The 69,343-nt window shown below is 60.8% G+C and overlaps 1 protein-coding gene across 3 annotated transcripts; it reads right to left on the bottom strand.

The window, feature by feature from the left end:
• Positions 1-31,960: 31,960 nt before the first annotated feature.
• WSCD1 (WSC domain containing 1) lies at positions 31,961-61,415 on the bottom strand. Of its 3 annotated transcripts, none has more exons than XM_055307061.1 (9): positions 61,302-61,415; positions 53,341-54,020; positions 49,029-49,143; positions 47,696-47,880; positions 45,886-46,007; positions 37,831-37,990; positions 37,252-37,416; positions 36,454-36,654; positions 31,961-35,441 (listed from the first exon to the last, which is right to left on the bottom strand). In XM_055307061.1, the coding sequence occupies exons 2-9, from the start codon at positions 53,765-53,767 to the stop codon at positions 35,089-35,091; spliced, it is 1,728 nt and encodes a 575-aa protein (XP_055163036.1). In that variant the 5' UTR covers positions 53,768-54,020; positions 61,302-61,415; the 3' UTR covers positions 31,961-35,088. The 3 variants fall into 3 exon arrangements, with proteins under 3 accessions (XP_055163036.1, XP_055163035.1, XP_055163037.1); XM_055307060.1 differs by lacking the exon at positions 61,302-61,415 and adding an exon at positions 54,564-54,610; XM_055307062.1 differs by lacking the exons at positions 53,341-54,020; positions 61,302-61,415 and adding an exon at positions 51,300-51,363.
• Positions 61,416-69,343: the final 7,928 nt, after the last annotated feature.

Raw genomic sequence — 69,343 nt, 5'->3', positions numbered from 1 at the left:
CTTTCTCATCTATTTCTTACATCAACCCTGCATCAGCTTTATTATTCTCATTTTACACAGAAAACTGCAGTTAAGTGACTTGTGCTCAAGCTTCCAGAGAGACAGCGTTTGAACCCTGAGAGGAGGGTCTCCAAGACTGTCCTCCTCACTGTGCCCCACAGCGCTTGCAGGACCAGAGCTAAGGCCAGTTACCTGTTCAGATGAATTCTTGACTTCCTTGTATGTCCCCACAGAGCAGCTGACCAGCATCCTTCTGCCCTCCAAGGTGATGAGTACTGGGAACACAGAGACTATCATGACCATGGCCTCTGTCCTAGAAGGGTCTGGAGTTGATACTGGCCGCCCAGTGCAGAGCTCTGGGCTTGGGGGATATCCAGGGGACAGGGGAACCCAGAAGAGGGGCTGGCTGATTCCACTGGTCACCTCCAGGGCACTGTGGTATTTGGACTGTGTTCTGAAGTCAGGGCAGGAGCTAGGCAAATAAAGGAAAGTGGGGAAAGGTCACTCTAGGCAGAAGGAATGGTATTTGCAAAATCAGAGAGGCAGGAAGCAGACTTTGAGAGTGGGGGTAGGGTGGCAGGGACAGAAGATGAAGCGAAGCGGGAGAAGGGGAAGTTGAGACCAAGCTATAAAGGGCTTTGAAGGTCAGGCCACGAAGCAGGGAGCTACCAGAGGTTTGGAGCTGGGGGATGCTGTGCTCAGCTGTGTGATGGGGAAGCTCAGTTGGCAGTACAGGGTGAGGCCGGCCAGAGGTGGGGCCACGTGGCAGGCACAGCTGGGTGACTCCGGTTGTTCTTGTGAACCACAAAATCACAGCAGACTGGGATGAGATGACCCTTGGAGACCATCTCTAACTTTCTGGTTGCATTGATGATGAACTCAAGGCCCAGAGAGGGCCAGGAACTGGTTCAAGGTCGCACAGCGAGTGAGTGGCTGACCAGTAGTTGGTAGTAGCTGGGAGGAGATGTCTGTGTTTCATGACTCCTGGGTGGTGAGCGGAAACCAAGTCGTGGCTTCATGAATTGTGGAATCCCAGCACGTCCGAGAGGTTTGTGTAAAATGATGCTTGTAATAAATTTTTCCCCCTCGAGGACCATGAAGTACAAAAGGAGGGGGCGAGCGCTTGGCAAGTGCTCTGATTAAAGCCAAATACAGACGTTTTCAACAATAAAAGGCTGCTGACGCCACAGAGGAAAGAATGATGCTGGGAGAGGGGGGCCCCCCGGGCGGAGCCAGAGGCTGAGCTGGAGGCGCAGGTGCACCCCCCCACTGCCCTGCGTCAGCACCCCTGCTGCTTCTGCCGGACAGGAGAGGGTGGCTGCGTCATTCACGCTGCCCTCAAGGAGATGCATCTGCATGAATTTGTATGGAAGTGCAGCTCCGAATTACCTTGCCATGGCCCGACTTTGGTTTTGCTTCTTCCGAGTGGCTTCAATCACTGTGCCACTTAGAAGTAAATAAACAACTGAAACTTATAAAACTCTAGAATCGTAGAAAAGAATTATAGCCTGAACCCCAAACCCTTTCCCCCCAAACCTTCCCCCAGACCAAACCCTGCAGCCCTTTTGGGCTCTGAGAGGGATGGGTTCAGCCCCTTCCTCAGCTGGCTACGCCCCTGGACAGCCCCTGCCCACTGCCCCTGAGAGCAGAGCAGGGAGACACACCCGGTGTCCCCAAGGCTCAGATCTCCCCTGGATATGCAGCTGGGACCCGGGGGGGAAGGGAGACCAGGCCCCACCTGCTTCCATCCTATAGGTGCACGGTCTCCCAGAGTGCGCGAGGTCCTGGGGAAGCAGGGGCTGTGACAACGTGGAGTGGAACCCAGTCACCAGGCCACCAGTGTCACCAGTGAGGGTGACATGCCCTCCTCAGCCTTCTCCCGAGGCTCTGACCACAGACATGCCTGTTCCACTGCGGGCACCCGGGAGGAAGGGGGCCAAATGCTGTCGCCCCAGAGGTCCTTGCCACGATTGCCAGAGTGCGGCTCAAGTGCGTGACTGTCTACAGAAGGGACCTTCCTTAGCTTCAAAACAGGATGATGCCTCCCCGTGTCCCCGCCTGGGCCGAGGAGGTGCCTTCCTTCCGGAATGTTCTTCCCCTGACCTCTTATCCCGGGGCTCCTCTCAAGAAGTGCCCCCAGCTGTGCTTGGAAGCTGCATGTGTGTGTCCCCTTGAAGGATGTTACCTCCCTGACCCCGTGGTCCCAGCGCAAAAAGCTGGCCCCAAGTACCTGCCCTGAGGTCTCGCCCACCTGCACCCCAGTGGAAGTGCCCTGTGACCACATGCAAGGCAGGGGAGCCGCCCTGCTGGTGGTCTGGCAGTTGTCACCAGGGAAAGACCCTGTTTGTCTGCTTTGAAGGAATAACAGGAAGGTGCCTCGGAAGCAGGAAGGAAGGGCCGAGTGACTGGCACTGTCCAGCGTGGTGAGGCAGAGCCCCACGGAGATGCCGGGGGGTTGCTGGATCTGAGGGCGCTCTGAGCTCTTGCACACCCTACTGGCTCCCACTCACGGCCCTGGGGCCCGGGGAAGGCTGCCCATGCTGGGAGTGGTGGTAGTGCGCCCTTCCCATGAAGGACCGTGTCTGCTCCTGGTGAGGAGTGGTTCTGCTTCCCATGTGGCCCTGGGCGGAAGAGGTGACCGTGCGGGGGACTGTCAGAGACCAGACGGGACCTGAAGTCACAGCAGCAGCTGATAGACGCAAGAGCTTGGAGACAGGGGTGCAGACCCCCGTGGCTCGGGATCCCCTGCAGGCTGCGCCCCGGGTGTGCCTGTGTCCAGGGTGGGGAGATGGCCTGATCTGAGGCCACGGTCGGCTTGTAGTGAGTGGCCGGTGGTGGGTCCTCTGCCGGCATGCATGCTGCTCTGAGGCCGGATGGGGGTCAGCGCCCCTGTCTCACCTCGGAGGGTCTGGGAGCCCGGGGGGGAGGCCCAGGTAGTGGCTGTGGCCCCCAGCCCCCATGGCCCACCTGCCACCTGTGTGCCTGTGACCAAGGAGGAGGAGAGCTCAGAAGAGCCGTTAGCACCCTGCCGGCCTCCTCGCCCCCCACCAGATCGGCTCCTCTGCTTGGCTGTGCCTCCCCACAGGCAGTGGGGGAGCCTGGAGGTATCTAGCCCCCCTCTCCTAGGGCAGCCGTGGTCTGTGTGGGAGGCTTGTGACCTGTGGGACAAGGACAGTCCCCTGGCTGTGGCCCTGATTTGGAGCCACAGTGCGCTGAGCTCTGAGGAGAGGCAGCTCCAGAAGCCTGGGGGCACTCGCGGGACTTCCTGGAGGAGGCAATGTTAGCACTGACCAGTGAGACTCTGCAGGCTCTGAGGCCAGAACCCAGTCCCATCGAGAGACACTTAAAAACCTGGCAAAACTATCCAGAGCCTTTTCTGGATGTTGCTTCACTTCAGACACATATTTTGATAGTTTGCACATAAGATGAATCAGAAACATATGCATTAATTTCCCCTTAAAATGATACACTTGCTGTACTTGGCAGAACACAGCGTGGGATCCGAGGAATGTTGGGCAGCCACAGACTTGCATGGGCTCCAGGACCGGGAGGTCACAGGGGCTGGAGCGCTGAGCACCCAGCCCCCGTGTGGCGGGGGCCCCAGGTACTAGGTGGGGGGGGGCACAGAACAGCCACCTGCTGCCCTGTGACAGACGCCCCCAGAGGGATTGGCTGGAAACAGCAGCGGGTGTGACCTGTCACGGTGGCCGTGGGGCTTGGCTGGGCTGTCTGGAGCTGGGGTCCTGGTCACCGGAAGCTTCTAGGGTGGTGTACTCACTCAGCCTGCAGGCTGGACCTGACTGTTGGCACCTGCTGCCTGTCACTGTGGGTGTCGCCCCGGGGCTGTGGGGCTGGGTCCTCGGGGCATGGCCGCTGCTCCCCGTGGAGAGAGCGTGAAGCCAGGAAGGGGTAGCCGTATCTTTTATGACCTAGTTGCTTGCCACTGCTTCTGCGTGTCCTGTTGGCTGCACGGGGCATCCCATGACATAGGTACACACGTGCACACGTAGGGGCAGGGGTCACCGCAGACTGTCCTAGAGGTGAGAGGTTCTGTTCCAAGGTAACACACTGTCGAGCCGTTGGTCACAGAGGCAGTCAGCTACGCAGAGGCCCTCTGGGAGGCCCTTTGGGAGGTGGTGTCTGGAAAGCACTTGTCCCCAAGCCTGGCACAGTGTGGTGATAGATCGGCACCAGCTGCCACTACTGGAGTGTCCTCACGACTAGGCGAGCCCACCACCCAGCCCTTGCTCTGGGTCACACCATATATGTCAGAAACTATCTCGTTAAGTCTCCGATGCACCCTCAGGTCCAGTGTCCATTCCCGCCATAGCACCCGGGCCATGCCACAGCCAACAGCCCCTGTCCTGGGATACAACCCCGTTTGTGTCTTCAGGGTGGGCACAGACACAGGTGGGCCAGGAGACTTGGGGTGGGAAGGGTGCCAACTCAGCTGGCTGCTTCTATTTCCTGGTGAACTAGGAAGCAGACCTCAGTGGGGACGGCCAGCTTGGGGGCAGGTACGTCCCTGTGTCTGAGTGTCCTTCCTTGGGGACAGGGCCCATGAGACCTGGGCCAGCATGTAGGTACCACCTGAGGGTTGGCTACTGCTGCTCCTCTGCTCCATGGCAGCTGCGGCCAGGATGTGAGGAAGTCGTGGGGCTCAGGGGCAGGCCATGCTGGGGGGCCGCTGGCCACCTGCAAGGACTCACCGGCTGAGAGTGCCAAGCAGCTAGAAGCCACCCATACAAACCACAGATTGTGGATGGGGAAGCCTAGGCCCAGCACGGCAGGGGACTTGTCCCTACCACCCCAAAGAGTCTGGTTGGACTGGGTCAAGGACCCAGGGCTCCTGACTTCTGTGGCCTTAGACTCATCCTACCACTGTACTTTGCCCTTTCTCCTGCATTTACATCCAGGGCTGTTTTTACAGAGCTCCCATGGCCACAGAGCTTCTCCTTTGGTTGATACCTCACCTGGGGTTGTCTCAGTCTGGGCCTCCATAGAAGTTTGGGTCACTGTGTCCTTCCATAGATGCAAGCACAGCCTAGGAGCTGGGCTCTGTGCTAAGTGTGGGGTGTTCCAACAGGCATGGTGTGCAGTGGGACCCTCCCAGAGCAGAGGGCATGAAGCAGGCATGCAAAGGGTTAAGTAAAGACACAGAAGTGAGGTCAGGGACAGAACACATGTGAGGTGTGGTGGGAGCCCAGGGTGGGGTGGATGTGCTGTCTGCACAGAATGGGGGAAGGCTTGCCCAGGGCGTGACACCTGAGTCTTCAAGAGGAATGGCCCAGCCTTGTGAGATCTGTGGCTTGGCCAAGTCCATGGTGCCTTGCCTCAGTTTCCCTGGCTATAAACACAATAATAATAGCATAGTCCTCATGGTGCTATTATGAGGATTAGGATCCACATTTGCAGCACTGCATACAGGGCTGGCCCACCGTAACCCCCAACAGATGATGATTGTTGGTGTTACTGGGGTAGCCACGGAGGTCCCCAGAGGGCCAATACCTCGGGTCACTTCACAGGTGGAGGGGAGCCATTGGAAGCTCTGGGGTGCGGTGGCAGGCATGCTTGAAGGGAGAGCAGGGCCGGGGCCTCAAGGACAAAGAAGTCATATCTGGAGGTGCCCATTCCCAATCGTAGCTGGCTGGAGAGGAAACGGGGTCTTTCAGCAGGTGGTGAGCTCCCAGTCACCGAAGGCGTGCAGGGCGATGGTGAACAGTCAGCTGGAAGATATGTGGAATGGGTGTGTGGGTGTGGGTGGGTGGGGGGCACATATCATCCTCCCTGAATCTGGGCCACATGAGACCTTCTGTTCCCAAGCTCTGTTGTTCTCTAGAGGCCCAGGGCTGGACACCAAGCAGCTAGGTCAGGCGGGGCTTGCACTTCAGGGCCACCTTATGCCACAGCCAGGCTCCCAGGGCCTCACAGGCTGGGGTGTGGGGATGCGGTGCTGGGCCAGCTGCAGCCCCGGGGAAGCCAGGGGCAGGTGGTAATCACAGTGCGGACGAGCCACCTGTAACAGTGCCAGCCCCGCGCCCCGACCTGCTGATAGGCCGTGTTTCCCTGCTTTGCCTGGAGAAGGCAACATTGGTCAGGAGGCCCCGGCCTGGATCTAACTGAACACTCGCCCCGCCTGCACTGGCTCGTTATGTAGAAGGCCATGTCCTTCGCTGTTGCCTGGGAAATTGCAGCCAGCTTGGGCCTCGGTGACGGTGATGGTGATGGTGATGGATGGATGGAGGGGAGGATGATGGACAGGAGACCGGGATGGGAATGGAGTCTTTTTCACCTCGGAAAATGCAGTCTGACAAGCCAGATAGCACCTTCCTCTCAAGACAGCTGTGCATCCCTGGGAAGGAGCACGTTGGCCACGTTTACCAGGATGCGCTTGCAGGACTGCAGCCTTGATGCAGGAGGCTTTCCGTATGTTCATCTCAGGAACGAGTTAATGTGCGTGCTCCTCTCTTCTCCTCCCTCCCGCTGCAGGCGTGAGGTCCTAGTATGATGGGCTCAAGAGGGATCCTGCTGCTTCTGAGGGCACGAGTGGGGTGCTGGGAGCAGGGAATGAGGCTCGGGGTCTCGGGCCTGCAGTTCTGGACTCTCTTCTGCCATGGACAGAACCTGAGTGTCCCTCTCCATAGCCCGTGCACATCGCTGACGGTGAGCCCGGGGCTGCCCACCTTCATGCCTCAGGTATGGGCCCGCGGGACACAGACGACCCGTGCACGCTCATCTGCGTGCTCCCAGAGTGTTGCCCCGCTGCCTGGGGCTCAACACTGGGGATAGAAGTAGGAAACGGGTGGAGGGCATATAAGCCACACATGCTGCCCAGTGCTCAGAGGTAGCGGTAAGGACTGGCACAAGGGCAGCAGGCAGAGAAGGGGGCAGAAGATGCACCATGGAAGGCATGGTGTGGCCTGGACACAGGGAGCATCTTTCTGGAGTGCAAGTGGACATGGCTAGGCGTGAAGCTAGGGCTGCACCACAAACAGCCTCAAAGTTTAGCACCTGTGGATATCTGTGGAGATAGTACAGCAGGGAGTAATGAATTTGTGTTTGGGGACAGAGTTGGATGGTGGTTCCAGCTAGGGAGCCCCAGAAGAGGCACTGGCAGCTACTACCCGGGGAGGGGGCAGTTCTGCTGAGGTTCTGAACCTGCTGTGACAAGAGGGTGAGACCAGGACACTGATGGAGGAATGCGTGAGTGGTTGGGCAGGGGTTGGAGGAGGGGTGTCCAGGGCAGTGTTCCAGTGTCAGGTAGCTGAGGGGATGGTGGGGAATGCGGCCATGCTGGTCTGCTGTCCGGGGAGGCTCCAGGCACAGGTGCTCAGGGCGGGAGGAACTAGGAGGCAAGTGTTCAGGAGGCAGATGCAGGTGCTCAGGGCACAGGTGCAGGTGCACAAGGGCTCAAGGGCGTGGGTGCTCAGGGGGCAGGTGCTTAGGGCACAGGTGCAGGTGCACAGGGGCTCAGGGGGCAGGTGTGCCTGGCAGTGGAGGCAGAGAGTAGGAGGCAGGGAGGACCCACCTGGAAGGAGCAGGAGGGCAGAGCAAAGAAAAAGCCTCTGAGAATGCCCGTTGCAAACTCTGGGAGCGAGCCTGATGAAAGTCTGCCCAGTGCTTCCACACATTCTTGGTTCTAAGTAGCAGAAGGGAGGCCTGAGTTTTAATAGTAATTTATTTCAATTTAAGCTTTTAAACCTCAACTTATCATTGTCGTTGACAACACCCAGATTAATCTGCTGCACAGCGTCTTGTGGCGGCTGCGAACCCCAGAAGGATAAAGGGAATTGATACACATAAAGAACTGAATTTCAGTTAATGCAAGCCTGCGCTAATTTTCCAGCACCTAACCCAGAAACATTCCCATTTATTACACTTTTGTCGTCCCCAGCTCTCGAGGGGAAAAGTGCCTATATTTATTTATTCTTCAGGCCTCTGACTCGTCATCAAAGGGCATTTTGGGGGGAGGGGAGCAGCTGGCCCTTGCCCCTGCCCCTAGTGGTCCAGTTTGATTTCCAAGGAAGGGACTGCCTGTTCCAGGATTTGCCGGGAGTTTCTTGGGTGTCTTCCGTGATGCTTCGGCAGCTGGGTGTTGGCATCCTGTTTGGCTCCTGGTGGAAGGGTGGTGTGTGGCACCGAGGCTGGTCAGTGGCTGCTGGTCCCCAGGCCCAGTTCCTGACTCCCCAGGGGGAGGGGGCGAGGGCTGCGTAGGGTGTCCCGCCTTCCTGTGGAGGTGGGGCCCTCATCCCAGAGCCTAATCCTGGTGAGGCAAACAGACTTTACCCCAGTGCGTGGGAAGAAGACGGCAGGCATAGGGATGAGCAGCCTCCCCGCCCACCCTCCCCGCCCCTGCCACAGTCCACTGCCTATTTGCGGACCTCCTTGAGCTCGCCCACCCTGAGCCTGGGCGCCAGCAGTCCCTTTGGTCAGCCGCACCCTGTCTCCACCTGCCACCAAACTCCTCCTGCTTTGTTTGCACAGATGGTCTCCACCTCTGTTCTGGGCGCACTCTGTGCTCCCTCCTGCAGCTGCTCATGGGGGCCAGCGGCCTGAGGACAGAAGTTGCTGTGCGCTCAGAGTCCCATCACGGGGCGGGGGGGGGGTGGGGTTCTTGGGACCCACTCTGTTCAAGCAGGGCCGCATGTTTCCAGCACCTTGGCGGGTGTTGCCCCTGAGGAACTGTGCCCAGAGGGGCAGCCCTTTTTCATCTGCGCCCCCACCCTGCGAGTCTCCTTATTCCAGCTCACACAAAGACTGCCTCTCAGCCGGGCTGTTTCTGGGAGCAGGACAGCCTCCAAGACCAGGGTCGGCCTGCCTGCCCAGCCAGAGGCAGTGCCTCTCGGACCTGCACATTAGAAGCCCCTGTAGAACTGGGGTCTCCCCAGCCACGTGCGGTGGGCAGGAGCAAAGCCCCTTCTGGCTCGGCCAGAGGTGGGGAGGCATCAGGAAGCTAACCCTCCATGGCCCTCGGTCACCTGCCCCACCCCCCATGTGGGCCGGAGGTCCTCCTGGTCCGCCACTGCCCGGGAGCTGGCCCACCCCAGATGCTGGTACCCAGTAGGTGCTCAGCATATGCGTTAGTCAGGCTTCTCCAGGAAAACAGGACCTGTCGGATGCAGATCTATCTAGAAGGAGCTGTGTTCCAAAGCACCAGCTGATGTGATTACAGAGACGGGCAAGCCCACCTGTGTGGCACGGCCCAAGCCTGGTGGGATGAAGGGCATGGAGGCAGCAGGGGGATCTCCTCGCTCGTCGAGGGTTCAGTCTCTGTTCTATCCTGGTCCTTACGGATTGTGGGAGGCCCGTCCACTTGACCCCTCACCCCATCCAGAACCGCCCTCCTGGAAACGCCTGAACAGTGAGTGTCTGACCCATAGCTGAGCTCCCAACCATCAGCCCACGTGTGCTGCATGAGGAAAAAGATGCATAGCCTCCCCAGAGTCCTGCCTGTGAAGTGGGGCCCATCCCCTCTTCTTGAGGTCGTTGGAAGGAATACACGGGGTACCGGGTGAGCAGGCAGCTAGTGGGCCCCTAGCCCACACTGGGCGCTTGGCAGATGGCCCCCCACCGTCACAAACCCCCAGAGAACAGAAGCTGGGTGTCGGGGTGTGGCTAAGTGTGGCTCTGCCACTGGGAGCACACGTTGCCTTCTGTAGCCCCAGGGGCGGGCGGAGGGTAAGCCCCCAGGCACCTGCCCTCTCTGCCTAAACCATTCAGGTGCCCCTGCCTCAGCCAGGCTGGAGGGCACACCGTCTGCATGTCTTGCCGCCCCCAGAGCTGGGCCCCAAACACAGCCTTATGCAGAGAGTGCAGGGATCAGCATGATGATTAGGGGCTGAGGAACAGCAGGTCAAGTGCAAGTTGTGATGATTTATGAATGAAGAAAGAATAGTATTTTTGTTTTAATTTGCATATATTGTATTTTCAACCAACTGCTAAGCAGTTAGGATATAAATATCTGTTGTTTGGACCTTGTTGTTTAATCAAGGGAGCTGTTGGGTGTTTCTCTTGGCCTCGGAGTGCTTGCTGTGAGGAAATCGCTGTGCCAGTCTCCAGGAGCTGTGAACGTCCTGGAACCTCTGGGGTTTAAGGGCTACCCCTGGGGGGCTGTCAACTTCCAGTCCCTTCTGGCCTTTGGTGAGGCAGACAGAGGGGCCCCAAGAACCCGGGGAAGCCCCCCAGGAGAGATGCAGGCCTGCACTTGCTGGACTGAAGCCAGGTGGGAGTCGGTATGAGAAACGTGGCACAGGAGTCTGTGTGGATCCGTGCAGAGGCAGGTTCTGCTCCATCAGCGCTTCCTAAACTGTCAGGAGTGTGGGAGCCACCCGGGAACCAAGCAGATCCTAGGGCCTGAGACGCTGCCTGCCCAACATGCTGATGGGTGTGTGTGCCCCCCACTCAGCACCCCTTCCATGTTCACAGATGCCCCATGGGTTCAGGGGAAGCACTAGCCCTGGATGGTTCAGGTATCTCAGTACAGCTTCAGAGGCTTCCAGCCTAGAGCCCCCCACTCCACAGGGTCTCACCCCTCCTCTAGAGTCCAAGATGCTGACAGCAGCCAGTGACAGGGAGAGGTGAGGTGGGGAGAGAGCACCAGGCAGATGGGGCTCAACCACTGTGCGGTCAGACGTGGCATGGGGAACCCCTGGACCTGGACTGGCCATCCTAGGAAGGCCCTGAGTGGACAGAGAGCACACACACCTTCCCCTCTGCAGACCTCAGGCCCATCCCCAGGACCCTAGCTGGCCCCATGACCACCATGCCCCATTGGGGTCCAAGAGTGCCAAGGCTGTCAGCGTGCTGGGCACCATCAGGCCATACCTGTGGCCTGTACAACAACCCGCTGTCTCGCCAGCCAAGATGGGCTTACGCAGGAATAGTAGAGGAATCGCACCACTGATGGGAACAGAGGACGGTCCGCAGAGGGCGGGACAGGAGCTCTTCTCTGGGGCATGGGGGGCTGTTGTTCCTTTAAGGTCCACTGGGCTAGACCGGGGACTGGAAGGGTGGTGGTTTCTCACCAGCTGGGCTGTTACTAGGCAGGCCGGGCGTCCTCCTCCGCCCAGCTGGGGTGGGCAGAGAGGCCAGAGCTGGGCTCCCCACTTCTCTGTAGTGAGGTTTCCGCTAATCAGTCATACCCTCTAACGTGGGTTCTGTGCCCTGCCCCAGGAGTTGGGGCATGCTCTCACCAGAAGCTGGGCAGGCAGCAGGTGCCGCTGTTGAGTCTGCTCTGGCTGGGAGGGGGAGGTGGGGGGAGAGGTATGGTGGGAGGGTCTGGCTCCCACCGGCCAGGTCGGCCAGGTCGGGGCTCTAGCTTGCTTCCTACAGGGTGGCACGACCCACCAGGCGCCCCGGGCTGCTCTCCTCCTGAGGGCTGCTGTCACGGGCCCCTCTGACTGTCCATGCCTGCCACCCATGCTCTGGAGTCCCCGGCGGGACTGTGCCCAGGGAGAGGGACAGAGAAGGCCAGCAGGCTCACTGTGGATTTTGACATCAGAATACCCTGGGTTCCATCCTGGCTCCACGTGCCACCAGCTGTGTCCGTGGATTGAACTGTGGCTCCCGTCTCCCAGCCCCCACTGCTGAGCATGCTCTCACGCTCCTTGTGGAGGCATCTTGCAGCCACTCCCAGCTGTCCACGCCCAGCTGCTCCCTTTCCCACTGATGTGGGGCTCAGCTGTAGGTTTAGGTTTGCTAACAGGCAGGTCTGTGTTTGTGAGTCTTGACTTGGAACCTGCTCTTCTGCCGTGAGGGGCATGTGTTCCCGAAAGTGCTGGACTAGAGAGAATGAGCAGGCTCTTGGAGCAGACCAGCCCAGCCTGGAGCCGAGCACATGGGGGAAGCAGTGCTTGTCATCTCTGGAGTTCCAGGAGTGTTTGTTATGCAGCATGATCATCTTGGTAGCAGGCTGATGGCCCACAGGAGCGTTGGCAGGATGCTTATGTTAATCCCTGTGGGATGCAGTCTCCTCATCTCTGAGCACCTGGCACTGGTCCTTGCCCTGCGGCCCTGGTATGAGGGTTTCTGGGTATGACTTGAGCAAAGGGATGGTGTCTGGTCCGCACAATGTGCTCAGGGAGTGGTGATTTTAAAATGAAGTCGTAGGAGCTGGATTCAACCACAGGTACCGGGTGCCCACCCTGGCTGGCTTAGGGCCAGGCCGTGGAGGATGGATTTCAAGTCCTCTTCCTACAGGATTTCTGTCCTTCCAACAGGCCTTTGGGCCAATCTCTGGGCCAGACCGGGGCCCCGGGACAGAGGTGGAGTCTGAAACCTCCTTTCCTGTGTCCTGGACCTCACGGCAGTGACGGAACCTACGTCCTCCCTCCTTGGCCCTGGGTCAGCTTGCTTTTTTATCAATTTTTCGGCAATGAAAGTGGCTTTGCTGTAGTCATCTCCAGGACACTAGTCACAGGAGGGCTCCTGATGCACCCGAAGGGGAGGTTGTTGGAGACTCGGGGTGCAGCTCCTCTGCTGCCCCGGGGTATCCTTTGCCCGCACCGTCTCCAGGGCCTGGGCTCTGCTCTCCACGTGTCCTGTGGTGATGAGCCCCTGGAAGCCCTGTTGCAGTGTGTGTGGTCAGTTCACGAGCTGCTGTGCCATGATGGGCAATGTGCTCTCAAAACACTGCGTTGGGGCCCCAAATGCCGATCCTTTGAAGGCCTGGAAGCAGAGAGAGTTTTGATCAAACTTCTGGACCCCCAGCTGGTCTGGGGATGGCTGAGGCCCCGGGCTGGGCCAAGGGTCGGGGGTGAGGCCTGGGTGATGTTCTGGAGGCCGGGGGGAGCTGAATGATGGTGCGAGTGCCCCATGGGCGGCGAGAGCACGGGAATCAGGCCCTCTGCACCACAATGTCGTAGTGCACGATGAAGATCATCTCCCCTGCTCAGACCCTGATGTTAATTGGTACTTACTTTAGGAGATTCACATAAAACAAAAGTATATGAAGAATAAAATGGCAAAAAAAAAATGTACCCTGAGTTATCATTACCCAGAAAGACCCACTGTTAAAGTTTTGGCGAGCATGACTTGGGTGGATTTTTCTTTGGATGTGTGAACCCCCTTTCGAGGAGGATGGGTTTTATTTAGTGAGAGGCCCCCGGGGCGCTGGCCCTGAGCCCCTGGGTAGGTTTAGATACAGGTGGGGTGGCCTAGGTCTGGATCTGGGGCTTGGGCAGCAGACGATGACTGGGTCACCGTGTTGCATGAGGTGGGAAGGTGCTCAGAGGTCATTGGGCCAGTCGGGAGCTGGAGAGGGCAATGGGCTGAAAATAGAAAACATGAGCTGTGCCCAGTGGGACTGGAGGCTGGACAGCTGGCTGTGGGAGTGGCCGAGACACCGGGACGGGACTTTAGGAGTTTCCGTGGGCCTCCCCAGGCCTGGTGAATAGTCAAGAGTAAATTTAAAAATACATAAATAATAAAAGTAAATAATAAAAATCCTTCAAGCTGTGGGTGCTGCGGAAGTGCCCCCCACACCCCGTGGCTTCAAGGCTGGAGCTGACCTGAGCCAGGACCACGGCTGGGAAGACAGCAGAGCCCACTCCGGGGAAGAGGGGGTTTGTGTCCCCCAGACGGTCACTGGTCCAGGTGAGAGGATGCTTCTTGGGCCCACACTCAGTTGCGGAGAACGTCAGGTTAACTGGTCTGCCGTGTTGATTTTACAGAAGGGGAGACTGAGTCCCATGGTCACACGGTTTGCAAGAACACAGTAAGAGCTAAAGATGTGCTGTGTGTCTAAGACATGTTTTAAGCCTAAACTGTAGCAGCAGCCATGAGAGGGGCATCTCCCCGCTGCTGTTTCTCGGCTGTGACCCGGGAGGGCAAGAGGGGCTGTGCCCCGAGGTCTATGGCCAGGGCCTGTACGGGAAGGCACCATGGGGTCGGGCCCCAGCCAGCCTCTGCCACACGCCTGTCTATTGCGGGGTCTGTCCCAGCTGTGAGCCTGGAGGACATTCTGGCCGGACTGCATAAATGAACGATTCAGTGAAAGTGGGTAATTTCCATGGCAACCTTGCCTGCACGTGAGTGGCCGCTGCCTCCCAGGGCTGGGTATGCCCCGATATAGAGGCGCACTTGTCAGCTGCACAGAGTACACGGGGATTGCGTGTCGTTCGTGGGACGGCAGGGAAGTAGATCGGTGGCCGGGCTGGGTCTGCGAGCCTGCTCAGTGTGGTGCAGGGCTTGTGGAGGGGACGCGCCCGCCTGTAGTGTGGGGAGGGCTGCCTGTCCCCATGTGGGGCGGCCCCAGGAGCCCCCAAATCCAAGGTAAAGACCATGTGAAACCACCTGTCACTCCTCAGGCACTGAGCTGCAGAGCCCTGACCGCATCCCTTCAGCGTGAGAAGGGGAGACTGAGGCCCAAGCCACCTCTTAGCCATTTCCCTGGTTGTGCTGGCCAGGGACAAAGCCTGGACGCAGACCCCAGGGCTCTGGGCTGTGGCCCTGCCCACCCTGCATGTGGGAGCTAGGGTCCAAAGGGGGAACGCGGCCAATCCTCCCATTTGAACCACTCACTCACACGTTTGGGCCCGGGGTGGGGTGGGGAGCAGTTGTGTTTGGGGCGCAGCCTGGGAGGCTCTGGGGATTCTGGGCACACCTGAGGCAGAGGTGAGGCATTAGCCTGGGGTGAGTGTGGGACTCTGACCTGAGTCAAGGTCAAGGTCAAGGCCAGGGTGGGCCTGTCCTGGAGGACCCCGGAGGCTGGAGCCGGGGCTGTGCTCGTATCTGGAGAGGGTGCGGCTCAGTCAGGCTGGGACCTCCAGGGCCCCGCCGCCTTCAGGGTCACCCACTTCCCATGCCTGCAAGTGTGGGAGGGAGGCGAGGCCTCCCCCAGCGGCGCCTGGGGCCCCACTCTGTGGACTGAGGGGCGGCCGAGCTCCTGGGTGGTGCTGGGTTTACGGTGACCCGGCTGGGGTTGGGGCTTGGCTCTGCGAACTCATGGCCAGCCCACCAGAGACGTAGATGCCAGGTGAAAACAGAGAAACAAGAAATGACAGCCCCTGGGAGAGTTTCAAGTGGTGGGTGTGGGGTGAGCATGCCGAGTCCCAGACACAGCTGCCATGCGTGGAAGGGACGGGGAGCAGGGCACCTCCTCCCTGGCACCTTGGATGTCCCAGGGGCAGACCCCAGGGGGGTGGGGGGATGGGATCTGAGGGCGGCAGGCCGGGCTGTTCTGGGGTGTTGCCGGCAGCATCCCACATAAATTCCCATGGTGGGTCCTCTCTCTACGGAGGCCTGAGGATGGAGAGTGGACACCCTGGTCCTGCGGGGCCTTGCCTGTCGTCCTTCCCGCCCCACCCCAATGGGCCCCCTTGCTGTGCGACTCCGTGGGTCCTGCACCCACCCCCCCACCACACCTGGGTCTACCTGCCCCCGCTGTGGGGGGATCTGCCTGTGGGGTATGTCCCGTGGGAGCAGCAGGCTCGGGCGGACCCCAGGCCCTGGCGGGACCTGGAGCAGGAGGAACAAGGTGGCTGGAGAAACCGCATCTGCTGCCTTAGCTCTGCAGGACGTCCCACAAAGGAGGCAGGAAAGAGGAGTCTGCATGACAAGTGGCCGCGCTGTGCTTCTTTTTTTTTTTTTTTTTTAATATTTTTTTATTTATTTATGATAGGCACACAGTGAGAGAGAGAGAGAGAGAGAGAGAGAGAGGCAGAGACACAGGCAGAAGGAGAAGCAGGCTCCATGCACCGGGAGCCCGACGTGGGATTCGATCCCGGGTCTCCAGGATCGCGCCCTGGGCCAAAGGCAGGCGCCAAACCACTGCGCCACCCAGGGATCCCCCCGCGCTGTGCTTCTGACCAGGGACACCGAGCCCAGAGCCCACACCCGCTGCTCCAGGTCACGGGGCTCCGGGTGGGACAGCGAGTTGGCCAGGCCTGGTCACCCTGCCGAGGCGTAGTACAGCCACAGGTGGGGTCTCCATGCCTGGACAGGGCCGCCCATCCTCCAGATGGCTGGAGGACACATGAGCTCAGCTCCCAAGTCGGCTCGGGGAAACTGAGGCAGCATGGCCCCTTGCCCTGAAGTCATGAGTCAGGCTCCATGGAGCAGGCTCAGGCTGGCTGGGCTGGGCACACAGGGGTCCCCACATCTCCAGCTAAGGCACCCCTGGACCAGGGAGGCCAGGGCAAGGCCGATGCCCGGGCCGGGCCTGCAGACGGGGAGCGCCTCGCCCTCTGATCACAGCACCTCACCCCAGGGGGTGTTTCCTAGCCCATTATCATCCGCCTGCTTGGCTGGGTCTCCATTTGTCACGGCAAACATTGGCCATATGGTAATGGTCCCGTAAAACATGCCCTGTTGGGTCTTAATGTCTGTTTAATGACACCTGCTATGAGGGCTCCCATAATGGAACTCATGATGGCAGATGGGGGGCTCTCAGGAAGGGTGGAGCACTCCCTGATGGCAGGCGGCCCCTCTGGGTGGTGCTGAGCCACCAGGCTTACCCCCAGGACTGGTTCACATAAGCTGCCCAGGCCCCCCTTGTCCTGCTGGGTCCCCGGGGGGGGGCAGGGAGCAGAGGTGACTCCTGGGGGACACCAGGGCATCAGACCTGGTTTGTTTCCTTTACCATTATGATGTGTGCTCAGAATGAACACCGGGCACTATGTTGCCCATTTGGGGCAGGCAGGACAGCGGAGGCTGCAGGGGTGAGAGACGGCGGGTGGGGAGGGGGAGCGGGAGATGGCCCTGACTGCCCCCTTGCCTCTGCTGCGCCTTCCACTCTGGCCTCAACCTTCACCCCGGGTGGGGAGCAGAGGCGGTTTGGGAAGGTGCGTAGAGATGTTGCCTGCCATCCACAGCAAGCCTCAGTCCATCTCCTAAGTCCTCGTGTGCTTGCCGCCCCGCTTGCTGCAAACTGGGCCAATGAGGAAGTGCTTGTGGGCAGCATTTCCCAAGGTAGGTGGCATTTCCCAAAGTGGGCGACACCCACAGCTTGCACCTGCTTGCTCTTCTGTGATGCGCCCTTGTCAGGATGTGGAGTCTTGTGGCCTACACGATGTAGCTGGACATGGCCCTGCAGGACTTGAACCACCAGCCGTGTGAGGGAGCCCTCATGAACAGAAGGACCACTCTCGACCTCCAGGCACAGGGGTGGTGCGTTGCACAGGTGCAAATGGAAATTTCCAGGATGAGCAGAATGCCGCCCCTGCGCTGGACCGATTGGCCGTGCAACCAGAGATGGGCATGAAGGTCTGCCCCATGCGGGCGCTTTCCCACAGCAGCACACATGGGAGTCTGCCTGACAGCCAGGGAGGAAGGACGCTGGCTGAGGAGGGGATGGCATGTGGTGTCTCGTGGACGCAGGGACACAGCTCCACACGCCTTCTGTAGGGGCGCTCAGCACCACCGGTGGAGCACAGCATCTTCCTAAAATACGATTAATTCCTCCCATCAGCAGGGAAGTTAACACATTTTTATATTGACGCCAACAAGACTATATCACAGTAAAAAAGCAAACATTATGTGATTTTTATTTTTAAAGGATTGAATTGGAAAAATCCAGATACATCTGTGTCTTCCTTGCTGAAGGAGGGCTTTGCTGAAATGTCCGTGGAGGGCAGCTACGGTCCTTGGGCCTTGTGGGCAGGAGCTTCGAGGGGCTCTCGGAGCTGAGGGGTCACTCCTGGGAGGTTGTTGTTGGGGGGGCATGCTGCGAGCAGACCCACCGTGGGACAGTCTGTCTGGACCCCCATGCGGGACGTGGTTTGGCCAAGACTGAAGCCCAGAGGCTTGCCTGGCACCGGCTGAAAGGGCCAGTGCAGAGGCTCCATGGGATGGGAGGGCGGCATGGTGGGGTGGGGAGGTCCCAGTGGGGCTGAAGTAAGCAAGGGCTGGCTGGAAGCAGGTGGAGCAGGGCTCAGACTGCTGCCCCGGGAACGCATCCAAGGTCCAAGGTCCCTGCAGTTCTGTGTTTTCACCTCCTCGGTGGGTGGATGTTCCATGTGAGTGTTTCTGGTGAGAAGGCCAACAAGCAGCATCTCCTAGAAACTCTGACCTTCCACTCAGGAAGGAACACCCTTGTCAGAATTTCCACCTGCTCTCACCCACAGGAACTGGGGTGCATGGGGCCAGGAGAGCCTGGAAGGCAAGCGTCCGTCAAGGTGCATGGCGGCTCCACCACAGTCAAGGTCCTCTCAGAACGAGGGGGAGAGGTGGATATGGGGTCGGTGCCTGGCTGCATCGGCTGCGCTGCGGGTCCGCTGTGATGTTGCCCCAGCTGCCTTGTGATGTGATGACGGTGTACGTAGTTTGATGGATGAGGGATGAGGGGCAGGCAAGCCACGCCATTCCTTTTTTTTGAAGATGATGTGATAGGTGGAGGAGCTGTATCTCCCGTGAGACCGTGGGCGGCCTGAGCCAGGACCACACATGTGTCTTTTCCCCGTGTTGCTGGGTCTCCGTCACTTGGGACACAGTGCTACCTGGTGTGAGGCCCAATGGAAGGTGTAGTTGACAGCCCACTGAGGTCCTGTGCTTGTCCTCCATGTCCGAGGAAACACACCCGGAAGCCTCTGCATCCATGCCGGCCTGGGTTTGCTAGGAGGATGAGGCCGGCCGACCGCCAGCCCAGCAGTGTACCTAACAAGGTTGGAATTGTTTCAAGGAGGGTTTTTAACAAGTCGTGACTATATGTCAACAAGTCCCATTGCTGCAGAGTTGATGTGGCCGATGCAAAGCCATCGTGATCCCCTGAATCATCCCTGTCTGTTTACAGGAGCACTCCATCCCCCATCTTCCAGAAGGACACACAGAATGCGCTTTACAGGGAAATGTATTTGATATTGACATATGGTAAGACTGTCTTGCATTCCGTGTCCTCACTGGCTTCGGTGCTATGTGACAAAGAAGAAGCCAGACTTGTCATTCCTATAGATTTTTATTTTTTTAAAACACCCACAGGTAATTTCTCTCAAGCATAAACAAGCGCGTTTGTAGAATGATGGCGTTCTCTCCACCCAGTCTGTTCTAGGACCAGAAACATGGCCGGTGCCTTGGGGTGTGATTGTATGCTGACAGACCCATCTCTCTCACTCGAAGAAGTAGGATATGTCTTGTTCTAATGTACAGTCACCCTGCATTTGTCCCCCCCATCACCCCTGCTACAGCTGAGCACAGGGTCCCGTGTGTTTCATGCATGACCTTCTAGAAGAAAGACTGAATCGCCCTGATGGGGAAGTCTTTGTCATACGGCAATTGTCTGTACGACAGTCGGGGCTTACAGAGTAAGAGTAGAGGACTTGAGTGACCAGGGTTGTAGCAGGCAGCAAATGCCACAGCTGTGCCGCATAACAAAACACCCCAAAACTCACTGGCTTAAAGTAGAAAGTACTTCTCCTAACCGTGGATCTGCAGGTTGATGACAGTACGGCTCATCTAGGTGAATCTAATTCAGGCCACAGGTCAGCTGGGCGTGGCTCCAGACTGCAGAGTAGACTCGGGTCTTATGTTTCTCCCAGGGCCACGTCTGAAGTGACAGCCTCTAGCTGGTGTGTAATCTCCTTGGTGGTCCCAGGAATACGAACAAGAGCAGCAAATTGAGCTGCACAAGGACTTTGCAAGCCTCCGGCTGCATCACATCTACTAACATCTCATGGGCCCAGACTGGGCACATGGCCCACCCAGAAGTCAGGGCCAGGGAGGGCCATGGGCCGTGGGGAGGGCGAGTGAGTGAAACCTATGACCAAGCAGTGAAGAGTGGGAAGCAAGTGTTCAGTCTGTCCTGGAGGAAGCCGGCGGGTAGGGCGGGCAGAGCAGATAAGCGGAGGGAAGAAAGTGAGCTTGGGAGCAGGTAGGGTGTGAGCAGAGAGAGAAGGGAGAGAATCTGCGTATCTCCCAGGTCACCCCGGACGTCTCCCAGGTCGTCTCAGTCCCTTGAAAGGTGGGAATCGGGATCCCTGGGTGGCGCAGCGGTTTGGCGCCTGCCTTTGGCCCAGGGCGCGATCCTGGAGACCCGGGATCGAATCCCACGTCGGGCTCCCGGTGCATGGAGCCTGCTTCTCCCTCTGCCTGTGTCTCTGCCTCTCTCTCTCTCTCTCTGTGTGTGACTATCATAAATAAGTAAAAATTAAAAAAAAAGAAAAAGAAAAAGAAAGGTGGGAATCATGCAGCACATGCAGAGTGTGCCTGGGGGACATGGCCCCCTGGCCCCAAGATCCTCTGCGGGGAGGTGACTGCAGCGTGCACCTCGTCTGTAGAAGAACCGTGGTCTCTAGTCTCCCCGCAGTTAGTGGGTCTCTTGGAGCCTCCGTCCCTCACCAGCCTGCTCAGTCCTCCCCTGCTGACCCCTGGCCTCTGCCCCCAGGGCCCCACTTTGCTGAAAAGCCTCTCCCCAGTTCACCAACGACTTCCTCCACGCCAAACCCAGTGGGCGCCCGCCAGACTCCCCCATTAGTGTATGGTACCGGCAGCCACTCCTTCTGGAGAGTTCCCCTTCCCCACGATTCTCATTTGCATGTCCCTCCTGCCTCCTGGAACATTTCTTCTCAGTGCCTTTTCCTGGCGCATTCAAATGCTGCAGGAGGAGAATGTTGGCGGCAGGGATAGAGAGAAGCAGTTGGCAGTAAGTGGTCCAGACTCTTTTGCCTTAGAAGTGACTGGAGCCTCCTGCTAACAGCGTCTGCCGTGACGTGGGACTGGGGGGTTGGCGAGCTTGTCGGAGACCTGCCGCGTGTGGGCAGTGACCCGCGCCTGCCTCCAGCCCTCTCCACTGCCTTCTGGGCTCCTGGGGGCAGGCCTGCAGCTCAGGCACCTGGTCCTCCCATGGGGCCCACGCAGGGTCCGGCAGGTGGCAGGTAAGCAGAGAGGAGGGTCACAGCCCTCACCCACAAGTTCCAAGGCCTGTGTCTCCCACTCCACCGACCTTCAACCTGCCTTTCTGCTCCCCGCTGCCCCCCACTAGCCTGAGCGAGCTGCCTGTGTGTCTGAGCCCCTGCCTTCCCTCTGCCTGCCCCTTCATCATGCACCGTTCAGCTGGAATGCCCCTTCCTCCGGGCAGCCCTCGCTGATTCCCCTGTAGGAAGCATCTAGCAGTCCTTGCTCTGTGCCTCTCTTCTGGAGTGTTTATTACTGTGCTGCTTGCACTACCACTTACCCACCTCCCCCTGACTGAGGGTTCCTTGCTGTGGGGGAATGAAAGCTTTGCTTTCCCCTGGCAATTAGCCAATGATTCGAGTGGAGTAGGTCCTCAATACATAGTCGACTAATCATCAAATTAGGGTGGGAGTGGCAGTCTGGGAAGAAACCTGGTATGTTCTTAAGAGCTCCCATCTCAAGCTCGTGGCTTTGGAAGAGAAGGGGGTGCGATCAGGTTTTAGTGAATCTGTCTGCTCTTTGCAGAGTTGTCTTGTGGTCTCTCTCATTGGGCCAATTACATTTATGAAGATGAATTATGATAGGCGAGCACCCGCTTGCGTGGAGTGCTGTGTGCTAACTATGTAATTAGCGGCCAGCATCTAGGAAGGGAGTTGGTTGGATATTTCCATCAGAAAAGAAACACATTATGATCTATAAAAAACAATGAGCAATGGTAATTTCATTTTTATTGGTCATTTTATAACATTAACTGATAATTTCCCCCACTCTTAATAGGCACATGCTTGCCTCTTTCAAAATACATCCATAAACTTGTGGCAAAAAAAAAAAAAAACAAAACACAAAAACAAAAACAACTAACCAGTCACGTAATTGTTCAGCTTCCTCCCATGGTGAAGCCCAAAGGAAAGACTTCCAAAGGCAAAAAGTGTGGGGTTCATGGAGGGCACTGGCCCCGGGCGTATGGGTCACCCGGTTCAGCAGGACTCATGGTGAGAATGAACACTGACCACTGTGCGACAGGATGGGCCCTTATAATCGGTATCCTGTCCTTTCCATAGATAGCCAAGAAGAGGCTTGAGGTCCTGTCCAGGGACCTGGACCTCAGGGTGGGGCCAAAGGTAGACACACATGAGCAATAAGTGGTAAGTGTACAAGTGAATGACCCTGGGCAGATGGAGGGATGGATGGACGGACGGATGGATGGACGGATTCAGTTGAACTGGGTGGGCCTTCCCACATCCTGCTGAGACCATGCATCTGTCTGCCCCTGGTCCCATCTCAGGTCACACCAACCAGTGGCTGCTGGGAAGGTGGCCCTCCCAGTTCAGGAAGGAAGACACATGCAGGTGTTTCCAACACCACCTTTGGGAAGTATTTCAGTCATCCCAGGCGGAAATCAGATCCTCCGTGTGAAATTTGTTTTCTTTCTCTTTGTACTCCTCTTGGCCAATCAACCCCATTCTCTGGCCCCTCCCTGACCTTTGGCCCCAAGGTCCACCCTCCCATTGTGTGGTATGTGCAAGGCCAGACACCAGCACAGATGGGAACAAAGACTGGACTCTGGAGGGAGGGGCCCATGCACCAGCCTCGGGATGTGCTTCTCTCCAAAGACATGATCCACCCTTTTGCTTGTGCTGTGAAGCTGGGCAGCCTATGAGTGTATGCGTGTGTATGAGTGTGATTGTGTATGCAGGTGATCATGTATGTATCTGTATGCAAGTGCATGTGAACATGTGTGCACATGTGTATGTATGTATGTGCATGAAAGCCTTGAGCATGCGTGTGAGCAAGGATGAGAGCATGTGTATACATGTGACCATGAGTGTGCAGATATGTGAGTGTCTGAAAATGTGTGTGTGTGTGCATGGGAACATGTGGGCATTGTAATCACACATGTTAGCATGTGTATACATGCAACCATGGGTGTGCAGGTATGTGTGTGCATGTGTATATGAGTGTATAAGCATGAATATGTATGTGAGCATACTTATATGTGACCATGGGTGTGCATGTATGTGTGGGTATGTGTGTGCGTGTACATGTGCTCATGTGTGCATATGAATGAGGATGTGTATACACGTGTGTGAGCATGTGTGCATGTATATGTGAACACACGTGTGTGCATGATGTGTGCATTTGCACATGAGCTTGGATGCACTGTGTGTGCACATACATGTGACTAAACGTCTATGTGTTCCCATGTCTCCAGATGTGCCCTGTGTGGAGGGAGCGGGACAAGAGGTGGGACGTGCTGCAGGGCCTGCCGGTCCACCTGAGCGTGGACAGGGCTGGGTGACGGCCAGCAGGCGGGTGGGCCACCTCAGTCTGTGTTTGCTCCCAGCCACGCCCTGAGTACCTGGTGTCTCCGTGAGCTGAGCGTGTCTGCTATGAGCTCTGCAGCGCCCTGGGCTTCTCTGGGCCTGAGTCACAGGCTGTGCCTCTCACGTTCCCGTCGTGGCCTCTGCTCTGCCAGTGCCTGTGGCTCCCCATGAGCACTGGGTCACTGCCCGCTCTGCCGGGGCAGCTCTCCATCTGCCCCTTCTCCATTTCCTGCATCCCGCTTGGCTTTCTTTGGCTCTTGAGCACTTCCTGCCGGCACTGCTCTCTGACACAGCTTTTCCTGGAGGCTCCTGTGGGGCCGAGAACACATCAGAGCTCCCCATCCCACGGGCCTAGGTGCTCCCCCATTTCTGTCCTCCCGGGACCATCGTGGTCCTGGACCCAGAAGGATGGGACATCCTTGTCATCCTTGTCAGTATCCCTGGGCATGTGTGGAGTCACGTATGCTGGCATGGCTCCTGCCATTAAGTGTGTTGGGGATTTTCCCGAGTGGGAGGAAATGCGGGGCCTCATTGCGTGGATTCTAGGTCATCCTTTATTCCTTTAATCAGTGAGTGGATTGTTTTTCTGTATTTGTGTGATTTTTCTCTCTCGTTACTCATTTGCTCATTAATGTGTTTGAATATTCATTCCACAAACCTTTAAGGAGTACCTCATGAAGCCAGTGGGTCAGAGCTGTTGGCCCAGGAGTAGGTTCCAATCCCAATGCCACCACCCACCCAGCCTCTCAGAAGCCCACTTGCTCATCTGTTAGATGGGCCTCGGAGGCGGCTCCCAGGAACCCCGAGCAATCGCATCTTAAAGCCCTGTAGCTCTCAGCTTCCCTTAGGGCATTAGAATCCTCATCATTAAACCAAGCGTCAGGCACCTGCACCGCAGAGGCTCCCGGTCCAGCAAAGGCAGGTACAGGGGGGCCCGCGGTGGTAAGCAGCACCTGATGTGGACGGAGGACACGCTTACCTTACCGGTTCTGCCTGGGAGAGCAGAGGAGGCTGAGCAGGGAGGTGGCTGCTTCTAGGCTGGCCGTCTAAGATGGTGAAAATGTTAAGAGTCAGCGAGGGGCAGGAAGGGCGTCCCAGGAGGGTGGAAGAGCATGCATGGCCAACCGTCTAGAGTGTCCGAGCAGATTGAGGATGGCAGCCGTGAAAAGGACAGTTGTGTGGCCAGATTACAGATAGCCTTAGAGAGCCTCGAATGCCAAGCCAAGTGGGGCACCTGGGTGTCATTCTATTGGCTGTGGTGAGTGATTCCAGCGTCTTGAATAAGGGAGCAGTGGGATCCAATCTGTGCCAAGGGTACAAGTTGCCATTATAAAAATAAATACGTTTACCCGAGACTAAGAAAGTTGGCAGGAATAAGCGGCCAGATTTTCAATGCTCTGCCTGTGTGTTTGCTTCCTGCCACAGGAAAAGGGGCCAGGAGGGGTGATGTCACGGGAGCTTGGGAGGCCTCATGTCCAGAGCAGGCAGCCAAGTCAGGCTTCGCAGGGACGGCGCGACGGGGAGGTCGGGCAGGTGGCATTTGGCCCCGTGGGAGGCTTCCTCTGTCCTCACAGCTCCAGTGGCTCCTAGAGACCCCGAGGACTCACAGGGGAAGCAGAGGGAAGGAGGGAGCCACAGGCCCTGTGACATGGGGACAAACTGCCTGCTTCCCCAAGGTGCGGCATCCCTGTGAGTGGGGGAACGCGCTGGTTGGTCGAGTGAGGAGTCGGTGGGACCGTAAGACTGTTTGGGGTGCACCGCGGGGCATGCAGCAGGTGCTGACCAAGGGCAGCTGGGGGGCGGGGGGCTTCGGAGCCCAAAGAGGCTGGGCACACCTGCCCCTGCCTCCTGCCACCCCTGCCCCTGCAGCCCTTCTCACCAGTGGGCTCTGCCCCAGGCTGGCCGCACAGGGTGTGGGAAGCACGACTCCCGCCCTGGAGGGTTCACGCGGCTTCCACCGCTCCTCCCCCAAGGTAACACATGCATCCTACATCGTTTCTTCCAGGACCTTTGAAATTTTCTCTGTAAGTGGTAAAACACATCAATGAATCTCTCCATGAATATTTATTGAAATGGTGGTTTTAATACAAAGCCGTTTTAGTGAAACTCCCAGGAAATGCATTTTGTGCAGCCATTGATCTTAAAATATTTACTATGAATATGCTCATCTTGGAAATATTACACACTGCTTTTTATTATTTGTTCTGGATGAAATTGCAGGGACTTGGCCCACATGGTTTTTACAAGCTGAGCAATGCTGGCAAGATGATCTTCTGGATGGCGTTCGGCTTTCTTTCCTCCTGGCCCTGGATGTCTTAGTTTCTGCCACTGCTCCTGACATCTCGGGGGTTCACAGGCAGCTGGGGAAGGGGGCTAAAGGCACAGCTCTAACAGGTGGGCTCTGCGACTAGACACCTGGAGAAGCAGGGACACTCGAGCAAGACGGCACTTGGGGGTCACCTTGCCGGACGCCCCGACTCACCCACGAAGGTGCCCCTCAGATCGGGGCCACTGGATCAGGAAACTTGAGAAGATTAAGAAGTCCCGAGGTCCACGAAGATGTGGGGAAAGTGGCGTTTCGTATGTCCTGGTGGGGATGTGAATTACTACAGGCTTTTTGGAGATGAGGCCATCGGTGTCCATCAAGATTAGAACACCAGCTACCCTTGAGCCCGCGTTTACCTTTGGGAGTCCATCCCACAGACATAGAAGTGCTCGTATACAGATGTGTGTGCAGAGCAGTGCTTGTTGCAACAGGCCAGTGTGGCCCCAGCTAGAATAGACCTGTGGACCCAGCCACGGGGAATCATGAGTACAGTGCCCCCTGCCTTGTGGACCAGCCACCTGAGTACCTCTGATGGCCCACCTACCTTTAGCATGCACCTCCCAACTGTGGATTTCTGTGCACATGGATGAATATTGTAAGCTTAGGGTAAACAAACAGAAAACAGATTTTAAATAGATGAGATAAAGCACTGAGTATTTTTCCCTTGTGCCAGTGGGGTGGATGTGCCCCGCATTGGAGATCCTTGCTGGGGCATGTCATGCCACTTTGCCGAAGTGCATCATCTAGCGGAGAATAAAAAGGCAGAAAAGTGTGTGCATCGTAGGATCATGTTATTGCAAAAACTCACAGCGGCCTTCAAATTCTCCTGTGTCTGTCTGTAGACTGTGGATACAGCTTTATGGCTGCAGATATGCAGGTATGGATGCACACTCACGCCTTCGTGTGCCTACACGGGTGCACAGCCCTTTGTGGATAGGTAGTATCAGTCCCCATTCCCGGAGCCCTGGCGGAGGCTGGACGCGAAAGGGGGAAAGGGAGAGGGACTGGGGAAATAAGATAATGAACAGATAAATACAAACCGAGAAAATATGCAGGATGTGATGCCAAATAGGCGAGAAAGTAAACCCCGTGTGTTGCATGAGTTCACAGAGAAGAGGACGCCAGCAGATGAAAGGCACCAGCCAATGACCAGGACACGTAGGGGTTCTGACTTGGTGAGGGGCACGATTCTGTGTTGGGTTTAGGTCATCCTGGTGATGTGAGGACTCAAAGCCACCGCGTGAAGGCCTCCTCCCCGCAGAAGGCCTGCACGTCTGAGGGCCGATGACATTCAGTGACACTGCTCAGTGACCTCCAGGATCCAGACAGGCCAGAGGTATCCCAACAAGGTGCTCCTGTGGGAGGGTAGCAGAGAGGCTCCCGGAGCAGAACATGGCTGTGTACACAGCAGGCGGCTCCCCTGTGGCTCTTTTGCCATCAAGAGTCTGCACCACATGGTCACTCATGTCATATCGGAGTGTGCGCTGGCCTCGGGTGCAGCAAACCTCCACTGGGTGCCGTGCAGCAGAGCTCAGTCTGCGGACTGGGACAGAGGTGGAGAGGGGTCCCAGCACAAGGTCTCCAGGGGCGGCTGCCGTGATTGGAGGAGCCCTTGTCCATGCCCTCGGGGGTGGGGCCCAGCCTGACCCCTGACCCCAGGGTCAGGGACCATCCCACTGTCCTTGGCTACTGGGCCATTTGAGGGGAACATTGATTTCTAACCCTATCCTCCTCCGGTACACACGACAATTTGTCCTGGGAGTGAGAGGCTATCAAGGCAAGGGAGAGCACTTGGACAGTTCCCCTGAAGCTCGCACTGCCTGCCGGGCCTGTGAAGATCGACCGTGACGCCACAGCAGTTGGGCAGTAGGGCCAGCATCGAGTGATGTCATGACAAAAGCGAGGAGCCGTTGAGCGTTCTCTGTTTGAACATTTCATTAGACTCTGTCAGTCAGAGGCTAGCAGGAGGGCGAAGTTCTCCCGCGTGGAGCCAAGCCCGTAATTATCTGATGGAGGTTAATGTGGCCTCGGGAGAGGGGGGCCCTGGGGGTGATGGGGACAGTGGGTCGTGCTGAGAGCCATTTCTGTGGGTGAGCCCATGGAGCGGGTCATCTCACCCCCGGGATGTCTGGACAGTTTCCTGGCCTTGCGCGTCCCCTCCCAGGCTGAATGTGGGAAGCAGGACACAGTTGGAGGGTGGGGCCTGCAGGAAGCAAGCCCTGCACCCAAGCATTGCAGCAGGTGCCTGGCTGCCCTGGCAGAGAAGTTTGGGGCCCGAGAGTACCGAAGGTCATAGTGTGCAGGGTGGGGGTGGGGTAGGTGGGGAGCAGCCTTAGGTGGAATGTGGTTCCCAAAGGGGCCACCTTCTGGCACCCGTGCCCCTGCGTGACCCCTCCTCTGGGTGCCAGCCGGACCTGGTGACGTGCTTCTAGTGAACGTAGGCAGCAGAGTGGTGGGACTCATGGGGTTGGATCACCAAGCCTGGCCTCCAAGTCACACACACACCCTGCACCCTTCTCCACGCCACTCTGACGGAGCTAGCTGTGTGGGCGAGGGCCTTACAGGGAGGTCGTCTGTGAGAGACCCATGAAAGCCCTGCCAGGGATTCCTGACACACACCAAGTCTGAGTCTGTGAATGTTTGCTTGAACCTGTGGGTTCACGTTGTGGCTGTTTTGGGGTGACTTGCTGCATGGTGATGGGTCACAAATGGTGAAGTTTGCTGCTGGGGTGGGGGCTGCAGGGGCCTGGGAGACAGATGCCATGCATTCCCCACCATCCCCCTCTCCTGGGCAGTGGGGCCGGGAGACAAGCCTGGTCCTCCCCGGCAGGGCCAGCATGTGTGCGTGGTCTGGGAGCCACACAGCATCCTTCCCACTCCTCGTTACGTATCTAAACACACTTGCCCTCCACTGCCCTCAAGAGAAAGAGGGCGTCTCCGTCTCACACCTCGGGCCTCTGACAGAAGGAGGTTTCTGTTTAGAAGAAAAAGCATTGCTGTAGGTTTGACGTTCTGCTTCAGGTACCAAGCGGTGGAACCGGGGGCGAAGGTTGGGTGACGCCATTAGACCATCTTCACGAACATCCACCAACCAGGCTTTGGAAGAAAACCCTGCTGCTTTGTCTCCCGTTGTGCAAACAGGAGCAGGTGGCCTCGGGTTGGAACGAGGCTCCGGAGAGCTTGGGGGCAGCAGGTGTCTGTCCCCGCTCTGCCCGCAGCACTGACCCTGACACGCAGATGCAGAAATTCAGCAGGTGTCTTTAGCCATGTCCCCCCAACTCCAAACAGGAAGCACAAGGCAACATTTTCCAGGAAGTGGCTGTTTTCCTAGAATACTAGAAAAGCCAGATGGTTTAGGATTTCCACACATCCCTACTTCCTTCCCCTGGCATTTGCTGCGCCTCCTACATACAAGTCCTGGGCCAGGAGCTGAGACTAGAAAGGTCAGTACAGGGCACAGCACCATCCCTGTCCCCACTGCCTTAAAATCCAGAGAAGTAGACGTGTAAATACAGCTTTTCAAGTGAATTGAAAAATGGCGATTATCAAATTTAGAACACAAAATACAGAAGGAGTACACAAAGAGTATTTTAGGAGTATTTTATGTCTTTCCATGCACTGTCCATTTTTGGGAAGTCCTGACAGAGACTGGCCTCTTGAGTGAAAGCCTGGCTGTTACAACGTGACTGGTGAAGCCAGTGTCTGGAGCAGGTGCAGGGGTGTGTTCGTCTGCCAGGTGGTTGGACGTCCCAGCCAGATGAGGTCATAGACAGTTCTTCTCTCAAACTTCTCAGGTTGTTTTTGTTTTCAGTGAGGAACTTGGGATTGAGAGGGAGAGGATGCTTGCCCGAGGTCACACAGCACCTGCTGGCACGTGAGGCTCGTGAGGCTCGTCAGTCACCTGATCTGATTTTCCTGTTCAGGGATCGGGTTCTCACTGCGGCTGGTGAGGCAAGCACTTGCTCAGCGTTTCCCTCCCCTGAATTAAACCCACACAGTGACACGGCTGTGCTGGACAGCTGTGGACAGCAACGGGACAGACTCTGAGCGGTGGCACACAGACGGGATGGTCAGAGGCCATGAGCGCCCAGCAGGCGCCTGGCTTGTGCCTCGGAAAGTCAGGCAGGTCCCACCAGGAGTGGGTGGAACCGGGGAGCAGAAGGTGGCCTTGGGGTGATTCAGGGGTCGTTGGCTGAGGCCCCAGGACAGTCGGCCCTGCACCATCCTCCTCTCTGTAATGAAGGCAGAGCCACCCAAACCCTGATGAGGACCAGCCTCATGAAAGAGGCCATGAAGTCAACGGAGAGAGGAGCTCACACCCAAGGAAACAGAGTCAGTGGAGCACCAAGTGTGTTTAGTATCTGCGAGTAGATGTGAAGAGGCACCACCCATGAAGCCAGTGCACACTGCGGTCAGCATCAACCAGGAGTTCGAAGAATTTAAAAGAAAACCCACATATGGAAACGGACAGGTTAAAGGGAGCTGTATGCAGTGAAGAGCAAATGATAACTTTTGAGGATCAAAGTGCAGAATGGCCCCAGGACCCAGCGTGGTGGGATGGAGACAGCATGTGTGGGAAAGGGCCACCACAAGGGACGGATGGAGCTGGGCCCTGGAGTCCCAGTGCCAGGGAGTGAGGAATTGGAGCTGTGGGCTTGGAGGTAATGTGTCACGTGGCAGCAGAAACCAGCCAGGGGACGCTGGTGTGGTGTGATCTCAAGCCCCAGCTGGATCTACGGTGCAGGTGGGACGGGGGGTGGGGTGGGGTGGGGGAGGCAGCAGGAAGGAAGGCAGCCGCTGCTCCACTGCCACCCCAGGGGTGTGCCTGCCTGTGAGGCGGGTGTGAGTCACATCAGCTGGGTGTGGGGCTTGGTCTATGGGGACAAGATCACCGAGGGACCTGATGCCAAAGTGCAGGTGACCGGGCACCTGTCTCATGGTCAGGAGGGCTGGCACATGATGCTGAGGGTCACCTGCCTGTCCTGCTGGTGGACACACCTGGGGGGTGGGCTCTCTGTGGTCTGGGATGCTGGGACAGAGGATGAATGCCCCGGGCACGTCACAGTCCCTCTCACTGCTCCTTCTGGGCAGGTCTTCAAGTACTGGCGATGTGCTGATAAAATGGCCCTGGGCGCTGAGCTCAGGCGCCCACCAAGTGTATCCTGGCACAGAACTAGCAGGGAGATTAATGGGGTCGCTTTCAGATGAGCTGGGTGTGCACACTTGCCTGTCTGTGGCGACGCCTCCAAGAGTTATAGGGATGCAGCAGGGCGGTCAGGTGGTTTCGCGGAAGGAGCCTGCACTCCCGCCCTTGCTCTGCTGGCTCATCCTGCCAGGGCAACCTCATGGGAGACCCGCCTACCCCGAGTCCCATTTCCCTTGTCTGTGAAGTAGAGCCCTCACTTGGGGTGCTCAGCTCAGAAGCTAACTCTCTCTTCCCAGGAATGGAAACAATGTGCACCCCACCGAGGCACACCCGGGGCGAGGTGTCTGTAACTCCGTGACATCCCATCACCGCGGGCCCGTCCCTGTCACGTCTGCACCTGAGCACGTCTCAAGGGACCCAAGGCCCCTCGGGCAGGCTGCGTGTCCAACTCGCGATTGCACAAACAGCAGCAGCTGGGGCTGCTTTTATCTTTGAGGTGGAGACTCCCTGTACATGGGCAGTGATACTGTTCCTCCAGGGGGTCTGCTCACTTCCCCCGGGCAGGGGCCCAGGATCCTGCAGTATGCACACAGTAGGGGCTCCCCGGTGAGCCGCATCTGCCGTCAGCCACAAACAGGAGCACGGGGGTGGGGGTGGGGGATCCTGGCGATTTCCTGGGACCCTGGGGCCCTGTGTCGTAGGCTGACACAGAGGAGGGTTTGAAGACGGGCCACACGGAGCGCACTCTGTCCTCCGATCTGAAGAGGGAAGGACGGGGCCAGAGGAGGGGCTGCTCACTGACATCAGCCCACCTGCCTCCAACGGCAGCTACCAGCCACGCTGCCCTCTCACGTTCCCACGCCCCTCACAGTTGCCTGAAGCTGTGTGGCCGCCTCCCACTCCCGAGGGACTGTGGCACAGATGCATCCCCACCTAGGCAAAACCACTAATTAAAGGATTCCCCCCAGCCCCACAGCACATCCCCCACAGAAGCAGGTATGGAAACCACGACAGGGCCACGCTTCCATGGTCACTCATACTGTCCAGGGGACAACAAGGATTGGTAAAAGGTTAAACGATCCAGTTGCTGGTCGGCACCGGGCACATGACAGGAGTTACTTTATGAGGACATATGGGCGACCTACTGAGTGGTGACCGACCGCAGCTGGTCCTGGCCGGCCAAGCCCAGCATCCTGCAGAGCAGCACACACCCGGCCCCGTTCCAGGAGAAGGCACCATCCCCAGGCCCCCAGCTGGAGCCGGGCTGAGGCTCAGCCCTCACCTGTGTCAGCCACAGAGACGGTCGAACGCGGCTCCACAGAAGCCCGACTCAGCACAATGTGAATAATAAAGGGGATTTATTGGCTTGTGTAACAAAACCGTCCAGAGGGAGGGCGATCGCAGGCAAAGCTGGAGCGTGCATCGGTGCCACAAGGGACGCGGCTCACTGTGCCTCCCGACGGCCCCTGCGGGAGAACCAGCTTCACGCTGGGGGTGGCCCCTCTCCAGGCGCAGGGCTGCCTGCCTCCTGTCCCAGCAGTGGCGCACATGTGCACATGCAGTCTCTACCCACAACTCCTGATGTCCTGGGGTGTCCTGGGGTGCCCTCTGGCCACCTGAGCTCACGTGACCATCCCTGAAGCGGCCAGTAGCCAGGAAAATGGAGAGAGCCACTCTGACTTTGTCCAGGCTGGGGGTCCCTCCACCTAAACCCGGGGCTGCTGGGGAAAGAAATGGGGAGAACGGGGGGGAGGGCAACCGACTCTGTGTACCACACCCCTCATTGTGTTCCTGGGAGCTGAGACCACACGGAATGCGGCCTTGCCCGGTGGGCGGGCTGACTTCCCCTCACTCGGACCTTGTCCGGGCCGGCCAGTTCTGTGCAAAGTAGTGATCAGTGTGGATCCTGACCCACCTGCCCCAGACCCCAGCCCTGGAGGCCTCACGCGGTGACACCCCGATGAGCTTCCAGCCGCAAGTGAGCAAACCTGCATCCTCAGAATTCTTGCAGCCACGAAGGCCACCCCCAGCACTCTCGCGTCCCCCACCAAGGCCCCCTTGGGGAACGAAGCAGCTCCAGCTCCCGTTAAGGGGGAAATGCATTCTGGTGTGCAAACATCATCACATATTCACACACTCGCGGTCTAATTTTAGCTGTAAGAGTCTTCATTACGAGATGCTCACATAATTAAGCAGCTTTCTTCCTGGGGTCTGGGAGCCTGTCTATTCTTCTGTCTCATTTGCACATCACTGGGATTATCAGAAATGTGTTTTAGTTTCCTAAAATTACATATTTTGGTTTTTCCAAATTGATCCACAACGGGAGGTGAAATCCATGTAAATCACACGTCTTAACACGTCTGTGTAACTTCCAGGTTCCGGGCACGTCCCTGCCCATCCAACACCCAGGAGCAGCAGCCCCATATCAGGTGCCTGACCGTGTGGACCAACTCGGCATGACCCGGGTGCAGACTGATCCCCTCGTTCTACTCATCTGCATGTCTGGCTAAGGTGCCCAGGAAGCACGAGGCACCTGAGCAGGTGGCTCTCCACCTGGAGGGAGAGGAGGTCTCTGGGCCCCTGGCAGCAGGAAATGGACCATCTACGGGGGGGTGGGGGGGAGTGGGCTGCTGCTATCCTGACCTCGGGGTGGGCAGGAGAGTGGGTGGCCCTCCAGCCACACTGCTGCACTTCCCGGCCTCCCTGGCATCTAGGTCTTCTCCCCAAACCATCCAGTTGGCTGGGAAGAGTGAGGACCAGAGCCAGGGAGCCATTCCCAGGAGGTGGCCAGCTTCTGGCCCTCATCCCCTGGAGACTAGGTTTGCCCAGGGCTGCAGGACCCCGTTGGTGCTGGCTGCCTTCCACGGCAGGTCTAACTCCTGGCAGGTCCCTCCTTCCTGCGACTGCAGAGAAAGAGTGCCATCGGGGCCCTTCCCAGGCTGGACTGCGGAGTCACAGCCGCACCCATAAACGTCTACGAAGACCTGGCATGTCTACCTGTGCGGCATGCACGGCCATGAGAGGGCCCAGAACTGGCTCAGCACCAGTGTGGGTTTGGCAGAGCCGGGGCGGGCATGGAGGCCTCCCTCTGGGAAGGGCAGCCTGCTGGGCTCTCCACCCTGCCCACCCTCGCTGCAGTGGCTCTTGGCTTCCCGTGGCTGGCAGGGTGCAGGGTCAGGGTGTTCCAGTGCTGGTTCTCCCAAATCTCGTGCCTCATTTTCTCCCCTGGGTGCAGCCTGGCTCAGGCCGCAGGAGGCCAGAACAAGGGCCCAGCCGGGGTCACTGTCACGCCCCTCGCAGGGGTCCACACCCACCACCTCTGGCCCGGGCCCTGGTCTCCGCAGCCTCACTCTGAACCCGCGGTGCCCATGAAGGAGGCCGTCTGTGCTCCAGGCTGAGTGCCAGGTGGTGTGCGCACAGTCCCCTTCTGCGTTTCCAGCTCTGTCCCCACCCTCCTGCTCCCGTCCTCACTGCATGGACTCAGATACACGGCCACACCCCACCCACCTGTCCTTCATGCCTCTGTTCCCTGAGCCTCCTCACCCTTCCCTCTGCTGTGCTGCGTGATTCCTGCAGAGCCCCCAGCCCAGGTGCCAACCCGCCCACACAGCACACAAGCTCCTCTGCCAGCAGGTCACTGCAGTTTCTGGTGAGCCCTGCCCAGTCCCTGAGGCTGTGAGCTGGGGGCCTCTCCTCTGCCCCCTGCCCCAGCTGGCACACCACAGGCAGCAGCATCCCTGAGGGGCCTTCCTCCAGGAGGGGCACAGAGACCAGGGTGTGACCAGGAGGCCCGGGGACAGCGTGGAGTGAACACCGAGGGCTTGGCCGCAGGGCAGACTCCCCCCAGGGGTGTGTCCAGGGGAACACGGCCCGTGGGACCCCACAGGGAGGACAGCCCCCAGGTCTCTCCACGTGCACCCTGAGCACCCCCAGAGGGGGGCTTGCAACCCCTTGCAACCCCTGAGGCCTGGGGCTCCCCTGAAGCCAGCCCCTCCTGTCCCTGCACCCTTAGGCCACTTCTGGGAGCCAGGCAGGGGGCCCTGCAGGGACTGCAGATGTGGAGAGGGTGGGGGTGCAGAGCTGGCACAGGTCCTGAGGTCAGTGTTGGGGGATCCTGCTCGGTGTCCAGTGCTGCCGGCCTGTCTGCAGAGGAGGGAGAGGTGGGGCTGCTGACCGTGGTGCCTGGTGGTCACACCACATGCATTTGTCGGGTGTCGGACGTGCTGTCAGAGTTGTGGGGCCCAGCAGCACCTGCCCACGGTGCCGATGCCCACCTGGCCCTGCATTCAGGGCAAGGAGCCTGGCTAGCAAGTCCGCAGCGGGAAACAGGAGCCTAGGAGCCTGGGAGCCCACGCCTGCACGTCCGAGCGTGTCCAGCCGCCTGCGTGGCCCCATGAGCACGCCGTGGCATGTGTACACACCGAGGGTCCTGCAGCGTCCGGGCGGGCACGGACAGAGCTGCCAAGCCGTCATCTGGGCACGTACTCGCCGGGCAGCCCGGCCCCGCCGTGCTCACGCAGCGCCTTGTCCACCGTCCGGATGTAGCCGTCGATCAGCGCCCTCATCTCAGGGGTGAAGGGCTCGGGGTCGTGGGGGCGCCGGCCGCGCCGCCGGAAGCTGCCCTCCTTGTTGTTCTCCACGCAGAGCAGCCGCTCCTCGCTCACAGACACGTTGAGGAAGGCCACCATCTCCCGCAGCGTGGGCAGCAGGCTGTGGCGCAGCTCCTCGTAGTGCACCACCAGCAGCCGCTTGCCGTACCGCAGCCAGTCCAGCACGTGCGACGACCACCACGCCGCGTAGCTGTTGACGAAGTCCGGCCACTCTGCGCGGGAGAGACGGTGCCTGTCAGGCCAGCCTCCCGGGCACCCGACGGACAAGGCCCTGTGACAACCCACAGGGAGCGCGAGCAGCACCCTGGGCTGGCCTGGGTCACGTGGCCACGCCGCGGGCACACCATGCCAGGACAGATGTGGACCGAGACCAGCAGAACTGCTTCCCTCTGCCGTGGACGGGGAGTCCCTGAACGCTGGGCCCACGCTGGGGCCGGGGGAGCCACACCGGCGTTAGGGATGACTGGGAAACCAGATGACCCTCGCTGCCTTCACCTTTCCCCTGCCAGCTATGCCTGTCCAGCGCGGGTGACGGGATGAGCAGGGCTGTGGCAAGGATGCACTCCAGCCCAATCGCCTGCCCTGGGTCCTCCTGGGCAGCTCAGTGAACGAGGCCCCCCCCCGTCTGGTGGCGGTATCATCAGTGTACCCCATGACCCTGCCGAGTGGCAGGAAGCGCCATGAAGGACCAGAGGGACAGCTGCTGACGTTCACAGACACTCTATGCCGGGGGTCCTAGTGCAGCTCGATCGGCAGGCTCTCTGTGTTGGTGGGAAGGTGCAAACGTGAAGACCCGCCCCGACACAGCTGGTGTAACCGAGCCGCCAGCACACCTCACGTGCCCCAGGAGCCTTCTCGATGACCCTGAACTCAGGGTCTCCCTGGTTTCTCAGATGAGCAAACCGAGGCTTGTGAGAGCCAAGGAGGGACTGGAGCTCAGCGTCCTGTATCCGGGAGGTCAGCAAGGGGCAGAGGCGGCAGGAGGCACCGGGAGGCAAGGGCTGGAGTCTGTGGTGACGGCCTGCCTACCCTATGGCTCCGAGTCCCCACTGACCACCTGGTATCCTGTCACTTGCCATGCAGACCTGTGTTTTGGCTGCACTGTGGTGCCTGGGGTGGCAGGCAGAGGCTGGGACTGCCAGTCCAACCCCAGCAGGATAGGGGACATGTGTCTGCACCAGATAAAGCTGCATGGAACGCCCCCCACCTGCCCCTGCCACCTACCTTTGCTCTTCCAGTTGCGATCAGCTGCATAGCCCAGGTGCCCGGCACACTTGCGGTTGAACTCAGCCACCAGGGACCTGTACGGGTTCCGGATCAGCAGGATGGCTGAATCGAACATCTCAATCTCCCTCCGGCCGCTCTCATGGGTCTTCACGCAGATAGTGCGCCGGCTGCGCCAGTGGTCTTTCTCACCCTTGAACCCTGCGCGGGGAGGGGAGGCCCCTGAGGAAGGTGCCAGGGGCCCGCCACGGCAGCAGGCCGAGCTGAACGCACCTCCAGGAGACCCCGAGGTCAGGGCACAGGAGTCCGATGCCCCCTAGATGCGGAGATGCGTGGTCCGTGGGGGCGTTTGCATGGCGATGCCACACAAGCACAGCGAATCACCTGTGAGTTAGTCGTGGCTGCAGGTGTGGCCCTGAGAGGGCACATGCCCTGCCCCAGATCCCACAGCAGCGCAGTGGCACAGCCAGGGCACGTGTGTCCCTGGGAGGCCTGTCTCCTTCCCACCTCTGGCAGTGGGGCCGGCGTGCAGTCACCAAGGGCCAGGCCATAAGCCACGGCTGCCCTGCCCTCTGCCCTTATGCCGTGGCCCCATACCGGGCCCACCCTCCATCACAGAGCCACACGTGCACCCACAGGATGCTGCTGTGCTCAGTTGGACATGACACTGGGGGTGGAGGGGGCTGCGTGTGGGGCCACCGCACACAGGGGCTCTTGGGAACCCGCGAGCTGGGAGCATGTTAACTGTGCAGGTTCCCTGACCCTCTGGGGAACCCCCTGCTGGCAGCTGTCGCTCACCTTTGTTGTACAGGGTCCCGTCAAAGTAGTAGCTTCCGGTGTAGAAGCCTGTGGCATGCTCGATGAGGTGCCGGGCCCACGTGTTCCCGGCACCTGGGAAGCTCGACAAAGCCACAAACACCTTGGACTTGGTGGGCAGGAACCTCCGGTCAGTGCAGCGGGTGTCTGCAAGTGCACAGGCTGGCCACCGAATGCCCAGGGGACTGGCTGCCCCCAGACCCTGCTTCACACTGGGGAAGTTGAGGCAGGCCCAGGGAAGAAGGGGTTTCCGCCCAGGGCAGCTCCGCTGCTGCTTGGTCTCTGTGGCCTCGGCAAGCCCTGAGCCACAGCACAGAAAGCTCTGGAACAGGGCAATGGCCGGGCCCTGCCTCTCCATTCCCCTGCCCGTCCTCAAACCACCTTCTCCCCGACTCTGGAAAAGGTCAGGTGCCTCCAGGGACGGTGGTGGCCTCCCCTGCCCTCCCCTTCCCTCCCCAGGACTGCACACAGCCACACTGGCATCCCCAAACCCCTGGAGGGCAAACCGTGGTGGACACGGGGTGGGGGCCCCACACAGTGCGTCCCCCATGCCCAACTCACCCTGCACGGGCGTCTGGTAGACCTCGCAGTACTCAGCCAGCCTCTGTAGCTCAGGCTCCTGGCCACACAGCGAGCTGTCCACGGCATCCCGAAGGCTGAATTGAGGCGTGGGGTACGCGCAGTAGCACTCCCAGCCCCGGAGGACGGCCAGAGGGAACTCCTGGGGGGCGAGGGGTGAGAGCAGCTGGGGCGCGGGGGGCCAGGCCTCCTGGACCCAGGGCTGGGGGGACACGCGGGATCCACAGGGATGACGAGCCAGGGGGGACACGGCCTCTGCCCCCAGCAGCTTCCAGCGGCTGCGGACCCCTCAGCAGTCCCTGCGTGGATGGAGCCGGGCATGGCCATCCCAGAGGAGTCCTCCTGCCAGCAGGAGTGTGGGCAGGAGCAGGCAGGGGTGTGTGTGGGGGGTCAGGATGGGATGGAGAAGCCTGGGGGGGGGCAGGATGGGGCAGCATGGGGCCACGTTGGAGGAGGGGAGCCCAACCCCGCTGCAGGGGTGGGGGTGCAGGGCCAGGTCATAGTGGGGCTGGGTGGTGAGGCGGATGCTCTGGGGGACGGGCACCAGGGAGGGACACCAGCCCCACTTGCCCCTGCCCATCCTGCCTCCTGCAGACAGGAAGGCCGGCCACACCAGCAGAGGGGGAGGCGGGAGGCCAGAAAGCCCCTCACGGCTGAAGCCGTGCCACACAGGCCTCGTCGTCTCTCGCTCACAACAAAAGTCTCATAAATAAGTAAAAAGACAATCAATCATGTTTTTCTGAGCAAGGCCTGGCAGAGCCGGGATCTCCACGGGGACACCGTGGGCTGAGTCCCCCCACGGACAACAGGAGGGCAACACGGGGCCTGCCCCTGTGACCCCAGTGCCCTGCCGCCCCCACGAGAGCCCCTCCCTGCCTCCCTCCTCCTCCAGCACGCCTGCGGGTGGCTTTGCCCCTGCCAGGAGTTCCCAGGGTCCCCACCCCAAGGACAGGAGAGACCCTGCACTGTTCTGACACTGCACACTCAACCACAAACCCCTGCATGCCCCCACCACACACCCCTATGCACTCACCCTCACCATGCAACCCTGCTCACCCCCACCACGCACCCCTGCTCATCCCCACCATGCACCCCTGCTCATCCCCACCATGCACCCCTGTGCACTCCTCACCCCCACCATGCACCCCTGTGCACCCCCCATACCCCTGCACATCCCTGCACACCCCCACCACGCATGCCCATCCCTGCTCCAGCACCGAGCTCCTTCTCACATTGCAGAAGCCCTGGAACAGCTGTGGGACCTCCTGGAACCCTAGCCTCTCCATCTGTGACACAGACAAGACCTGCGGGTGGCCTGCCTAGAAGAGGCGGAGGACCTCGCTTCCCTCCAGTCTCCTACAGCTCTCCCGCTCCCCCGGGGCCACAGCCCTGCTCTCCATGCCTTTGCTAGGCGAGGCTCAGGACGTGGATTTTCAGAGGATGGAGGACGGGGGAGGCAGTGGCTCCGGGTGTCCATGGTCTTCATGAGCGCAGGGACCAGGGAGGAAGCAGCAGGTGTGTAACCTGTCAGACCCTGACACAAAGCCCTACAGCTCAACAGCTGCCCCATCCAAGCCTCGGTTTCCCCACCTGCAAGCTGGGGGCAGGTCCTCCCCGCTGTTGGGAGGACAAGGGATGATAGCCCAATGCATCCTAGGCACCCCGCTTTTATCTCAAGACCTCCACTGTCCCCCCACATGTGTAGGGTATCCCAGGGTCTGACCCCTGAACTCTGCCCATGGGCTCCCCTCCAAGGCCCCTGCGCCTGGGATGGAGAGAGGCTGGAAGTCTCACTGCAGGATACCTGTCAGGCATGCCTGTGGCCCCAGTGGCCCCAGCCCACACTGGCCACATGCCTGGGCACCACAGCGGGGCTGGTGTTGGGGGGGTGGCGTGTCACAGAGGCTGGAAGCCAGTCAGCAGCACCAGCAGGGCTCCGAGCTGGCGCTCTGCACACACGGAATCTGTCCCGAACCCACATTTTCCCCTCCCGCTCCCGGTGATGCTGCTGTCTTCAGAGGCAGGGCCTTTAAAGAGGTGATTCGGTGAAATGGGCCACGGGGTGGGAGGTGTGATCCCATCTGACTAGTGTCATTATAAGGACATTAGGACATGGACAGATGGCCGTGTGAACACACAGGGACACGATGGCCACCTGTGAGCCCAAGAGGCAGGCCTAAGAAGAAACCAGCCCTGCCGACACCCCACCTCAGGCTTCTGGCTTCTAGAACCCCAGGAAGGGCGAGCCCCCATCCATGGCACTTTGTTGGGGCAGCTGTGGCAAGCTCCTACACTGGGGTCCTTATGGTCCCTGGCTGTGCACCACAGGACCTTTGCACCTGCAGCTCCCTCTGCACTCAGGCCCCTGCCTCACGTTTTCAAGCTCCCTTCCCTGACAGGCCTTCACTGGCCACCCTATTTCACATCGACACACCCTCCCCACTCTCACCAGCCCCATATGCCCTGGGCGAGCCCTCCGGTTATTTCCCTGAGAGGCAGGACTTACTGACCCAGAGGAAAGCTCAGTCCCACGGGAACGTTTGCACAGCTCTGACGCCCGTGCACGCATGCACCGCCGTTCCCTCCTGCCCCCCGCTCCCTCCTGTAACAGCTGCGGCTCTGACTCTTGCGCCCGGTCGGTCCAGTCCCAAGAACAGGATCCCGAAGCACATACTTTCCCTTCACTCAAGTCTGGGTGCCAGTCCTCGTGCACTGATGCCTCCGTTGGGACAGTTCCTTATTACTGTGGCGTCGCAGTCCGTGTACAGACGTGCCATCGAGCGCTCCACTGGCTCCCATGCATCGGGTGGTCCCTGGACCCTGTGTGCCAAGTCCACGGGCGTGCTGGCAGGATCGAGTGCCGCGGGCGCACCGTGCTATGTTGTGTGCTCCAGCAGGTCTGCACCCAGTGGACGGCCCGTGAGTGTCTGACGAATACACCGGCGGGCAGACAAGTGTCCCCTGAGGTGCCTCCAGCGTGTGTGGGCACCAGCCTCCTGGAGGGACGCACAGATAACAGCAAACCCAGGCAGGGCCTCGCCCGCTAGCATCCTGGGCTCTGCTCAGAGAACAAAATGCCACCGCAGGACCCCTCCCTGGCCGTAGGGCCACCCCATGACCCCGCACCCCCCGGGCTGGCTTGGGCTGCCCCCACCAGTGACCCCGGCCCCTTGGTCTCCACGAGTGGATGAGACAGTCGGGTTCCCAGGCGTCTGCAGTGCAAGGGGAGCCGCAGACACTAACGTGATTTTATTTACAACGTGCCCGCTTCAGCGACATCCCTGGGTTCTGAAAACACAGAACAATTTTCAGCCCCTTGGGGAATTCTAGGACGTGATTTCCATAAAGATTAAATATTGATGAAGCTCCTCTCTGCCAGCTCCTGCGCAAGAAGACGATCAGAGGAGGGGAGGCAGGAGGAGGAATCCAGGACGTGGACGTGGGACTGTTAATATCCCAGGCATGAAGAGGGGACCAGCTCAGCCAGTCAGGGTTGGGGCGGGGGACACGTCCTCCTGCTGCCTGGAACTGCATCCAGAGCCTGGGCCCCGTGTCGGGTCACGGCACAGCAGGGGCGGGGTCCTCGGTGCCGGGGGCCCACGTGCAGAGCGTGGTCGTGGCTAGGCTCGGGAGTGACGTCCCAGCAGGCCAGGCTGTCCCGGGCCCTGAGCATCTCCCCTGCTGTCAGTCTCCAGGATTCCAGGGACTCCCAGAAACATCCAGAATCAGGACTCGAGGCCTCAGGAGGGCAGGTGGAGGCGAGGAGGCCAGGACCTCAGACCGTGAGGCCAAGCTGGACAGAGCTGCCCAGGGCTCTGCCACACTCCACACTCAACTCTGTGGACACCGATGAGTGCAAGGTGGAAGGTTTTGGTGAAGTCTTTGAACCAGCACGGAGCTCACCCGGACGGATCTCCCACCTGCTTTTGCTCCAAGGTAGGCCTGGACGTTGAGGCCCAAAGGGAAGGAGGTACTCGGGGGTGGCTGCGGGGATGGGAGTGGAGGGCGGACTTCTGCTGGCAGGCGAGCGTCAGGGTGAACCAGAGCCCGTCCGCGGAACACGACACCGCACCCTTGTCTCCTGCTGATCTGAGGCTCCTGCCGTCTGGCTGCAAAGTGGGGGCCATGGGGTCGCAGAGGCAGGTCCAGAGGCGGGACCAGCCCATGCTCGACCCCAGGAACCCACAGCTTCGAATCGCATCCATGACAGTCAGTGAGAATGCCACGGCTCAAGGCCATGCACTAGCCAGGACCGCAAAGCAAGGACATGGCTGCACAGGGACACGCATCCGGGTCACTGACCCAGGTCAGAGTGAGGCCAGGTGACTCGCTCCTGGAAATACACCTCAAGTCTCAGGGGTGACTTAGGAGATGGGGACGCACAACTCCTTCACAACAGCGATTCCACGTGTGATGACGCAGCAAACGGCTGTGCACCTGCTCACGGGTCCACCTTCAGGAAGGGTCGCGACAGCAGGTGGCCCAACAGGAGGAGGCGTGCATTGCAGCCACAGGGGGCACGTATCACAGAGGGGGGAAATGGAAGGAGACATTCCTTCTTTTTTTGAGCAGCCTCCACGCCCAGCACGGAGCCCAATGCAGGGCTTGAACCCACGACCCCGAGGTCATGACCTGAGCTGAGTTTAAGAGTCAAACGCTCGACCGACGAGGCCACCCAGGGGCCCCCAAACATCAATTTTCGAGAAGTGAATTCCACAAACGTACACTTAGAAGACCAGAGGATGTGAAATATTATTGGTGGTTTTCTCCGATGTGGTAAAGTTACCAGTGAGTTTTCATGTAATTTTGCATTTCAAAATTTTCGAAATTTTCTAAAATAGATATGCCTTTGTCACCACCAACCCCCCGAAAAATAATACATTTTGTTTAAAGATACACATGGTACAACGTCGACAGATCTACTGCAGAAACAGTGTAAGAAACCCAAAGCTGTACGGGATCGTCCCCCGATGAAGGACTGTCCAGCGTTTTCACAAAGGGAAAACTTGCGAATGTCCAGGCAGTTAATTCACAAAACCCAGACCCTTACTGACCTGACCCTTGGCAGAGCCGCAGAGGCAGTGCCCCCACCTGCCCCCAGGGAACAGACTGCGCCTGCGGGGATCCAGGTGGGTCGGGCAGCAGGTGTCAGCCGCACGCAGGGTTGCTGGAGGAGCAGCAGGTGTCAGCAGTTGGATCGCTGATGGTGCCTGAGTCCCTGGGCCCCACCGTGGGGCCTGCACATAAATACCAGACCCAAAACCACCATCCCAGATCCAGGAACAGAGACAAGGCAGGTCTCTCCCAACGACTGCAGAAAGTCAGAGCAGATGGCTTCTCTGGGTTCAGACGATGTTGGGGGGGCTGATGGTGCCCCAGGCATCCTGTCTGGCCATATCCTGGAGTTCCCGAACCATTGTAACCACTGAACAACAGTAGAGGCTTTCATCCAGGGCGACAAGCAGGACTCCCAAGGCACTGGGAAGCGGGGTGCCGCAAGGTGGCCACGGCATAGGCTGGTCCCTGTGAAGCCCCACCTGAGCCCAGCCTTGGCCTCGCACTGGGGGTGCTACGCCCCTGTCCATGGGGACACAATCTACCAGGAAGTGCCCTCGCTGCAGGCTGATGTGGGTGCCCCTAGACCCCGCGGAATCCAACCAGGCGGCTGCCTAGAGGCCAGGCATAAGTTGCATGGATGCCACGGGGCACAAGGTTGGGGGGGACAGCAGGCTGGGAACAGAGGTCACCACACTGGGTAGAAGGCAGCTTCACCTGGCTGCGTGACCCTCTGTGTCCTCCCTGCCCACCTGGACCCCGGGTCCAGAGCCAGGTCATAGGTCACCCTCTGTGGTATGTCAGGTGCCCCCCGGGTCTCCAGAGTACATCTCCAGAGCATCCTACCACAGCCAGCCCTCCCTGCAGGCTGTCACAACCCCCCCTTACCCGAAGACACGTGCCTGGACCCGGCCGTAGCCCCCACGCCCACTGCACACACGCAGCCCCCGCTCTGTGCACTCTGCTCGCCCTCATCTCCCTGCCGGCTCCTATCATGTCCTCCAGCTCCGTCCCTTCCAGGAGCGGCACCCCTCAACAGGCCACCATCCCCCGCAGGGGCCGCTGACCCTCCGGGCCTGCCCCAGCCCCTCCGGGTGCTGAGCTGTGTGCCCCCCACCCCAGGGTCTGCCCACAACCCTGTGGGCCTCCATCCACTATACATGTCCTGCTAAGACCTGCCCTCAGCTTCAAAGCTGGAAGTCCTGTGGATGGCAACAGGACTCCAGACCCCCTCTTCCAGCCACATCCACGGTACAGGGGAGGGGGAGGCAGGCCTGTGTGTGCAGTGGGGGCCCCGCAGCCGTTTCTGAGAACCCAGGATGCGCCTCCAGCCTTGGTCTGACCCAGACAGTCCCCAGCAGCACCACTGGGCCAGGCAGGTACCTGGTCCATGAGACCCGTTGGATGGCAGACCCTCAGGTGCTGAAGCCCGAGATGGCTCAGGACAGTGCGAGCCCGCCCCCGTCAGGGTGAAACTGGTCCCCAGTCTGCACACTTTGTGTCTGTAGCAATCGTGCAGGTCCCAGGTTACCCAGGTCAGAGCACTCGGCCCAGGACTGCTCTGCAGCCGCTCTCCCTGGACGTCACAAAGCCACCTCCTTGCCCTCTCATGCACCAGCAGCGAGGGCATCAAAGCCACGCGTTCTGTGCCCAGCGCAGCATGACCGAGGTTACCACTGGGACAAGGATGCACAGACTCTGACCCAGCATCCCCCTGGGGTCTTGTTCTACGGATCCAGCAACACAGAACAACCCACCCACCAAGAGGTCACTGCAACCTTGCTCACAAACGCCACATGCTGAAGACAACCGAAACACTCCACAGCAGAGCACTGGTCACACGAAGAACAGGATGTCCGCACAGCAGAGCAGAAGAGCAGGAAAGTGCTCTCCCTGCCAATATGGATGGAGCCATCCCTGGGGCCTGCCATGGGCTGTGGGTCGGGGACATGGAGCTATTTGTCCCTCCCCTGATGCGCCAGGGGATGGCAGCACGGGGGGGGGTGTGGAGTGTCCCCCCAGAGCCCTGAGAGGTCACCGCAGATCCCCAAGCACATAAGACACCTGCAGGTCTGGTCCCTGTGGGTGCTCTTGAGCAGCTGTGAGCAGCCAGATGGTGTGAGCCCCGAGAATGCCCCAGAAATCCCGAGCTGCTGCAGACGCAGAGACCCACCTCAAAGGCTGCAGCCTGGGTGGGAAGCGCAGAAAGACTGTGTGTTGGCCTCCAGGGGGGACATCTCAAGGGGTGCCAAGGAGGGCGCGCCCCTCAGGGTTCCCTACAGCGCCAGGCACTGGCTGGGTCCACATCCCGGCTCGCCCATGTAGGGGCGCGTGACCTCGGACAGCATGCCCAGCCCCTCTGCCTCCACTCCCTCACCCAAAAACGCAGCGCATCCTAGTGCCCGCTGGAGGGGCCGTCAGAAGGATCAGGCGGGGTTGCTGCCCGGTGAGGGACGCACAGCAGCTGGATGAACGATGTCACCATCAGCCTCTGGTCACAGTCCCCATGGCAGCCTACTGCCCCCCACAGGGGCCACCCGCAGGGCCGCTGGACCCGGCCCCAGACCTCAGCGCTCCGGGGGTCCTGTCTGGCTTTGACCACTGTGTCCCACCCAGAGCTGCGGTGCCAGGCGCCCCACCCACCTTCTGCAGAGCCACGTCCCACCGCTGAGCTCAGACGGAGCCCAAGGCGTACCCGTGACCATGGCCCCTGAAGCCAGGCTCAGCATCCTGCCCCATCCTCAGGTGCAGCAGGTGACCCTCCCGCTCCCTCTGAGCCGGCCAGCACTTCTCACTAACAAACCAGTCAGTCCAGCACCCGACGCCCTTGCCAAGAGCTGCCGTCAGGGAGGCATGCGGCCCTGCTGTCAGCACAGGCCGCAAGGCCCTCCCGGGGTCTCCTCGCCGCCCCCTCCTGCCCCGACACCTGCGCACCTGCCCCGCGCAGCCCACCCCGCGTGCACCTGTCAGAGGTGGCCTTACTTTCTGGGAACAGAATCCCGAGCACGCCTCCACTGTTGCGTTGGCCTGCACGAGGGAGTCGGGGAAGGCGTGGGTGCCATTCTCCGGCAGCCTGAAGCATCCGCGGTATGTGACGGTCCTCCCTGCAGGGACAAAATGGGTTCTGATGAGGATCCTTGTTGGTGCCTGTCACGGGGGGGAAGGTGGCTTTGGGGTCTGACCTGGGTGCCCACGCAGTCAGCAGGTGGGTTCTAAACCAGAGAGCAGACTGTGCGGCCAGGGGGTTGGCAGGCCAGACTCCTGAGACCCCAGGCGCCCAAACCTTGTCACTGTGGTTGCCATCAAGGGTGGACCTCAGGTCTGCGTCTCCCACCCACTTCGGGGATGGCATCCAGCCAGCCCTCTGTCCCTCCCTCCTTCCTTCCACAGATCTGGACTCTGTGCCCCTTATCGGCCAGGTTCTGCACCCTGTGACCCAAGAGGTTGATGTTCTGGAAAATTCCATGTCTTTGCAGTGCAGGCATAAGGAGGAACTAGACCCGGATGCGTGAAATCCCACCACAATCGCCTCACTGTGCTGCCGTGTCAGACCCTCTTGTCTCTGATCCAACTCCCGCCAGGGGCTCCTGGAGCCCGTGCTTCAAGGAAGCCTCCTGCCAGGCTGTCCTCCAGGCCAGGTGGAAGGGTCCAGCCCCTAGCCCGCATCCCCTGGACATCCGCCCTGATGCCTGCCCTGATGCCCGCCCCACCCCCACCCCAACGTCCCCAACAACGCCCGCCCCAATGCCACCCCCGATGCCCACCCGCACGCCCCCCCCGACGCCCACGCGGATGCCTGCCCCGATGCTCCCCTGACCCCCCCACACCCGCCCCGACGCCCCCTCATGCCCCCAACGACACCCACCCTGACGCCCACCCGGATGCCCCTCCAACGCCCACCCAGAGGCTCACCCTGACGCCATCCCCGACACCCACCAGACGATCACTTGGATGCCCACTGGATGCCCCCCACTCCCATGTAGGCCTGCAGGTCACCGCTCCCTGCAAGGTCTGCTTGCCCCTCCCCTCCTGCTCAGGTCAGTTCCGCCTTCCTCTCTCCCTGCACAGCAGCTGCTGTTTTTGTTTTTTGGGTTTTTTTTTAAAGATTTTATTTATTTATTTTAAGATTTTATTTATTTATTCATGAGAGACACAGAGAGAGAGACAGAGACACAGGCAGAGGGAGGAGCAGGCTCCATGTAGGGAGCCTGATGTAGGACTCAATCCCGGGACACCAGGATCACACCCTGGGTCAAAGGCAGGTGCTAAATCACTGAGCCACCTGGGGATCCCCTGTTTGCTTTTGAACCGAAAGTTCCAAGGCTTTGTTCTCCCGCAGAACTGAGGCTCTCTATTGGCAGCTTTGACTCCAACTCTGTGCCTACGGCCCCGCACCTCCTCCCGTGTGGGCCTCCCTGCCACCCTCAGGCCCCCCTTTGTTCCTGGGGCCTAGGCTTTCTGAGGATTGCTCTTGTCTGCCTGGAACATCTGGGCGCTCCACAGCCAGGGCATGTCAGGCCGCCAGGCCTCACTGCTGCACGGCCAGGTGGGCCTCCACGCTTTACAAAGAACCAGAGCCCAGAGTGGGCAGGCAGGGTGCCCAGGGCCACACGCCATGTCCGACACGTGGCAGGGCCAGGCCTCCAGAGAAGCGTGTCCAACCCACAGGCCAGGGGCCCAGGCAGCCTGGCTGAGCCTGACCCCCCCACCCCTACGTGAGCCCCCAGCAGGGCTGCACCCTGCGTGTGCCTCAGGCCGCAGGGCAGAGGGCAGGGCAGGCCGGCACACTCACGCTTCCTGGAGCCGGGCTGCAGCTCCTCCACGCGGTACACAGACAGCCGGCCGAAGCCCCCGCATGCAGAGCCCTTTTCTCCTTTGCACTCGTGGTTGCACGCCTCGGGCCCCATGCTGGTCACCGGGAGCCGGTTCCCGCAGTAGCACTCTGCCCCGGCCTCCAAGCCCGCGTACACGTAGGACCTGCAGGGAGAGCAGCCCCGCTGGGTTCCTGCCGCGGCCCAGGTCCCGCAGCACCGACCGTGGGCTGGGGTCAGGTGGGGTGAGGGGCCGGTGTCAGCCAGACTGGAGGGCCACCAGCGAGGTGGGGAGCAGGCCTTCCCCTGTGGGGAAGCGACCAGCCCCACGGGGCCCTCACCAGCCTGCACTCTGCCCTGAGGTGCCACTGAGTGTCCTGAATGGGCTCTGGGCCAGGGGACGGGGCGCTGCTTTGTGGCATGGGTCAGCGCCTTGGTGGCAATGCTGCTGTAGCCCAACACTGGAGCATCCATGGTCGGTCCTCCCCGAGCCAGCACGAGTGTAAGCGACTACCACCTGCCTCTTGGGACTGCGACCCCCAGCGTCCCCACTCCACCAGGTGTGGCAACAGCACAGGTGAAGAAAGACTGCAGGTGGGACCGACCACGTGCCCCTCGGGATGTCAGCCCTGCCAAGAGGCCTGCTCTTTCCCACCCCCAGCTCCACAGGCCAACACGGAAAACCCAGGTGAAACCCCCACCCCCACACAATCCCAGTGCCTGTGTGGCCACCTGCTGGCCTCCTGGCCCTGACCAGCACCTACTACCTGTCGGCTGTTCCCCAAACTGCCAGAGTCACTTTCAATTCTGTCTATATTACGGCTGAGCCAGGACCCATCCTGTCTGTTTTGGCCTCAGTTTCTCCGTCTATAAAATGGGCTTGATGGGAGCTGACTGATCGGCCGGTGATGGGGACTCAAGACCACACAGGAGGAGGAATGTAATGTGGCAGAAACAAGCCAAGTGCATGCCCCCCTCGATGCTGGCACATATGTGTCCCTTGTACAAGTGCACACGCCTGTACCCAACCCCCCACCTGTGACCTGGGAGCCGCTCCCTCACAGAGGCGGGTGTCGGCTGAGTCTGGGGAGCTGCTGGTTCTGGCACAAGGACTGGGGCCTGGGGGATGTCTGGCCCGAGGCTCAGGGTGAGGAACCTCCCACTAAGCCCCCTGCCCCGCACAGTGGGCCTTGTCCCTGCAGGCAGCACTGCAGCATCAGTAAGCCCAGGCTGCTGGTCCAGCTCACGGCCACCTGGCGGGTTTGGGGACTGTCCTCCCTCCCGGTGGCTGGACGGCCTGGAGCTCTTACTCACCGCTCAGCGCATGCATCCTGGCAGTGGGAGACGGTCATCTTTCTCAGGTCAAAGAACACGGCCCCCTTCAGGGTCCTGTCCCGGCCACTGTCACTGAAGCAGCCAACATACATTCCTGCAGGCGGAAAGCACAGCAGAGACTCAGGCCAGGGGAGACAGGGACCTCAGAGGGCCCCGGGCATAGGTCCCACATCCCCCAGCATCAGCCTGACACCACTGTCCACTGCCAGCCCACCTCCCGGGCGTGGAAGGTGCCCGGGCTCCACCAAGGTCTTGCGGCAGGTCACGTCGCCTCCCTACAACCCTGAGGGAAGAAGCCAGGCATGGAAAGTCTGACCTTCCCTGAAATAAAGAACATCCTGCAAATGGAAAAAGTGAGTTCAAGAAAAAATCTGTGGTCCTGGGCGGGGAGGACAGAAGCCCTGTTGCTGGAGGAGTCCACATGTGTCTGCCAGGCTGTGAGACAGCAGTCCCTGGAGGGAATCGGTAGTGCGGCAGTCGGGCACCTCTGGTCCCTCCCTGGAAGGTGACCTGGGGGGTGTGACCCTGCCAGGTGGTGCCGGTGTCACCCCACAGTTACGGGGCAGAGGGAGCTGTCTCCCAACACAGCGGAGTCTCCCAGAGATGCCCAGAGACTGCAAGCACAGAGCCAGTGCACGGGGTGCGTGAAGGAACTGTCACGCTGTGCGGGAGCTCGCTGGGTCCCATGCCACACATGCCAGTGCTGTGCAGAGACGAGGATGGGGCGCCCATGGGCAGATGCCGCCTGTCACCCCCAGGACGTCTGGAAGGGCACTCATGTAGCACACGCTGCCTCTGGGTAGTGACGCCCAAGGCGACCCCACGGCCCGCGGCTCCTGGACAGCTTTGGGGCAGGAGGATGCTCTGCCCACAGCCCCTGGGATCCCAGCCTGGAGCAGAAGCAGGCCTCTCGCTGAGGGGTTTGGAGACACAGGTCCCAGCCTTCCTTCCCGGGGCTGAATCCAGAGCGATCGCCCTGTCTGTGTCACACCTAACTCCACTCCTGACCTCCGCTATGCAAGGCAATGCTCTGTGCCTCCCTCCGGTTCCCTAGCGGCCCAATGGATAAAGGCCTGCCACCTGCCCCACCCCACCCGAGCCACTTCCCTTGCCCCCAGCATGGACCTATGCCTTCCCCCTGCCCATAACCTCCCTCTGTTTCCTGCCTGTCCCTGACGGGTGCCACTGCGTCCACCAGGGTCCCCACTGGGCCCGGCACACCGTTGGCACAAGCACCCACTGTCCAAGGTGGGTCAGGGCCCCAGGGTTAGGTGAGTCCTGCAAGGACGGGGAGGGGCCCAGAGGGTCTGCCCGCCACCTGCCCGCGGCTCCCAGGCCCCAACTAATAGATGCAGAGCAGCGGGAGGTGAGTGGGTGGCCAGGGGCAGGACCCCACCAGGCCAGGGTCACCGAGGGGGATGCCGTGGAGGGTGCAGCCGAGGTCACCTTCTCAGTGTCTTCCCGCAGGTTGTGCACCCTCACCTTCACCCTGGGATGCCCCTCACCCAGAGCGTCCACAGGCCCCGGCTCTCACTCGGGATGTGGGCCCCCGGGGTCATGGCCGCATGGGGACCCCCTGAGACCAGCACCACCCTTCCCCCACTGCAGGGAAATGCCATCCCCAGTCACCTACTTGGGGAGAGAAAATCCTCATTGAAGACATTTCTAGAGAGTTGCTCAGCAAAGAGATCCTATTACAGCTTTCAGTTAAACCCCAAACCCAAGCCCACGGCACGTTGAACATTTGTCGCCCTTGATGGGAGATCACCCAAGACCAAGTTGGGGGTCAGGGCTCCAGGCCCCGGGGCCTGGCTGGCAGAGGTGGGACTTGTCTGGGGGCAGGAGGGCATGAGTCTGTGCATGAGTTTGCTCCCACCTGTGAGGGGCGGGCTCAGGAGGGTGGAGAGGGTGAGGTCACGTGCAGGCGGGGTCTGTGCAAGGTGGCACCCAGTGGGACTGGGTTCACTGTGAATGACAAACGGGGCGCCATCCCCTCCTGACTGGACTCCTTTCTCCCTGAGATAGGGGCACCACCTCCTTCACTCCAGGGATGGACTCAGTGGGTGTAGCTGGGTGTGCTCCCTATGCTCTGGTGCCACCCGGAGGGGACCCAGCCCACTCCGGGGACGGGAAACCGTCACAGGATACTCGGCCCATGACCCACATGCGTGAGATGGGAGGAAACACTCCAAGGTCGGGCTCTCCACACGCCGTACCCCGGGCCGCGCACCAGGCCTGAGACCGACGCACCTGCTCTGTTTGGAAGAGGAGGTGAGCCCTCCCTCCTGGAAAAATACCGAATGGTTCCTCCAGCTCTGACAGAGGCGAGGGTGTGCGGCGGGGAGAGGACATCCGGGGGACACGCTGGGACACATTCTGAGGCGGATTTATTGCTTTCAGCTAAAACGGAGGCAGCGCATTATTGTCTGTGACTCCGCAACTGTTCATTTGCACATCAACACGGACACGCCGCGAGGCCGTTAACGATGGCTTTGGAGATATTGGAACGTCTTTGGGAATCACTATCAATAAAAAACAAACTGGCGGTGGGAAGTTACTATTTCTCCCCTAGTAAACTTCCTGACATTTTACTCCATTATGGACGTTGTCCAAGGTATAATGAAATGCCGGGTGATGGATGGGCCTCCCGCAGCCTCCGCGCTCCGCAGGATCCCCGGCCAGGAGCGTGGCCGCCTGCCCAGCCGCAAAGAGCCACGCTCTTTGTAGCCCCAGCAGCTGGCCCGGGGGCGCACCATGCTCCTGACAAGCTCCAGGGGGTGGGGGGTGGGATCACAGGCCAGCGGCCCCCTGCTCTGCAGGATGCCCCCTCTATCCCCAGGGTGCACATGCTTCCTCCTGTCCTGGGTGGGGGTGGGGGGCCGCCCACATGCTCCTGCTGAGCGGGCCACTCACCCTCCTTGCGCTGGTCCCGGGTGCTCCTGGCAGTCACTGTGCTGACCATCCCACACCGCAGTGCACCGCCACCCTCTGGGCCTGAGCATGGTTTGGTGTACCCCGTCCACCCCTTCACTAGGGGGAGATCCCTGGGGCTCTACAGGGTCACCCCTGCCCTGCCCTCTGAGGGCCAGGTCATAAAAGACCTCCCCCCAGGTCTCAAGTGCACAGAGCCTAGTAGACTCACACGTGGAACCCCAAGAAGGGCAGACCAGTCTGCCCAGGGTCACAGAGCCAGTGGCCCCAGCACCAAGAGACAAGCTCAGGTCCATTGTCAACACCTGTGCTTCTTCACGGCGGCTCCCCAAGTACTCCATGCTGACTGGCAGTTGTTCATACTCTAGTCTGAGCGAGGCAGGGTAGTATAGGCTGCATGGAGACCCAGACTCCCAGGTGCTAGGGCAGGCTTACACTCAGCAGACAGGCCTGCACACAGTGGGCTGCAGGCACCATCGGTGTCCCCCCCCCCCCCCCCAGCCTGGGGGAAGCCCCACTGATGAATCCCACAGCACAGGGCTCTGACCTAGATCACCTCCGGAGAAACACCCTTCTGTGATGTCAGGAGCCCGCCGTTCTCTGGGCCTCCCTCACCATCACGAGGGCCCAGGGCTCCTCCCTGTCCCTGGACCTTCCCATCATCCTGAGGATAAAGCCAGACTGCCAGGCTTGGCTCTCCTCCTGACCCACTGCCTCCAGGCTGCACTCCCAGATACGCACTCTGCCCTCCATATCCCTCCTCTGCCACCTTCCCCTCCCTGGCTCCCTCTCCATTCCCTGCCAGCACCTGGGGTCACACCCCAGATAGGCCAGGGCTTCAGGGGAGGGTGATGGCGGGACCTTCCTGAACCTCTGCACCCTAGAGTTTTCCCCCGTGGGATCGGGATCCAACCATTACAGTAATTCCTGCATGTGGTACATTTATACACACACCATAAATGCCAAATGATGGAGCTGGTTACAGACAAGATACAGCTGCCAGGTCCCAGTGCCCACAGATGCTCCAGGCCCTCCCATCCTGGGGTCTCAGCCTGCACGAGCCACCATCACCTGCTGACACTGCTGTGCAGACGTGGCTCGTGCCCCGAGTTCTGGGGGAGGCTGCAGCCCTGGGGCCCTAGTCTCTGTCCCTGCTGCCTCGGGGCCCCGGGGATGCTGGGGGACATGTCCACCTGACCATCAAGCCTGCCACAAAGCCGGGACACGCGCTCGGGGATGTGGGGCCTGTCAGGTGACAGCAGGACTCCTGAGGATGTAGATGGGAGTAGTGGGCCTGTGGGGCCTCACGGGGTCCTGGGAGCTGCCCTGGGCAGGGGAGGGCCCACTGGGGAGCACCTACCTCGGCTGCCAGCGGCGGGCCTGGGAGCCTCGGGGCCTGGGGCGAGCGGCCCCTGGGGGTCGCCCATGAAGTGGTGAAACCAGCGGCGCCGCAGCTGGCGGAGCTCCGAGTTTCGGCCGCGGAGCCAGCGGGGCCCAGGCCGGGGCCGCGCCAGGGGCCCGTGCAGCACATCCACGCCCAGCAGCAGCTCTGGGCTGACACGGGGGGCCTGCAGTGCCCGGCTGTCCAGCAGGCCCACGCCCAGCGCCACGGCGGCCACCGGCAAGGCCTGCAGGGGGCCAGGTGCGCGGGGCCCCGGCGGGAGGGCCACGCGGACTCGCTGCAGGAGCAGCAAGCTGCCGGTCATCAGGTAGGCGGCCGTGAGGAAGAACAGCAGGAACTGGGTGCGGCGGAGCAGCTTCTGCAGCCGGAAGGAGGGTTTGGCCATGCCCCCGGGACAGCAGGGCTCCCGGCTGGAGCCTGGGCACGGCTCCTAACGCCCGGGTGGGAGGGAGGCCGGGGCCTCCAGAGGCATCATCCCCGCATCCCGGTGCCCGCCTGTGCTCCTCAGGGTCAGCAGGTGCGCTGGGGGCAGCATTACGCGTCTCTGGCTACAGAGCCCCGCAGCTGTGGCTTCTGCCCCTGTGTCACCAGCTTCACCATCGCTGAGCTTCACGGACACGCATCCCCGGCTGCGGAATCTGGAAGAGCAGAAAGAGCACGCTTAGATGCCATGGTGTGTGTGTGTGGGGGGGTGGGCACTGAGGCTCCTGCCTCAGTTTACCCATGGGACACCTGTGCTGTGGATGCACCGACAGAGTGAAGGGCTCCAGGCCCAGCCCTGCGAGCTGCCGGCCGTGTGCCCCGGGGCAGTTATTCCAGTCTCAGCCTCCCCACCAATGGGGAATGACACCCCCACCCCCACAACTGAGTAGATCCTGCGACAGAGGGACTGTGACAGACTCCACCAGCCAGGCCCTGACCTGAGCACTGACTCCGGGGCAGCCCAGCAAGGCGGAAGGGGTAGGAGCCCCATTTTACAGGCAAGGCGATTGGAGGCAAAGATAGTTTGCTGAGTCGTTCAGCCGGCAGAGGAGTCAAGGTACCCATATGCAGCAGGTGCCCCATGCATGAGAACGGCCTGCCAAGTCCCCACTGGGGGTGCCTCAGGACGGGAAACTGTTCTAGAAACTGCTTCTGCAGTGGCCACTGGGCTGAGCAGGGGAGAAGGTGTGGGCACGCACCTGCTATCTGGGAGGTGGGCACCTGGCAGGAAGGCAGGAGGGCGCCCCGCGCTGGCCCAGGCTCCTGCGGTGGCGCCTCTCAAGTGCGCTGCTCGGTTCTTGGGGCGGCGGGGGCTTTGCAGCTGCGGGGAGCCCGGCCGCTGCGCGAGGGTGGCCCTGAGCACAAGGACAGTCTTGTCCCAGGAAGAAAAGCTCCTGGGAGCGTGACTAACGCGGCCTGGGACCCCCGCCAGGCCCGCAGCCCCTCAATGGTCGCTCTGTGCGTGGGGCTCAGCCAGCCCAGCATGAGCAGAAAAGAGGTGTTTGGGCTCTTAGGGGCTGGCATCCTGGGAGAAGACTCTGCAGCCAGAGCAGCCCGCCCCCAGAGCCCATGGGGCCACCCCCCTCCCACCCCCTACCCCCTCCCATCACCAGAGGGGGAGGGGTGGGTTAGGGGGTGGGGAGGTGTGGGCAGGTCCTGGGGTGGGGGGCAGGGTCTGTGCATATCCTGGGGGCCAGGGGTGGGGTGTGGGCAGGTCCTGGGCCAACGGTGCAGGGTGGGGGGCTGCAGCAGGTCTTCCAGGCTCTCCCTGCCCCATCGGATTTGTAAGACCACAGAGAAAATCCCCAGAAATCCCCGCTGATCTCCGTGCCTCCTGCTCCGAGAGGCAGCCAGGGCCACCCTCCTGATGCACACCTGCTCACGGGTGCTGCCGTGCTCACAACCCCCACCCCAGGGCTCTGGGATAAACACCAGGCTCCAACCAGCTCATCCCGCCCCAGGCCCGGGGCTTGCGCACAGGGATGCATGCACCCAGATGAAGGGAGCCGCCTGAGCACACAGTCTCTGCTGCCTCCTCTTGGGCCTCATCCACCCTCTAGGCCCAGTGAATCCCTGGGTATCTTCCAGGGCTTAGCCTGGGTGCCACCTCCGCCAGGGAGCCTTCCCTGACCACCCCACTGCCACCACATGCACACACTGGGGTAGACTCCTCTGCCGTCCCACAGCCTGGGCTGACCCCCGGCCCAGCACCCAGCACCCAGCACCCGGCGACAGCTGACCCCGCCCAGAAAGCTGTGGATCACCCACACTGGCCTGTGACCAGCTCCAGGCAAGATCCTGTGCCCGGCTCATGTTTGCAACCCCGACCCCAGCGCAGAGCCTGCCCGGCCTTGTACACGCAGCGATCCTCGTTTCTGAGTACGCTCTTCAAGGTGAAGGAGAGGATGACCTGAGAGGCAAATCCTCAGGTCGAGAAGCTGCTCCCCCTGTGGGGTCCAGGGGCTCCAAGCTCTCAGGCCGCGCCCGAATGTGGGGGAGTTGGGGCAAGCGCCGACACCCAGCAGCCAGGACCCTGAGGCAGCAGGAGCCATGAGGTGGGACCCCTGTCCGTGTTGTCATTCTAGGGAGGGGGTCTCGGGTCTGCTTGCAAAAGGCTTCTGCTGATGAACCTGGGGTTCTGTCTGTGAAAAACCCTCTAAAATGAACATAGCCAGACTCTGGCTGTGGAGGGAAGGGGTTGGGGCAGATGGGGCGGAGGGGGTGGCGGGTTAGCACTGTGAATGCATGGTCACAGCTTGGAGCTCCCACAAGCCACACATGGTGGGTGGGCGCTCGCAGAGCCAGGGATCACCCCTAGGCTCCCCCAGGACCCCACCTCTGTAGTCACCCATCCCAGAGGGCCTCCTGGCAGGGAGGGGCTGCGTCTGGGGCAGGGACGGCCCCTGAGGTCCTATAAAGCAGGCCGCCATCCTAAACTCTCCATTATAAGGCCGACTCCCAGCCCAGAACACCTGTGGGGGGTGGAGGGGAGGGTCCCCCACCCTGGACTTCCGCACTCCTCCCCACCCATGCCCACCCTCCCTGAGGCCAGCAGCCCCTCCAGCAGGGACCCATCCCACCAGATGTGTTGCACGCAGCCCGCAGGGAGGGCGGCTCCAAGGAGTGTGGGGGAGGCGCAGGGTCAGCCCCACAGCATGGCCTGACCGCCCAGGTCAGCACCCATCAGCGGTGCCTGCGGCACCCCACAGCCCCGGGGGTGAGGTGCTGCTCAGGACGGAGCCCAGGCTCCTCAACTGCCATGTGGGGCAGCTAGTTCAGCCCTGCCATTGAAACTCCTGCTCCTGAGAAGTTACGAACACCAAGGAGGCAAATGAGGGAGCAAGAGCCAGAGGAGGGGCCGCGGCAGGTGTGACCCATCCTCTGGTGTCCCTCGTACCCCCACTGCCTGGGGCAGGCCTGGTGCCCCATCCTTGCCTGAAACCACCCTGTTGGCAGCTGCTCCCATGTGAGGAAAGATCCCAGCTGGACCGCGGTCATCCCCACCCCACCGCCGTGGGTGCCCGGCATTCCCCCACCCCAGAGCTGCAGCCCCCACGCCCCGTGGGGTGAGGCCACTGCCTGCCATCGGACCACAGGGCCGCACGCCCCCCGCCTGGGCCACCTGCTCTGGAGCCCGCCCTGCGCCCGCTGCATGCAAGGACTCCCACGCGCTTCCATCAGCACCTCCCTAAAATCACGCCAGGTCCGAGCCGCAGGTGTCGTGCCCGGTGTGCCCCAAGCCCAGCGTCCCAGACGCTGCCATGTGAGGGAGTGTGTGGGTGAGTGTGCCAGCTCCTGGGCCCCTCCGCTGGGGGCCTGGGTCAGTTTTCCCATCTTGGAATCAAGCAGGTGCTCTAGGGACCTCACCCAGGCCCTCATCAGGAGGGGGTGGGGGGCTCAGCCTGTCCCGGGGCTGGACACAGGTGGATGCTCACTGCCCCGCCCAGACCAGGGCAGGCCTGGGGGAGGAGAGGGTAAGGGGGCACGGAGCTCCTGGGGATCCCGGGGGAGCTGGGGCCCTCTCCTGTTGCTCTGTTGCTGTCTGGGCCTCAGGGGGCAGCAGGTGCCCAGCCTGCGGGTGGACAGGTGTCAGGGGGTGGACAGGTGCCTGCCTCTCGGGGGGTGGGGGCAATGGGGAGAGGACAGCAGGCAGCCCCTGGGACCTGGGGGCTGGAAGGAGAGCTGGCAGGAGCCCCCTCCTGACCCCAGGTTCAGAGCTACCCTCCCCAGGGAGCGAGAGCTGTACAGATGGAGGCCCGGGGCCCAGCATGCTACTGTCCCCCAGGAGATGGGCCATGGGGTCCCGGCCACTCAGAGCTCCAGCTTGCAGGATGGGGGGTGTCCTCAGCCTTGGGACCCAGGGCAGGGGGTGGGGAGCGGCACTGGGGAGCCCCCAGCCAGGCACTGCCTGTCCCCGCTTCCAGCCCAGCCTCCACGCACTCAGCTCCCTGCCATCACCAAAGCCCAGTACGGTGGCCTCATTCACAGGAAGAACCAGTGCTGCTGCCCCTCGTGGCGACTCCCCAAGACTCAAGGTCGTCGGGGCCCCTTCTGGAAAGGCTGCGTCCGGAGCACAGTGTCTCCTGGCCAGCGTGGGCTGTGTCACGTGGGGTCCCCTCACATGCTCTTCCACGGGCTGGGGGGGCCTGTAACCCTGACATAACTCTGAAATGCCTTGTGACCATCGAGGCTCAGCTTCAGTGCCACCCCTTCCAGGAAGCCTTCCTGATCTGTGGCAGAGTCGCTCCCCCAGAGCCCCACTGTGGGACAGGGATGCTGGGTAAACCACACCTGGGTGATGCATCCTGCCTGGAGTCAGGGCTCCACGCTGCTCTCCCCACGGTTCCTCCCAGCCTGGGCCCCCCCCCACTCTGGGTGGGGTGCAGGACAGACCCCCAGCAGATCTGTGCCCCCAGCCGCCCTCACCCTGGTGCCCACGCCTCTGCATCTTGGAGGCTCAGACCAAAGAGCAAAGGACTCCCTGACGTTAAATGTCTGGGCCCTCGGGCGGGACAAGGTCTGGGAAATGGGAACGGGGTGGGGATCCCCAGCTTTGAAGACCCAGGTACTTTGATCTGAATGCAGGACTTCAATGAAAAAGCCCAAAATAAGAAAAGCTGCTAAGAGGGCATAAAACATAAGAGGAAGGTGGAGACTGTGTGCACCGTGATGGGGAGGAGGGATGCTGAGGTTCCCACCAGCGCGGCTCACACCCAGCCCCAGAGCCCACTGGGTGCTTCCACGTGCGTGGAATGACCCGCTCGCTCAGGCGTGAATGAGCCACCTCTCCATCAGCCCCCAACGAGGGAATCAGAGAGGGCCCGCGTCCACACCCAGCGTTCACTGAGGGCTCACTACACCAGACCCGCGCTTCCCGATGTGCCGCACACACCACGCAGCCCACATCCGGGCGAGCCCCACGGTGCAGATCCAGAAAGACAGCGGGGAGCCACCGTGGGGGCTGCCAACTCCCCTCCTCTGCGGGCTGACGGGAGCCCAACGCTCCCCGAAGCAGCCTGTCACAACCCATCTGGGCTACCGCGGGGCCCTGCTCCTGGAGAACCCCATTTTGTTTGTTCACATGCTTCTTCAAATCCCTCCCAGCGATTCGGAAGTGCCTGGGCGAGTGTGTGGAACCCGCAACCTCAGCCCCGCCCTGCAGTCGCTACAGGATAGGGTGCCCGGGGCGCTCCTGCCCTCAGAACCCTGCGGGCCTCGGGCCAAGAGGGCCACCCTCCCGGAGGGGCTCACCTTGCCCAGCGTCTTCACGGGGAAGAGAAGCCACGCAGAAGGAAGGGGACCCCGTAGCCAATAGGTGCGCCTTGTTTCTGACCCCCTAAGTTAACCCAGCCTGTTCCCCCATCCGCGTCCCCCATCCACAAGGGCAGGCAGCTCCTCTCCAACCACATTCTCCAAAAGTGGCACACTCATGAACACCGTGCAGGCAGCCCATCAACACCAGCAAGGAAAGGTTAGAAGAAACCACGTGACAACAAGGCCTGGAGGCCCAAGGACAGGGTATGGTCACGCACGCACTCCCCAGGTGAGCAGGGTGGCCCGCTGGTGGGCATGCGGGTCAGGCGCATCCCTGGATGACGTCCCCGAGGGTCCACCCTGCACCCAGCCCACTCCTGGGCCCTGACCTCAGTGCAGCTCGTGAGGGACGGGTGGCCCTCGGGCTGAGCCGGATGGAAGCACAGGCCGGACTGCCCACCAGGGAAGCAGCCCTTCACAAGTGCCTGCTCAGCAGGATTTCAGTGCGGCCTCCAGGCGTGGGGTGCTGGGCCAACTCCACAGGAACCAGCTCCGTGACTCACTCCCCAGTGTTGGCCCTTCAATGACCTGGCCGGACACTTGGGCTTTGGCGGCCCACCAACTGGGAGCCCAGAGCATCATCCCCTTCTGTCTGGTGAGGTGGACAGGAGGGAAGGGACAGGGCCTGGCCTTCTGCCTAACCTAAGCTTCACTTCACTTCCAGCCGGGTGTGCTGCAAGGCCATGGGCCACACCCCGCAGGGCCCCCACACCTTCTGGACAGCGGGGTGTGCTTACCCCAAACTGAGCATCCTTCCAGAGGAGTTAGGAGATCTCATGCTGAGGATGGGAGGTGCAGCTGCAGGTGGGGTCTGCGGGCACCCCCACCCCCGGGCTCAGCCCACCAGCCCAGCAGCCTGCCTAGCTGCCCTGACCGCGAGTGTGCTCGGGAGACCAACATTCGTGCTCCCTGCCGCTCCTCACAGGATCCAGGGCTCTTGCGGTCCATGGGGGCACCGTCTCCCAGGGACTTCCGAGACAGTGTGTGATGGGGGGTGAGGGGTATCCTTGGGGGAGCCCCCCTTGCCTCCTGTCCAGCACCTGCAGCCCTCAGGAAGGAGCTGTTGCACACAGCAAGGCTGGCCAGCCTTTCTGTCCTCTCCACCCCCCCACCCCCACCCCAGCCCTAGCTTCCCTAACCCCATATCCTAGGCCCCATCTCCTGACCTGACCCAGGACGGCCCAACCAGGGATGGCCCCAGTGACTCCACAAACCCAAGCACGCCGTTCAGGCCATAGAAAGGGTGGTGGCATCTGCTGCGGTCAGGAAAGTACAGTGGATTTCCCAGGCTGTCTGTCTGGGGCAGCCCTGGAAGGGCCGGTGTGGACAGTCACTCCCTGCCGGTGGGGAGGGAGCCGGACCCGGTGCCAGCCTCCCCCTGCCCAGAGATGGACAGCTGGACCTCTGCGCCCCTACCTCCCTGGGGAGGACCAGCAGACACCCCCCCCCCCATCGACTGGCCACCCTGAGGCTCAGGACACACAGGAAAAACACAACTAGCAGCCCCCAGTCCCGTGTCGGTCCCCACCTGGGGGGGCGCACGGCTCTGCTGGGGATATTTTCCAGACCAAATGCACCAGCAATACGGTTCGCCTTCTTCTCTGCCTCGGTTCAAGTTCCCGGAGAGGCAGACGGAGCCCTCCGCCGGCCGGAAGCCTGGCTTGGCCGCGGAGCAAGGGGAGCTGCCCGGGGACGCGGCTCCTCCCGGAGAGGCAGCGCGCACCCCAACCGCGCGCTCGCCCACTGCCGCGGCCCACGGCCTCCCTTCCACGGACACGGGCGGTTAGGGGCGGGTGTAGAACGCATCCAAAGCTGCCCTGCGCGCCCCCGCCCACCCCGGGGCCCCGATCGCTGCCCCCACGCGTGCTCCCCCACTCCTCGCCCTGGCCGGTCGCCCGAGCCAAGCAGGTGCACCCCGCGCCCTCCCCGGGCGCCCGCGCGCACCCCACTCCCCGCCCCGGCCCCAGAGGCGCCCCCGCCAGCCGCCCCGAGCCCAGGCAGGTGCAGCCCTGCCGCGCGCCGGCCGCGTCTACACAAACTTGTTCGCGGGCGGCTGGGAGGCTGGGAAGGAGCGACGAGGGTCCGGGCGGGGTCCCGGCGGCGCGCCCGGGGGCAGGACTCACCCGGTGATCGCGGCCGGCTGGGGCGCCCGCTCCCGGGCACCGAGTCCGAGCCCCGGCCCCGCAGCCGCGCAGCCCCCGCGCCCTCGCGAGCGGCCCGACGCGCCTCCAGGCAGAGGCTCGGGGGCTCCGGGCGGCGGGCGGCGGCGGGCGCGGGGGGCGGGCGCGGGGGGCCGCGGGCTCTGCACATGCTCACTCGCGCGGCCCGGGGACAGCGGCCGGCCGCCGGGTCCTAGAGGCGCCCGCGCCGCTCCGTCCGCCGCGTGGGAGGGGGGTTCGGGCTGGGGGCGGGGGCCGCGCCCGGACCTGGCCCGCGAGCCCGGCCACCCGGGCGGAGCAAGGACGCGCGTGAGCTGCCCGGGCGCGTGCACACGGGTGCACACGCGCACGCACGCCGCCCCCCCGTGATGCACACACCCAGCAGTGCATTGGTGCTCACACTCCGGCACACGTATACACAACGCGGCACTGCCACACTCACTCAGACAGAGGACAGACTACCGCCCGGCAGGACACACCGCATCCCTGTTCCCAGCTCCGCAGACACATCCTGTGCTCTGTCCCACTCACTCACAGGTGACCCAGGACGCTGTGACAGGGTCACACAGGGTCACACAGGGTCACACACTTGGTGGTACTCTGGTTCCAACACAGACACACACTGGGTCACTGTCCCATCCACGGCTGGACTCGGACACATGGAATCACCACCCCACGAGCAGACACACGGACACCACCTCCCAAGCCTGCACACTCAGGGTGCTGCCACCTGCTACTACTGTACTGCCCCCACACGGACCCTCCACCCTCAGGGCCGACCCACTCCTTCCTGCCATGCCCCACACCAGAGACCACTAACAGACACACTCTGGTGTGGAGTTGGCCTAGGCACTGACCCACAGGCACTCGTATGTGACACACGAGGCGGACAGGCTCTGATACGGACACACAGGTATACAATCACTCTGCTATCCACAATCCCCCTCTAAATAAGGACTGGATCCAACCCTAAGGATTTCCCCTCAACGCCTCTCCCCTGCCCCTGCCCCTCAGAAGTCCCCCGGCCACAGTGACACCCCCCTGCGGATGTACCAGCGGGCCCTGTCCTCACCCGGCACCCGCGGCTAGAGGCTCCGGGAGGCTGAGGACCAGCAGCAGAGGCTGCAGGAGCAGGTGGCGGTGGCCAGGCTCTAACCCTGTCTTCCTGAAAGGGGAGTTTCATGCCTCCAACAACCGCTAGGGGCAGAGCTGCCTGGCAAGACTCTGAGGAGCCTGTTTGCAACAGGTGCAGGGCGGGCAAGGAAAGATGAGACTGGGACCCGTTGGAGCCCCCGCTTCGTGGAGGTCAGCCAAGCGGCACCCAGAGGGGAAGGGGACTTGTTGACATTCGCCCAGCCAAGCCCCAGAGTCAGTATAGAGTCAGCACCCCCCGGAGCCCTGAGGACACTGGGCGAGGGTACCGGGGTGAGACCCACATCCGGCACTGCCCTGGCATTCCCAGCTTTGCAGAATAGCCCCACGTGTATCCCTCCCAGACTGTGGATGTGTGCAGAGGATCATGCTGGCGACGCTGGTCCAGGCCCCCTCCCCCTGCCCATTATCTCCCTGGGGGCTCACAGGAGGTCAGGGGCTGCTTTCACCGGCTCATTTTACAGAGGAAGCTCCTGTGGCCCGAAGGCGGATAAATGCCCAACGCTCCCAGCAAGCAGAGCTCAGGGGAGTGTTGTTAGCCCAGTCCCTCTGGGAGGTCACCGGGGACAGCATTCAGCCAGGAAGTCCCCTGTGGCCACTGCCAGGGAGGAAAGTTGCTTCATGACAAGAGAAGAGCCGTCCACTGTGTGTCTGTGCCACTTCTGTGCCCCATGCCACACTGCACCTGCTGTGCACAGCCCTCCAGGGGCATGCCATGCAGCCTCTTCGGGGGGCACAGGTAAGGGCGTCTGCTGACCTGGGAGACATGTGGAGCAGGAAGGAGGAGGATGAAAGCCAGGAAGTGGTGGACAAGGGCTTGGTTATGGGGCTCGGACCACCTGTCAGGTGTCCAGACAGCCAGGGGTGTTTCAGAGTTGGGATGAGGTGACAGACAAGAGGTCATGAGGAGGCCGCCTGGACTAGCTGTCACTCCCGACAGCTCTGCCTCACAGCTGTCACGTCTGCACGGGTAGAACTGTTTGACAGTGGTCCGCATGTCATCTTTGTCCACATCCCAGGAGGTACCTAATACCACGAGGACCTCTGTGGGGGTCCCACCGTGGTACTGACACATCCAATTACCCCTGGCAGAGCACTGCCTCCCCCTCCCTGCAGGTCTGGGACTAGGGACCAGACCATCTGCTCCCACTTCAATCCCACCTCTTGTCTTTGGGTTTAGACCCCATCTGCTCCTCTCTTTGTGGATCCAGGGACTGAACCCCAAGTATTTACATTGTCTCCTAGTTTCATATTACCTGCTGGCTTATCCATCCACCCATCCTTCCATCCCTCCACCCACCCATCCATCCATCCATGCATCCATCCATCCACCCATCCATCCTTCCATCTGTCCATCCACCCATGTATCCATCCTTCCATTCATCCTTTCATCCATCCTTTCTTTTTTCCATCCGCCCACCCATCCATCATCCATCCATTCATGCATCCATCCACTCATCTATCCATCCTTCCACCCACCCATCCATTCATCCACCCACCCACCCATCCATTCATCCATCCACCCAACCATCCATCCACCCATCCTTCCATCCACCCATGTTTTCACTTATTCACTGAGCAAGACGTCCATTGCATTAGTATTGAACACTGAAGCCTCTTTGAAAAGAAGGAGGGATCTCTTCAAAGAGTTTCCAGTGTGAAGAATGGGACAATGAAATAATGCACAAAGTGAGCATGTGCAACAAAGAAGGAGCTCTGCTGTGTCCGTTGGGAGGCTGTAGCTTTAAGCTCATCACCACGTGGTCAAAAGTGTTCCTCTGGGGGTAGCAAAGCACAAGGAGAATGATGGCCGCTGGGAGGGCAAATAGCAGGGTGTGCATGGATGCATATGACACCAAAAGTTTGGAGGAATTCAGGGGAGGCCTCATGGAGGAGGTGACATTTCCATGGACTCCTAGAGGAGAAGTCGGCGTTATCGGGGCTGTAGGGAGCAGGCGCCATTCCAGGCAGGGGAAGCATGAAACACACAGTGTGGTGGAAGGGTTGCTGGTGACCCGATGTCATGACATGTGTAGCCTGTGGTCTGCCACAGAATAAACATATAATGTGTTTCAGCAAATACCATCTGAGGAGCTCTCCCCAAGCTTCCGCACTCCAGAAATGCTGCACATGGGCACTTTCTTGACCCAGCAGGCTCATGGCGTGCCTCCCCCGCAGCGCGGCCATCCTGATGTCCCACTTAAAGTAGCCACCTTGCCGGCCAGTTCCTGGGCTGCACAAAACCTTCACCCCATCGTGACCCGGGGCACATGGTTTTTGTCTGTCATCTCCTTCCTGACCCTCACAGACCCCCACCAAGCCCCATTTAGAATGTTGCCAATGCAAACCTGGGGAAACATCTGCATGGTTCACAACTCCATCCTTGGGGTCTAGCTTAATTCTTGGCACATAGGCTTGCTCACTAAATATTTATTAAATAAATAATTGATTGATTTTTTAAAATGCAGTAAGTCTAGCATGACATATTTTTAATGAATCCGGGCAGGTCCCCAGTGGTCAGCCATGGTGCTTCCCAGGAATTCAGAGACCACGCCCTCCCACTCAGGTCGCGCACTGATGCCCGTTTCCACCCAGTCGGCTTGCGTCTTGCGGTCACCTGTGGGATTCTGTGGCTGCCAGGGGGGCCCTGGGTCGGAGGGAGTATGGGTGGCTCACTGTGCCGGGTCCAGCCACCACGGGCCAGGGTGGGATGACGAGGCACCAGCGCCTGGCTGCCTGCCCATGAGCACTCTCCCCTTTGACCACAGAGCCCTTGGCTGCCACTCCAGGAGACCCTGACCCACGGCGGTCAGCTCCACCGCCCTGGAGTGGCCTGGGAAGGCTGCCCTCACTCCTGTGGAACATGGCATCCACATCACCAGAGGCCACGACCCTCAGAGATCTGGAGACCTGGAAGGACCCTCTTCCCACCTACGCTGGTTTGCAGCGCCGTGAACCATTCGGGGCACGCTCTGTGCACTCAGACGCCAGGCTGGGCTCTGCGCTTGGCTGGGCTGCCTGTTCGCAGGTCTCCCCCGTGAGGAGGGGCCGCAGCCAGGCTTTGGCAAGGCCACCGCGAGGCCACCGAGACACAGCCGGGAATTGTAACCCTTATGGGACGGAGGAGCCTGCAGAGGAAGGAGGGGCCTACAGTGGGAAGAAGGACCTCACCTGCCTGGAAAGGCGCCCCCGGACCCCAGCTCTGCCCTGGGGCAGCCGGATGTGCAGGCCTGGCCAGGGGAGCCCGGAGTCTCGGGAGCATGGGGGTAGCGGAGGAGGAAGCCCGGGGTCCCTTCTGGGCTGACCTGAGCCGGCTGCCTGGCCTCATACAGACCACCCCCTCCACCGGGTCCTGGTTTGCCTCGCGGTAAGAGGGCACGATGTCTGGGTGACAGGGAAGGGCCTTTCTGTGGGGGATGCAGGGGAGCAGAGGGCAGTGCTTGGGGGTCAGCTCCACTCCTCTAGCTGTATAAATCACATCACTGCCCCTGCCCTCTCTTTCCAGGAGGTTTCCTAGTCTGCCAGACCGAGAAGTTTCCAGGGCCAAGCTCCTGGCACAGTACATGGTAGCCACGGTGACCCTTCACCCAGTGGCCCCCGATGGCCCCAGCGTGCGGTCTGGCTCGGCAGGTGTGGGATGAGGTTCACTGGGGCGGGTTTGCAGCTGCTTGAGCCGACCGCCCTCCCCGCAGCACACAGGCCCCTCTGGGCGGAGCAGAGGCCAGCTTTCGTGGTTTGGGTCAGATGCTGAGCTCACGGGGGCAGCTGTCACCTGGATGGCGGAGGTTGGGGAGCAGACCTGGGGCAGGAGGACCACGGGTGGCACCTGCTCCGCACACGGGGGTGCGTGGCAGAAGAAATACCTGCCTCGTCTCTTCCATTTCCGTGAACGTCCGTGTACGTCACTCATCAGAGGTCCAGGAGGAGCAGGTGGTCCTCTTGGTCGGGTGGAGCCCAGGCTTCCTCCTTCAGTGCAAGAGGATGCACGTCCACTTCCGAGCACGTCCTACCGTGCAGTGACTGTGGATTCTCATGGTACCGGGACACCTTTGCCAAACACGACCCCGCACCAGCTTGCCGCCAGTGACCATGTTCCAGAATTGACCTGCATAAATGCCGTCTCCCTGCTCCAGGACCCACGTGGCCTTGGTGGCCATGCCCCCCGGTCTCTGGCCTGTGACAGCTTCTTGTGCTTCCCTTGTTCTTTGGGACCTGGCAGCCTTGGGAGGTACCGGCCAGATCCCCACCCCTGCAGAGGGTCCGGGGGTGTGTGGACGCCGTCTCTCAGTGTGTGAGGCCTCCTGGCCAAGCTCTGCCACCGGACGGCTGGTCAGCTTCTTGAGGAGAGGGGAAGAGAAGGAGAGGCCACTGTGGAAGGACCAGGGCTGGCAGGTGGCCGGTGCTGAAATGATCGCTGGAGGACAGGCTGGTCGGGCTGCGGATGATCGCGGCCCCTGCCCATTGCCCCCACGCCCTCTTCTACCCCGAGCGGGGCCCCCATCTTCCACCTGTGTGGCCCTCACATGAAGGAAACCAGATGTCTTGGTCGGGGCACCTCGTCCTCTGCTGGATGGATCCTACCCAGGGGAAGCGTGTAACCTTCCCAGTACCTCCCACATGGTGCCCCGTCCTCTGTGCCCCATAGCCAAGTGGCCATTTGGAGGCCACCAGGGACCAGGGACTCTCCCTCTGGAAGGGGACAGAGCACGGGGGCAGCAGCGCCAACGGAGGACCCTTCCCTCTGGACACATGTGGGAAAAACCACGTCTCTTTGCTCCACACTCGAGCCCTTCTGTGGGTTTCTTCCCCCCAAGCTGGGAGGCCCCAATATCCCCCACAGGGTCAGCGAGGTCCTGAGGCATACCTGCTCCCAGGTGACCAGCACTCTCAGGGGCACGGCCCCACCCACCAGGGTCCCCCCCAGCCTGTGCTTGAGCAGAAGCCAGGATGGGGAGACATGGGGTGAGCAGGCGGCGCAGGGGTGTGTGCACCAGTGGAGCCTCCCTGCCTCCCGCTGACTGCTAGCCTGGTGGCTGGGGAGAGGCCGGGTCTGTTGGTGTGGCGCTGGGGCTCTGACCCAGAGGCCTTAGGGCCCGTCCTACAAACCCGATAAGGTGGGCACGTGTTAGCCCTGCTTTCCAGGTGAGCGGCTGAGCCCGGATCCCAGCACCAGCCGGTGGGAGAGCGTCCCCGTGTCCCTGAGGCCCTGTCCCTTGTGGCCACAATGGTGGGCACCCCCTCCGCATGTGCCCGCCCCCCCCCCCAAAGGCTGAGGGATGTGCTGGGAAGGACACAGCTGAGTCATGGAGGATGTGACCAGGGTCACTGCCAGCACCCAGGGGACCCGGGAGGGATGGAGGGGGGTGCGGGTCCGGGGTGACAGCCGTGCTGGTGTCCCGTCAGGCCGCAGGCCCACCTGGATGGCTGGGGGAGGTGAGAAGGCCCGGGTCGGGGCAGCAGGCGAGGTGCCTTCTCTGCGGTTCCGGACAGATGAGTTTGACCCACAGGATCTCAGGCTGAGATCCAGACAGATGTCCCGGCCGCAGACGCCCCTTGGATTCATAGCAGGAGCCACCAGCGGGCTCAGGTGTGTCAGGTGCACCATTGTGCTGTGCCCCCGGCCCCGCGCCTCGGCCCCCCTCCCGCCTCGGCCCCCCTCCCGCCTGGCTCCACTGAACGAGGAAACGGGAAGTGACAGCCACTAAGTCTCCATCACCTAGCTGTCCAGGCGGGTGGAGCTGACTCAAGTGGACGCGGCCCCTCAGGGACCCCGGGTCCCTTGCCGGTCTCCCTCCCAGGGGTCAGGCTCCCTGTCCCGCTCCAGACCCTGCCCCCACAGCCTGGCCTGGCCCTCCCTCACCCCAGTCACATCACGGGGTCTCCTCCAACCCACCCTCCTCTCTCTGGCTCCCCAGAGCGAACCTCTCAAAGCGGCGCTTGCGTCTGCATCGGCGTGTCTGGGGCCAGACTCCCGGGAGCAGTGAATCGCTCCATCTGCATTTCGTTTATTTCCTTCACCCCCTTTTTTTGGTGACAGATTAAGGGGTTCCCGGCTACTGCATCTTTCTCCAAATGGCCCTGCTTTTCCCAACAACCCGGACGGCGTCCCGTTTGTTACCTGACAGACCTCAGGAGGAATCTTTTCCAAGGGAAAACTTAGAGAAATCTAACATCATCTTAGACGCTGGCCTTTGCATTCTCTAAAACACAGATCTGGCCAAGTCATTCCCCTCCTCAGGACCCTCCTGGGTCCTAGAGAGTGGGGAACGCATGAGCCAGACGCAGCCTGATCCAGCCGGACCTGCGACCACCTTGTGCCAGTCCCACCCAGGACATGACCCACCGTCAGTCCCCGGGGTTAAATCCTCTGACTCCCCCAGGCTGGGTCCAATGCCACCAGTCCCCACATAGACATACACACACCCCTACACATATGAGTGAATACACAGAGGTGCACACGCATTCACCTGCATGTGTATGTACAGTGCACACATGCACACAGATGGGTTTTGCCTGTCTTTCTGGTGAGCCTCACAGTAGATCCTGGGTGCCTCTTTCACTGGCCTCTCCATCCTTCAGTGACCCAGCACCCAGCACAGACTACCTGGACGGCCCAGCGCAGCAGGAGGCAGTGGGCTCACCTGCCCCAGGTGGATAGGCCCTGAATGCTGGGCAGGGAGGTGGGGAGGCCAGTCCACATCTCCCACTGCAGCTGGCGCAGCTTATTTATGATGCTTTTAGCTCCAAGCAGACCCATTTCCGAAGTCCTCTCTAAGACATAAATTACCCTAAAGGGCTGACTTGTATCAGTGTGGTTGGACAGTGCCTGACCAGAAAGCACTCCCGCCTCTCAG

This window comes from Nyctereutes procyonoides, unplaced genomic scaffold (assembly GCF_905146905.1).
Source record: "Nyctereutes procyonoides isolate TBG_1078 unplaced genomic scaffold, NYPRO_anot_genome, whole genome shotgun sequence".
Taxonomy (NCBI): domain Eukaryota; kingdom Metazoa; phylum Chordata; class Mammalia; order Carnivora; family Canidae; genus Nyctereutes; species Nyctereutes procyonoides.
The sequence above is the reverse complement of the archived record's forward strand: the minus strand, read 5'-3'. Positions and strand labels throughout refer to the sequence as shown.

Excerpts from the sequence above, each read along its gene's own strand:
- WSCD1 (XM_055307061.1), bottom strand. The coding sequence starts at position 53,767 with ATGGCCAAACCCTCCTTCCGGCTGCAGAAGCTGCTCCGCCGCACCCAG. Across the intron at positions 49,144-53,340 it reads GCCCGCCGCTGGCAGCCGAG|GAATGTATGTTGGCTGCTTC; the intron begins GTAGGTGCTCCC and ends TTCCGCCTGCAG. Across the intron at positions 37,417-37,830 it reads CTACCAGACGCCCGTGCAGG|ACACCCGCTGCACTGACCGG; the intron begins GTGAGTTGGGCA and ends GTGCACTTGCAG.